We start from the raw sequence: 72,089 nt of genomic DNA on the forward strand, positions 1-72,089 counted from the left end.
TCCATGCTCCGTATCAGTTTCCTGCTTCCTGTTTGCTGCGTCCTGTTTGCTGCTGTATAGATGTCATTGAACGTCACTGAGATTAAAAACTCACGAATAATATTAAACATGTTTGATTTTATCTGAACGTCAAGATGAAAAACAGACTGACTTCAGACGGCTCAAACCAACACCTGACACCACACCATCGAGATGACAGGAGCGCGTCATAACTCCAGGAAAACTCCTGATTTTATTCTGACATTGGAAATGTGTCTGATACGACGGAGTATCAGGGCCAAATTTGAAATTTTGAGAATAAAATCGGAATTTTGTGACAATAAAGTCATAATATTTTAAGAAAAAAAAAAAAAATTTTTAGGAATATTACAATCAACAAATCAAACAGGTGAAAGGAAGTTAGTGTGACTGAGCTGCTTCTCTCTTCACAATCTTTTCAATGTCCTGATGCTGATGATCCTGATGATCCTAATAATGATAATGATAATGATGCTGATGATGATGATGATAATGATGCTGATGATGATAATGATAATGATGATGATGATGATGCTGATAATGATGATGATGCTGATGCTGATAATGATGATGATGATGCTGATAATGATGATGATGCTGATGCTGATGATCCTGATGATCCTAATAATGATAATGATAATGATAATGATGCTGATGCTGATAATGATGCTGATGATGATGATGATAATGATGCTGATGATGATAATGATAATGATGATGATGATGATGCTGATGCTGATGATGATAATGATAATGATGCTGATGATGATAATGATAATGATAATGATAATGATGCTGATGATGATAATGATAATGATAATGATGCTGATGATAATAATGATGCTGATGATGATGCTGATGCTGATGATGATGATGATGATGATGATCCTGATAATGATGCTGATGCTGATGAATAATGATAATGATGATGATGATGCTGATAATGATGATGATGCTGATGCTGATGATCCTGATGATCCTAATAATGATAATGATACTGATGATGATAATGATGCTGATGATGATAATGATGCTGATGATGATGCTGATGCTGCTGCTGATGATGATCCTGATAATGATGCTGATGATGCTGATGAATAATGATAATGATGATGATGCTGATGCTGATGATGCTGATGAATAATGATAATGATGATGATGATGCTGATAATGATGATGATGATGATGCTGATGATCCTGATGATCCTAATAATGATAATGATAATGATGCTGATGATGATCCTGATGCTGCTGATGATGATCCTGATGCTGATGATCCTGATGTTGATGCTGATGATGATAATGATGCTGATGATGATGATGATAATGATAATGATGCTGATGATGATCCTGATGATGCTGATGATGATCCTAATGCTGATGATAATGATAATGATGATGCTGATGATCCTGATAATAATAATGATGCTGATGATGATGATAGTGATGATAATAATGATGATGATGATAATGATAATGCTGATGATAAGTCAAAAGATGAAGTTTGTCCTTATTAGTGAAACCTCTGCTAAAGTAGAACCTCACATGATGCTCCACGTTCCTCATTTTAAAGCTTCTTACATTTCCCTCTAAAACAACACGAAACCTAAAATTACAACTTTATTTTGGTAATATTATGATTTTAGTTTAGTCTAGATAAGTAAGGACTTAATTCTCCAAATGTTGTCCTCATTGTGGCCCTAATACTTTGTATCATAATCGTAGCCTGTGACTGTGAGGACAGCATGAGCCACCAACTGCAGAGCAGACAATGTACTTCCTGTTTATACCAGTTTGCACATGCCCAGTGTAGGTGAATGGTCATGTGACCTGCGTTTTCAGGTGTGTTGGTCTGAATGGAGATCATTTCTGATATGAAGCTAAAACACTCGTCGTTATGGAGATCTTTTTGGTTTTAAAACTGGACGACGCCTCGGCCGCCTCCTGGTCATCATCTTCCTCATCTGCGTACACACTGACATCAGCAGACTCCACAGTGGCTGGCTGAGGTTGACAATGGATGCCTCTTGCTGGCAGAGGCTGTGGACTCAGTGAATCCTTTGAAGCACAGAACAGGAGGGGACGCGCCTCGCCTTGGCTCGGGGGTGGACATGTTAAATTACACTCAGCGGGGGCTGATGGAGGCCCGGCAGGCTGTGTCTCCAGGAGGGGACGGACAGGCAGCAGAGATGGGACTGAAACGCAGCCCAGCCCCCACACCTCTCCAGTGTAGCAGCAGCAGCAGCAGCAGCAGCAGCAGCAGCGTGGCCACCACAAACCATAATTCCAAACATCCACATCTTAGATTTGAGATCCCGCCTCAGCCGATGACGTGTGTGAAATTCATTATCGCCATGTGAGAGGGGATCAGAGCAAAGAGAGAGAGAGAGAGAGAGAGAGAGAGAGAGAGAGAGAGAGAGAGAGTGAAATAATGCAAGAATGCAGTGTGAAACCAATGACTTTAATCTGGTCCTGCTACTTATCTGTGGGTGTGAGCGCCTGATCACTGCAGATGGAATCACTTCATTGCATAGCCAACAGCACAGAAGATGAAGTGGATCATTTGCGCAGAGAAAATGCCGTCGTTATGGAGCTAATGATATGGAGAGGAGCCTATGAAACCATATAGTATAAGGAAGCAGTGTTCCTGTGAGCCATCAGTCATAGCAAAGCTTCACTGTATCTGCACAACACTGGCCCATATCTCAAGAGGAGCAGTGAATCAGTCCCGACTCTGAATCATGTGTGCCGTTGTTGTTCACGCTGTACATGAACACTGAAGGATTTAAAGGTGGGGAATAAGCCCTGACATTTTCAGCCCGTGTGCCTCCTCCTCGCCCTTCTAACCAATCAGAGAAGGTCACGGATGGTAGCTCACAGGTGTCAACACAACAAAAACTTTCGTTCACCCCTCTGATACGTACCGATAGCTGCCATGGTTATTATCATAAAATAGTCATGGCTTGGTTAGGTTTAGGAAAAGATGGCGGTTTGGGTTAAAATAAGTACTTCCACAACATTAGACGATTTTTGTTGTCATGGTAACAACAATAAACAGCAAACGGTCATGGATAATAGAAACAACATGGGAATCGAATGCCGCTCTCCTGTGTCACATTCATCCATCCACCACCACCTCCTCCTGACGTGGACTGTCTTTATACTACATCACCGACACTTTCCCCTTCACTCCTGTCATTATTACTATGACCATGAGATGTTGCCTAGCAACAAAACCTAACTGTGATGTCATAATAACCTGCTGCACAGACGACCTGTGGGCTCGTTTTCTACAGGACAGTCTTGTCCCTCAATATGTGAACGCTCCTCTGGTCGGCAGCAACAGCACTGAAACACATTATTTCCAATGGCTTGTGTTGCGCCATGACACTGTGACGAACATCTACACGGCCAATAGAAGTGAGGCATCCAGCCAGGCATGGAAACTACACAGGAAGTAGACCTCAAATGCTAACACTAGCTTCTTAGCACGGGACTGATACATCTTTGTCGCTGGTAATGATAGACTCTAGACACAGTGGGAACTTCCTGCTTCATAGTGACATGTCCCACTAGGAGTTTAGAAAACTCCAGCTATGTTTTTCTCTGTCCTCCTCGACTCCCCTGAACACTGCGCTGACGAGTGGCGAGCGCAGCGCTAACCGTGTTCTGTCTGAAAGCCCCATGAGGCTTCAGGCTTGTGTTAGCTGCTGGAAGACATTGCTACGGCTAACTCAGAAGCTAGAAAGCTCCTGATTCGTGCATTAGTTAGGTGTGGGTGAAAACTGGGCGGAGCTTAATGGAGCTGGAAGAGGAAGGAGTGGGAGGAGTCTCATGCTAGCTCTCGCATGATTTCCAGAACTTGCATATTGTAGCTTTAAGTTCAGTCAATAGTCACCAATAATCACCAACTACAACAAATATACAGATAAATAATTGTGATTTCATGGCCATCAGACTAAATATAATTTTTGCGTGTAACTGATTTCCTGTTGGTTGAGAGTTTACAATGTGTTTCACTTCCTGTTTCACACATACAGACAGTGAAGGTGACACTTCTATAGATTCTGTAGGAACCCCAGATTAAAATGTCTGTTCAGGTAACTGTTCCCGTCTGTAGGAGGAGGTGTTTCGGAATCCGTCCTTCCCTCCCTCCCCCTCCTCCTGGACTCCGTGAGCTGTCTCCCCATATTTCTCACTTAGATAAGCTTGTCTATGAGGCCGGGCTGCTGAGAGCCGGCGCTCTCCATCTGAGCCGGCTCTATAAACATCAGCACTAAGTCTACCTTGACCCGGACCGTGATGGATGACTGTGCTCAGCCTCGTCTCTAACTGTGGGTGGTTCAGACTCGCTGCCTGAGGTGTGTTACTGTAAGAGGGAAACATGTTCACCGCCAACAGTTCGACTGATGCTCAGTTTCCTTTGTTTTTGTTTCTTAAAGTCACATGTTGTTGTTGTTGCTGTTCAGATTTGAAAATGATGCAGTCGTCTGTTGACGTTCTTAATTCTGTCACAGTATAAAGTCAATGGTCTGATTCTTCCATCATTATGTGAGTCTGAAGACTGTGATGGAAGGTCTCTGGATTCTGGATCCAGTATTTAGCCTGTGGCAGCGCTCACACATCGTACAATTACACCCTGTCCTACTGGGGCTGGACACACACACACACACACACACACACACACACACACACACACACACACACATTTGATACTATAAATAAATGGATGGAATGGAAGTGACTTGACCACTCTATGGATTTTCATTTATCTTTTTAAATTAATTAAAATAATCAGTTGTACAGTTATAAATTACTGGCAGTGAAAGCTTTACAAGGATCACAACAGCCAGATGTTTAGGTCACTAAACTATAAACTTTATTTACAGAGCACTTTTCATACAGAAGTGTCTGGAACAAGGTCTGAGGAAAAAGAAATATGATGAACCTGATAAATTATAAGACTGACTGAGGCCTTGAATTGAACTGATATAGTGATGTTGGAGAAAAAGTCAAATACTATAATAAAAATAAAGTAATATATACATATATTTATATTAAGTCATTGTATGATAAGACTGATGTAATGTGAAGTTCGGTTGTATAATGATGCATCTTCCAGAGTTTAACAAAATAAACAGGTCGGAGATTGTTGTTGTTTCCCACAGTGGGGGGGATTTAAAATATGCTAACGAGCAAGTGAAGCCTACATCCAGCTAGTTGGACTACTGATGTGGGAAATCGTATGATGGAACTGATCAAAATGCAGACAACAGAAAAAAAATGATGACCAGCCAGAAATCCAATTGATTGTCCGCAACCCATTAGTTCAAACAATTAATGCAACAAGGCCACCATTACACACTCACACCTCCATTACAACTGTGCTTGTTGGTCATCAGTGCCAGGATCAGCACAGGAACTGTCAATATATAAGACTTTAAAAGGAGCTACACGTACGTTTTGTTATTGCTACATAGCTAACGTTAGCATTAGCAGCTGTTTATTTACCAAGAGTTTCAGCCATTGTTGCATTTACAACAGGTTATAATACGTCCTCTGAGCAGCGACGTCTTCAGGGCAGACTGGCCGGAGCTAGCTGGTTAGCATGCTAACTTCAGTAGAAGAAAATAAGTGATAAAAATAGAAGCAAAACAAGAGTAAACATTGGTGTTTGTTTCCACCTCTGGAGACAGATGTTGGTGAGTAAAGGAAAGAGGATTGATGCTGAACTCACAAAGTTTCTTCTAGACTGTTGAGTAAATAGCTGCTAATGCTAATGTTAGCTATGTAGCAATAGCAAAACGTACAAGTAGCTCCTTTAAACCATAAATGAATTTCGTCAACCAGGCCAATGACAAAACTTAATTAAAATGATAATGTCCTCATTAGTTACAGGTTCATGTTTATGTTTGTTGAGGACACTTCTGTGACTCTGAACCCTGAGGGACTGAACCCTGTCTTGGTTGTCCCTCTTCCTGGTCCTCTCTGTACCTCCAGCCTTTTGTAGGTTTGGATCTCTGCGGTTCTGCCAAAATAATCCAGATGGTTAAATATTGTTTTAAATATTTACACCTGCAGAATAAAACCCTGTCATTACAGATCCACATCGAGGTGAGGGGCGTCATCATTTACATTACTCCCTCCGGCAGCCCTGTGTTCTCCTCTCCCGCAGTGTGTCTGAATGAAAGGCTGCAGGGCTGAATGGGAGGTTGATTAGTTTCTGCCATGTTGGTAATCTACCTCCTGAGACTTCCATACTTCTACCAGGATTCATCCTTTCTCTTCCCGGAGAAAGCAGGGAAAGGGAATGAGACAGAGAGACAGGTGGGAGGTGGGTGAGAGAGGGAGGGGGTTCGGGTTTAGAAGTGTTGCTTTCCTATTACCATCGGCTAAATCCCCTGCACTGTCAATTACCCTGAAACCAGCATCTGCAGGAGGGGGGGGCAGGCTCAGTGTAACAGGTGGAGATGAGTGACAATCAGCCCTGTGGAAACACTTTTAATGAGGCCAGTGTTGTGCTGCTCCTGTCAGATGATCGCAGCGAGGATTGTGACAATGGAGTATTGTCATCACAGGGCGCCGCGCTCGGAGGACACAGACACGTGTTGACAACACACTCCGTGGCATTAACTGAAGACTCTCACACAGCTGTTAAAGCCTGCAAAATCTCTCATTGTCTGCTGGTGACTTAACAAACACCTTTGTAGTAAACACAAGTCAAGCAATTTTCAGTCTTATGTCTGTATGCATGTTGCAGTCAGTTAGCCTAGCTTAGCATAAAGATGGAAGCAGGGGGAAACAGGTACCCACATCCAAAAATAAACCTCTTCCAACACACGTAGAGATTTTAGTGACATGACAGTTTATCACTTAAAGCTCCAGTGTGTAGCTCTTTGCTAATATTTTTTTATCCTTGATGCACATCAGAGATCCTGACACCAGCTGTGAGGAGTGTGTGATGTGTGTGTGTGTTTAGGTTTGTCTGGATTACGGTTGTGTTTGTGATGAATTGTGTAAATCAGGAGACAGGTCGGAGGAGTATTTGATCAAAGCACATTTTCTGTGTGTATCTGAGTAATGTGTTCATCTTCAGTTAGCTCCCTGCAACAACATGAACAGCATCGAATTATTTACTGCTGCAGCTCTACTCCTCATTTAACTGAGCAGAATGGATCAAACTGTGATGATGAGAGAGATGGAAGTCGTTCAGGATGTTTGTTCATTTCATAGCTGCTCCTTTCGTAATGATTGTGAATGGGAAAAGGTCTCGGGCTCGTGTTGGTCATGTGATCCTGCAACGTCAAGTTAGGTCACTATCGCCTCACAGTCCAGCACTGATGTCACACTAAAACACAAAGACTGAGTCATAGTTTTTATCTGAATCAGTTAATCACATCCTTTAAACACCTGACTAACACACTGCAGGTTTAAAGGTTCTGTAAACGATCGTCACGGCCACTAGATGTCACAGCGATAGCAGCTGGCTAACTGTCACAGTTGCACAATAAGGAGAACAGCAAGTTAGCTAACATTAGCATGTCTGCTGTAGTTTTCGCTAATGAAAACAGACATGTAACATTATGAACGATTAAGTTACTGACACGTGGAGGAGAAGAAGAGAGCTCAGTCCGATACAACAGTCACTTCCTCTCTGGTTTCTCTCCCACTGGTTAATGTTTATTGACAACATTAACTCAGGGTTTGGTGCAGGTATCTGTTACAGGCTGTGATGTCAGCTGCATCACTTCAGCAGTGCACTTAAAAATATATAAGAAATTCAGCTGGAATATGAGCAGAAAATATTCTGTTTCCTCACTTTCCGTACATTTTCCTCTGCCAGTCTTTTTGTTAATGGCTTATGCAGTTGTGTTGTTTATTTGAGTCATATTCTAAATGCAATCAGGGATAAGAGACCTACTCTGTTTTAATATAACTGTCCTGACAGGTCCAGAAGTTGTTCAATATCATTATGAAGAGGACTGATAAATCCTCTTTTTTTCTGTCCACCAATCCAGATTGTCAGCGAGGCCTTTTGGCCCCCGGAGCTCTGAGGCTGATGAGTCACTGGCTGTAAATCGATCTCAATGAGCAGCACATTCAATCTGCACACTCACTTATCTTGTTAAATCGCAAGGCCTCCAGACTGCGGATTCACGCAGCGTCGGAAAGACACAAATCTACAAAGTGGAGGTTGGATTTACTCTGAATCCCAGCAGCCCCGACCAAGGACAGAGGGTTCATTTCAGCCACTGGAGGGACAGAGTCCACACAGCAAATCACACTGACACATGAACAGTGTTCATCACAAACCGGGTCACGGCAGGCTGAAGACACGATAAAGCAGTGATGCCTGCGTGGCGTCAGGAGTGGTCCGCGGTCATTAAGTCGTATTATGTCACACTGTGAGTCTGGATCTCCGCCGGCCTCGGGGCTCACTGCGTGGGACGCGGCGTTCACATGATTTCAGAAATAGAAAGAGCACGCCGGCTCGTCAGTGTTCACTGGGTAAGATGCTGCAGAAAACTGTGATGATTCATTTTAAAGAACAAGTTCTGTGGCTCAGAAAAGGACAAGATGGCGGCACGGAGATTATACAATGTTCCGAGTATTAATTCACGGCCTGAGGGCAGCTGTTGTTCAGAGCCTCAGCGCTCATGCATAGTAATTAGTGCTTTAATAATCATATTTAATTTGATTTATCATTGTAGCTTTTACTAAAGAGTTTATTACAAACAAACCCAGTAGAGCAAACATGATGTGGTCGGACTGTTTTGATGATGTCATCAACTATCATCAGGACGATCACACATGGGAGTTCAATTCTGTTGACATCACTGCTGCTGGTGTTTCTTTTACTTCGTCTGGCGGCATGAAGAACTCACATTATTAGAGTTAGAGGCAGAAACAGCTCGTTTTATATTGTGATACCACAGGTGCAGAAACGGACTTTATGGTTGCTGGTTTTATCCAAAGAGCTTCTGTTTTTCCACACCAGTTAAAGCCTGAGGACCAGAGGAGAGACAGCTTGTTCTTTCCAAAGGAAAGATACAGAAAACGTGCTGAACATACTCACAGTAGTTTTCAAATAGTGTCTACACATGAATGTCATCACTTACAACATGAAGGCTCCACAACAACAGTCACTTCCTCTCTGGTTTCCCTCCCACTGGATAATGTTTATTGACAACATTAACTCAGGGTTTGGTTTTGGTCTCTGAACATTCAACATAACTACGTCTGTCAGCCTCAGTGAGACGACAGCTGAGCTGAACTCACTGCACGAGTTCAACAAGAAACAGTCCAACACATGAGAACACCTAAACTCTCAGACTGTTGTAGGTGTTTTCACCTGAGAGAGGCAGGTCAGCTGTTTCCACTGCTGCAGGTGATTTAATGACTTAAAGGCAAACAGTGATACTTAATTAATCTAATCAAGGCTCTCTATTAAACAAAGCAACAGCAATAACAATAACAAATATCAACAACTTACTCAAATGATGCATCTGATGCACAGACAACTTCAGGAAACATCACCTGCAGATCAACATGCTGCAGCAAACAAAGGGAGAGCCTGATCCAGACCTCTTATCAGTTCAGGTGTGGCCTAATAGGTTGAGAGGCTAAGTCCCGCCTTCCTGGGACTGGGCAGGAAGTAAGGTTTTCGTTATGGTGGGACCTCACTCTGTTTTAACTTTGATTTATCAGGAAAAGCACCTGAACTCCTGCACTGACAGACCAACCAATCATCTAGTCTTCACACACCAGAGTTCAGTCCACAGTGGAGTTTGATTGACAGCTTTCAGAAACCAAAACAAAGTTCCTTCAAAAACAAGATTCTTTCAGCATGAAATCCTTGTTTCTTTCACTTTCCTTCCATCATTCAATTACTTAAACTGCTGAAGCCTCATCACAGCCCCACATTATTGATTCCACCAAGCAAACACTGTTTTAATGATCAAATGATTATTGTCACTGATTGTTGAGGGACACAGTGGAAACCTCAGGTTGTGATCAAAAACCTTGGGACAGAATCATTTCTCTTCAAATGTTGTTTGAATATAGTTTATGAAGTTTACATAATAAAAAAAACAAATAAAAACATTTACTAACGCTGTTCGTCTGCTGACACTTCTAAGACTTTCTAACTGCAGGGCCACTTCTCTCTCATTGGTGAACTGTTCCCAATTATCCTCTAAATACAAACTGCAAATAAATAAATAGTTTAAATAATTTGCTTATACTAATCAACTTGTCCTCTTTCAGTCATTTTGGGTTTTTTCATATACGACTGTTGTATCCTACAACTGTAACTCATACATTCAGCCACAGACTGCACAACCACAGTCCAAGACTCAGATCCATGAACATGGAGAAAACTGATGTGCACATATTGTGTATTACAAACTGCACAACCACTTCATTATCTTTATATTGCACATGTTGCTACATTGCCTTGTATATTGTTGTAAATTGTATGTCTGTTTCATCTGATCTATTTTAGATTCTGTTTCTATTCTTATTTTATTTCTTATTCAATAATCAATCATCCTCCTGTTCCTGCTCTGCTGCTGCTCTGATGTTTACAGTGTAATTATCGTCCCGCTCTCACAGCAGCAGGTGTGTGTTACCTGAGTGGAGTTAATGGTTCACTCCAACCACTCAGACTGAGCCTGGAGCAGGAGCTGTTTATGTCATTTTACCTTTAAATCAGTAAAGAGTGAAGTTTAAACTGAGGGAACAAAAACACCTGACGGGGCCGAGCCTCTTCAAACACACCTGGTCGCTCGTGACCAAAAACCTTGTGCAAAGCAGCGCAGCAAAAAAGTATGAAGATAAAAATCCATAAACTTAAGTAAGTGTTAAGTATTAAGGAGTATTACTCCCTACCTTTGAAGAGGTGTAGAAGTCATTATTTATATTCCTTCAGTCCCTCAGAGTCAAAGGGTTTTTCATTAAAGCATTCCAGGTTGTGAAGTCTGTTACAGACCGTCAGGCAACTTCTTCTTCTTCTTCACTTCTTCCAACATGAAAACAATATTTTCAGCTTCCGGCTGGGGGCTCTGGGTGTGCTCGTTCTCACTAGTTTGTTGCCTACGAACTGTAAGTGTCCCCACAATGTTCTGTTGAGTTTTCAGCTGAAGACAGCGGGATGCACCTGTTCCAAAAGCCGCCGACGATTTCCTCCGTGACAGTTCTGGGCTGCATCCAAATAAAGACGGACGTAGCTGCCGTGACGTCACGCTCAGGTTTCTGAAGAGAGGTTTTGAAGCTGCTCCACTGTCGCCATCTTGTCAGTGCCTGACTCCACCTAACTCCCAGCTAATCCTAAAATAGGCACGGAGGAGGGGCTGGTGTGGAGCTCGTTTATTAATGTGGCAACCGTACTCTCCTGTTAGCATCGTTAGCACTCCTCCATAACTTTAGTCCTTAACAACATGTAAACAGGTGAGTTATATAAACAGGTGTCATGAAGGAGGAAATTAGCTCTAGAGACCAAAACAGTCAATGGGGACTGACTCACTGTTGGAGCCAGACTCTAGTGGCCATTAGAGGGACTGCAGCTTTTGTTCTTCATCCTGGAGGTTGATGCTTGTGGAAAACGTCATGAGGTCGGGGAAAGAAGTGAAGGAGAATTCATAAGGACTTGAGAGAAGACACCGTGGTGCTGAGAGAATCACACTGAATGACACTAAGATTTCTTTTAAAGAAACTTTATTTATAACACATGGACAATCAATGCTCCTTAATTTCTAACAACAAACTGAAAACAAACAGGATCGAATGAACGTAACGTAATAATACAAATAGAGAAAGTTGAGCCGTTAAAATAATAATTCAATGAAATAAGGAAATGAGTCAGAGGCCAGAATAAATTATATTACACATAAGTTTCCTGGCACGGGCGCTATTGACCTTTTTTATATACAGTATTTATATTTTAGTGCCTTCCACTAACACAGTGGGGGCGTTTGTGAAACTGCATTTATGTATATATTATTTAGTTATGATGATGATATTTTTAACTATAAAATGAATCTGCTTGTTCTCCATGATGACTCCTCACTGGATTTAAAGAGAGTGAATCTATATTTATGGATTTGGGCTTCAGCCAATCAGACAAGGATTCCTAAAAGTCTTGCATCATGTCACAAGAATATAGGTGCTCTGGTGTTTCTACATTTATGAGGTGAAACTACAATGGTGCCTCATTTTAAATGTTGCTGCAGCAAGGAATTGTGGGACGATATTTTCTCCTTTCCTTTGAAGGAAGCTCTGGTGTTTCCTAAAGGAGATGAGAGAGGAAGCAGCGAAGCTCCTTCCCTCAGCTCTTCAGACCTTCTGGTTATGAAGTCCTAACCGAGCCGGTGCGTAGGAGGACGAGTTCAGGCGGGTGTATTCAACACATATGGTGTGTCCCTACAGTCTGTGCATTCATTGACTTCAGGCTGCAGCTGCTCGGCCTCGTGGACGTGCACAGATGATGAGGTTTCGCTGACGTGGACCTTAACGTTCCACTTTAGCTGCTGTGAGTGGATATTGTAGGAAAACAAATAAAACAGCATTTACATTTTACAAATCTACACATACTGTACATCCATGAAACCACAGAATACATTCCTTCAAAAATAAATTGCACCTAATTTATAAGAGACAGGATTACATGAGACATACGATCGTGCTGTCACAAACCGTTTTGGCAGCAGGCAGAGAGGAAGTAGGGCATGCATGGTTAAATACATTAATAATGTGAGTGTGTGTGTGTGTGTGTGTACATTTACTACACATTTACACACAGGGCCTGAAGCCGTCCCTCAGTGCTGCCATACTTGGACCGACTCCATCACGCTGAGCGAATCGTACTGTATCAGCTCACTTGGCTTCGGTTCATCTCTGCTAATAGAACAGTCGTTCTGTGCCAGGCCAACGCCACAGCCACCGAGACTTTCCTCTCACTGGGTGAATAATGAATCCTCCTCCACCTGAGGGAAGCTCTATTAGACCATATGTGGCGTCCAAAGGCTCCGAGAAACGAGGCCACAGAGGGGGGAAGCAGCCATGTTGTTTGAAGAAGAACCAACATTTTAAAGGAGAAGATGCATTATTCATCTGAGAGTCCTGCCACTGAAGGAGCCAGATGTTGTCGTGAACATCTGAATTTCATGTCTTCACCATTGTACTCTGCACAATTTCATACCAGTGGAACAAAATGAAAATATGTAGTAATATGTAGTAATGCATGTTTTATTGGAGCTCTACAGCAACTGCCATCTTCATCCAACCTTTATTTGAACTGGGAACCTTGTTACAATACAGCCCAGGGAAAATGAAAGAAACACAGAAGAAAGTTAGTGAAAATAAAAACAAGACTAATTAGTAAAATAGTGAAACCAGAGTAAAAAATAAATCAATTCAAATTTAAATCATCTCAAACTAGAACAGCTGGAAGTGAAAAAAGATGCAATTAGAGTTTTTGATATTTTTCTCAAAACAATGAGTGCAAACTGAGTCTTCAGTCCGAGAGTCTGAGAATGAACTCAACAGACAAACACGTTTTCAGAAGGATCACGATGAGTACAACAATCTGTCAAACTCCACTCATAAAAACAGTAGTTCTAGTTTCTAACCAAAAAGACTCAGTGTCAGCTGCTGCCACTAGAAGGACAATACACCACACTACACTGCAGTAAAGTACACACTGCACAATAACTGCAGATGGGAACAGCCTCCTCAGCTTCGCTTTTAACATGAACAAAACCACAACGTTTCTTCTCCCTGCACGCTGGAGAACATGCAGCTGCACATGTTACTAAGTAGGTTGTCCTATACACTTAATCACATTATATATTAAAGACTTCTTTACATAAAACAGCACTTTGAAAATCAGACCCTCCACATAATGCAGAGGGGAATACCAGCGGAGAGAGGGGGAGGGAGAGAACATGACGGCACATGTAGGAACAGGAGAGCTGTGCTCAGCTGGGTCGAGCTCCCTGGAGAGAGAGAGAGAGAAAACACAGGTTTAATATCTGCACATGATGTTTAAGTCTGTTCCACACGAGGCTGAGATTTTATATTTTCCTTCAGATCTCAGGGACAGATCCAAACCAGCATCAGGTACCATGAGCCTGAGGTATCATCAGCTCCGTCTTTGTCCAGAACTATAATTTATTTTCATTCAGCCTCAGGTTCACCGTCCTGCAGCAGCTGCCCCGAAAACTCGGCAGACCAGAAAATGTGTATAAATCTGATGCTGAAGACGGTTCTCCACAAATGTAAAGACTCGTCTGCAGTGAGCAGCTGTTCAGATCCCGTTCTCCAACTGGCACAATCAGGTTCATGACATTGTTTTCATTTGTAATTTACACCTCACATCCACTCTCCTTCCAGCTCCGGTTCGGTCTCCACCTCCAGGCCGTAGTGTGGAGCCTGTCGATGTTAGTCATTCAGTCTTTCAGCTGTTACCACAGTAACAGACGACACTGTTCTGCTCCGCTGTTAAAGGCTCCTGGTCCAGCTGATGAGTCACCAGTCAGATCAGTTCTGAAGGGACGAACTTCAGACTCTTTCCACCAACAGATCTGAAGCTTTACAGCTGAACGACTGCTCAGGCACCGCTGGAGTCCTGGTGGTGAATCCAAATCAAATCCCATAATAGCAGGTCGCCCCGGTAACTCACCTGGTGGAGCACGTACCATATTCTTACCACAGCGGCCCAGGTTTGGACCGGGCCCGTCTAATGATGAGGAACCACTTATCTTAACAAAAATCATCATCTTTTCCTAACCCTAACCAAGACACGACCGTTATTATAGTAACCATGGCAACGAAGGTAGGTATACGCCGCTCTGGGGTACAGTCTGTGTTTTTATTATTGTAACCATGACAACCAAGGTCCGGTACACGTGCCGCCGTAGGGGAGACGCTCCTGTGCGTCGTTCAGGACACGTTGGATTCATTTGTACGCTCGTTTCTAGTTCACACTCATCATGTGACCAGATTATATATTTACATTCAGTATCGTCCTGCAGTAAAAATATTGTGCAATCAAAAGATCTCTGGCTGAAACACACAGCTGCATCTCTTCACATTAAAGTTGCAGTTACCGTGCGCGGCCACAGGTGACGCCACAGATGATGAAACAGAAATCTTTGAGGTCGCTACTGAACCAAAACCTGTCTCTGTGTCCCGCCTCCCTCCGAGGCTGCGTCTGAAGACCCACTGCGCCCCAGCGGAGAGACGACACTGTCCCATCTTGTCCCAACAGGTGGATCCTCCGTGTCCCAGATGTAAGATGTGGAGACATGTGAGTATCGGGTTTCAGATCAGTTCAAGAGTAAACTAAAATTCTGGCTCCATCTTGAGGTTTAACGACCACGACCCAAACTGTCAAGGTTGCTAGGCAACAGTAAGGGCAGGGACAGCTGGTGACGCAGAGTGGACCGCGTCGTCCGAAGGATGTGGCCCCTGTATCGGGACACATCTCGCCTCTTTCCTCTTGTAATGATACCGTTTCCGTGGCAACAGGTTTAAAACACTTTCAAACACTGCAGTTTAAGGCTGACAGTTTTCTTTCTGTGCAGCTGGAAACATGAGAAAACAAGAGAAACCCACCAACACTGCAGCGGGTCAACGGTTGTGGACGATGTATGAATGGTTTCATTAACCATCAGTTTGTGTGGCAGCAGGAAACACAGTGATCCGGTTCATCAGCTCAAACCTTTAGAGAGAGTTTCAGTGAGTCTGAATCCCCGAGAGAGACGATCAACATCAGTTTTACAGGGTGAGATCTGTCTTTATTATTATCATCATCATCATCATCATTATGGCAACATCTCCAAAACAATTTTATTCAGACTTTTTCTTTTTTACATATTCAATAATGATAAAAGCAAAAAGAGAGCGAGAGAGAAAAGGTCAGAAACACGATCAGTATAAAACCGACGAACGCAGCGACACCGAGTCGTCGTCACATGTAAACAGGAAATCTCTATCGGCACAAACAACCAAACATCCACTCATCAGTCTCATACTGCATAAGGCTTTGAACGTCACCTGACTCAGCTCCATGGAAGTAGTTTGGTTAGAAGTAGTGGTCATGTCTACAAAGCTGTACTACACTCAGTCACATGGCTCCTCCTCATTGGTTTCAATAGCTGGTCCTAATTAAAGGCGTTTAGAGAGAGAACGTTAGAGATGTCAACTTTTTAAAAAGGTCTAGAAAAAGATTCACACCAACAGCTGACCTCAGATCTGTTGTCACTTCAAACCTTTATCTCCTACTGCTCAGTCTGTGGTTTCACATCCAGACACGTCACTTTCCTCTGGAGCTGTTAGACTCCTCCCTGATGGAACCGGCTCCGTGTCACCTGACTATCATTAGTGATGGTGCCACCATCCTGTTCTCCATCCACAGCAGAGGAAGTGTTTCAGAGGAGCAGCAGGAGGAGCAGCAGGAGGAGGAGTCTAACGGGAACTTTTGGCCGTGAACATGGAGGTTGTGTAAACACTCGTATGTTTGGTCATTTGGATCACAGTGTCGGCTTGTGTGATGTCCAACCATCACTGGAATTAACCTCTTTGGCCAGGAAGAGAGAGAGAGAGAGAGAGAGAGAGAGACAGAGAGAGAGAGAGAGAGAGCTTGTTTCGTACATGATGCATGTTTTGTATGAGTCTGTATTTGGAGGTGGAGGTGGACACACGGCGGACGGTGTGACCTCCACTCTTTAACAGACCTCTTCTCCATCTCTCTGCTCACTGGGCTCCGCCCTCTGAGACAGGAGGAAGGACTCCCACACCGCCAGGCACTGAAAGAGAGGACACACCTTCATCAGCATCATCCTCATCATCACAAAGTCCATCAAAAACACATCACACAGCAGCTTCAGCCTCACACACGTTCTGATGTCACGCCATCGTCATACAACCGGTTTCATCTGAGGCGCCTGAGACCGCCACACTCAGAGGAGGCGTTTCCTGACTCAGAGTCGAGGCACATCACAGATTGAAAAGCGGCGGCTAACATGTCACCTGTCGGTGTGTTTACTGTCAGCGTGAACCTGAACTGAACCAGAACTAAAAATCAACAATGTGCAAATCTTTCCCCACGGGCCGGACCACATGACCCCGAGCACAGGTGTGACAGGTTCTCTCCAGGACACTCTGCAGGAAGCTGGTTCTCTCTGACACTGATCTTCTTCTACGTTTGTTTATTGATTTTGACATCAAATGTTGTAGAATCTTCACAAGAGAATCATCATGAAGATTTTCTTCACTTTTTCTCATCAGATATGAAACAGTTTCTCAGTCCGAGTTTTCTTGAACATCTTCTCTCCACCTTGTTTTTTATCTCCCTCCTTTTCTTCCTCTAACTCCCCCGCCATCTCATCAGGGAGAGCACATGATTGCACCGACAGACACTGAAAGAGTGCCATTGTGTGTGTGTGTGTGTGTGTGTGTGTGTGGCAGAGGACTTGACAAAGCGAATCACACTTTTATGGCAAAGAAGCAGTTATGTGGAAAACAGGAGAGGCAGGAAGCCGTGCAGCCACAAAGTGAAAATGACAGGCCCTCACCGACAGCACAGACACACTCAAAAGCCAATCTGGGAGCCGAGGTTCCACTCTGTCAGCACACATCAATAAAGTGCAGTCAGTTTTTCCAAGGTAATGGTCGTTCGTTTAGAGGCGGCGATAAGTCAGATCCTCGGCCGCCATCTCCCCGTTTAACAGCCAATTTCTCTCAACACCATCCGCGGCACTGGAGCCTGGAGTTCTGTCATAGAAATGATTTCAGGACGAGTTAAAACCTGAAGGGGAGGGGCCACAAAGTCCAGTGACGAGGTCGGGAGGTCGGGGAGGTGAAACCTCAAACTTCTCCAACAGTAAACGTCTGGTGACGAGAAGAGTCTCATCTGACGCACACATCAGCCCCCCCCCCCCGGGTCCCACCTCCCTCCAGCCAATCAGCAGGAGTCTCTATTTCGGCAGCAGGATGTCGACTCCTTGTACTTCCTGTCACAGCAGCTAATTTCTATTTGATTAATTAATTAAAACAGCAGCTGACCAGTCGTCAGCTATAGAACTGAAACGAGACGGAATCACTGACGTCTTTAAAATCACTTCTTTATACATTTCGTCTTTTTATTCTCTTTTATTGCTTTTCTGTTTCTCTCCAACAGTTTCTATTTATATTAAAGAAGATTATCTGCTGCTATTTTTTTGTTTTTTGTTCCATCAGAATATCTAATTGTATATATCATATTATTTAGTATTTGATATTGTCATTTGCAGTTGTTCTTTCTTTGTACTGTCACTTTGCTGCTGTAATATTGCAAACTAATAAAGGAATATCTTATCTTACCTCGTTATATTGTTTGTCTTGTCTCTCTATCTTTACCTCAGTTCTTCCTGTTTCTGTTCGGCCTCACTCTGACTTTCTGTTGTCATGTTGTTGTTGTAAACTCTGTTTTTAAAGGTGCTGCATAAATAAAGTTTTTATTATTATTATTATTATTATAGTTGTTCATCTTGTCCAGCCTGTATAAAGCTCCTGCCTTACATCAAACCACTTCCTGTTTGGATCCATATTTTTCTCTGTTTTGCCTCGACACAGTGGCTCAACTTGAAAGCTCCAAAATGTTTTTTCTGCTGCAGTAAAACCTTTATGTCTGTCAGTCCAGATTAGTTTCTGCTCTGCTCTTCTTTATTGTGCTTTTCAGTGAAACAAATATTTTATCCATTTCAAACAGGAAGTGCTGAAATATCTGTCTTGTATATATTCAATGTCTTTCTTTAAAGCTCCTCCAGTGTAAAGGTCTGTGTCCATGTGTAGTGTGATTATAGATCAGCTCTAGCTTCTATATTAATACTGTGAAAGTATCAAAGCCTCAGTCCACAGAGAAATGCACACAGCCTGTATTCAGAAACTGAGCCTTAAAACCAGCCGTCAGGACTTCTGGAACTTTGTGATGTCACAACAAAGCAGTCACCAAGCCCCGCCCACCTGGACCCACCATCCAAACCTTGCAGGATTTGGTTCTCCGAGTGTTTTACCTGAGATCTGCTATATTTTTATTGGATCACTCAGAAAACAGTCAGCCAATCAGAAGAGAGGCTCAGAGCCTCCTCTCTTCTGATTGGCTCACCGACCTGTTGTTACTAGAGCTCCAGAGAGAAGCCTGAGAGAGGAGATGTAAAACTACACTGAGATGGTTTTTACATCTTCTGATGGATCAACACTTTTAAATAAAACACAGAAGAAGAAGAAACATGGAGCTTTACCATAATGTTACAGAATGATGAGTCAAGTGTTCATTAGCATTGTCAACACTTCCTGTTTTGTTTCACAATAAAGGCATCCTACTGTGCGGTGGTGATGATAAGTGTAAATGTAAATCTGATGATGTTGATGTTGGCTGAAATAATATTACCCATGAGCAGTTAACGGCTGCCCTCAGCGTGTATTAGTAGTTAGTGGTTAGTAGTTACATCACTGCAGACTGCGATGGGAAAATCAGTTGTATATCCCATCATTTCCATCTGATGCTGACACAACATGGATGTCCCGAGTGTGGAACTTTTACAAAGTGAGACTGATAGAACGCACGCCACCTGCAATGCTCCTTGGGAGTTTTCTGTACTGCTGTTGAACAAAGTAAAAGCATGTCGATGACTTGTTGTGGTTCTTTTATCAGGTGACGCTGCCGCCTGTCGGAGGTCTGCACACAACAGAGCTAAGCAGACTGACCAACCGTTAAACCAGCTGCTATAACAACACACAACATATGATGTGGATCAGCTGATCTCACTCAGATGATCCCTAGACATCACGACTACACTCAGCTCTCATGAGCTCTGTAGATTCTGCTTTCAGAGAAGGTGTACTTTTCTAACTCTGCAGATATTGCACTCAATGTTTGAACTTCTCTCCAAAGCGTTGTGATTAAAGTTAGTAACAGTTGTTGTCTTTGCAGCGTTAATTTGAAATTCTAAGAGCTGCAGCTCTCAGCTCCTGAGGCAGATATAGCAGCGAGGGTGTTTCTAACAAAGCAGATTCAGATGTTCCAGCGAGGCTCTAAATCTGTCCGAGGAGCCTGGATTTAACAGGCTGTCGACTCAGCACTGCCTTCCTTAAGGAGGACTACAGAGAGAGCCCACAGACGAGGAAATCGCAGCACATTAATCTGACAACAACAAAACGAGCTGGAAGAGGAAACAGGATTGATTCATTTCCAGTTTACACACAGAGAGGGATTCATGGTTTTTGTACTGAAGCTTCTGACCGGACGGAGTCTGAATCTCTTTCAGTTTACTGGATAACCAAGTCCTCTTTAAAGACACAGAGAAACAGAAAATCCCATTTCCACCATTTAATCCTGTATCTCAGTGTTCACTCCTCAGTCCCTGGGTCTAAAATAAAGTATGTTACACACTCTGAGTCCAAGTCACTGCCTTTGTTCTTCGACTCAGTCTGAACTCAGGGACAGATATACACAGTGTCCAATCAGACGCACATGCTGTGATGATTTTAATATTCGTGTTCAAATACCGAACACGTCTGATGAAAGGCAGCCGCATCACGTGGAAGCAGCAGGTGAAGATCCGTGTGGGTGAATCTGCAGAGAGGGAAGTGAGCGGCTGCAGAGGATCGAGAGGACGAAACGTAGAAACGAAGCGGCCCCGTCCCTGTTGGCTGTTGAATCAGTTATGACAACAGTATTAAATGAACTGAACGTGTATTCTCTCCAAAGAAGAAGAAGTACACTCTGCGCTACGTCAACACGCTCCTTTGCTCTGATTGGTCAGAGGTTTGTTGCTCCTTTAACCTGCTTTTAGAGATGAAGCCATCCAAGGATCTCAGCACTTTGTGCTCAATGTTACATCACCATGGATACCAACATCTGGTAATAAGGACGCTGGGCTGTAAACAAACAGATGAGTTACACAGAAAGATCTCCATCACTGTTTCAGACCCACTTCCTGCTTCACCTGTGACATGCTGCACTCACTACAGCTGTGCTCACAGGTTTCCTGCACAATGATTATAACAACAGCATGGCTGCACTGTGAACCATCTGAACAACAGCTGACTGATCACCTGACCCGCTGAGCTCATCAACACTGATCCAAACTAATAAAGACGGATAAAGTGGAATTATCCTTTAAAGCTGCAGAAGAAGAAAACAGGTGAATGTTAGAGGTAGAAACGTTGGTCAGACTGGTTTAAAATACAACAGTAAACTGATGTAAATACATAAATTCACCTGAGACTCAAAGTTTGCTTTAAACACAAACACACACACACACACACACACACACACACACACACACACACAGCAGTAATTACAGGCTTCATTAGGAAAGTAGATTGGATCAGCTGACAGCTATTCTCTAAGCTCCACTGGTGCTGAACAGGTAAACACACAGAGTCAACACACACACACACACACACACAGTATAGCATGTCACAACAGGTGTGCAGATGAGCTGTTTGTCTGTTGCTGCTGTGTTTAACTATGCAATACAACATGTCACATGACCATGTCGAAGGTCAAAGGTCATGCCTGTTCTACCTCAGGGGGGCGCGGTGCTCTCTCTCCACTAACCCTCACAAACTTTGTAGCCATTACTCAAGACTTCACAGATGTTATGACAGAATTTAACCTGTAACCTGGAACTAGTCTGAGTGGAGGAGGGATACGACCACGAGGAGGTTGCTAACTGGTTTTGTGCACACCTGACCTCAGGTTCACTCCACCTGCACAACCCTGGTCCTGATCCACAGTCTGCTCCGCCTCCAGACCGTCTCTCTGCTTCCATCCTTCCTCCCCTACAATTCCCAAACCACTTCCACGCCCACCCACCGGATCCATCTGCAGACGCGTTACAGTGAATCACCTTCAACCGTCTCCTGGTCGGTTTGTGTCTGGGTCCTACAACCGAGCTGCAACACAAACTTTCAGACGAACACGAGTATTTAAAACGATTCCATCCAAAGTTTGACAAACACTCGAGCTCACACCAAGTTGTTTCTACAGGTGGAAATAAATTGGTTTCCACTGTGCGAGGAGAGACTCCGTCCTCAGCATCAGGGGAGACAGGAAATAAAAATCTACCTGAATCTAGGAATTTAAATTCAGTCTATCTGCCACTGGTTTTAGTTGAATCATAAGTGACTCTAGCTGCTGCTCATCCCACAGTATCCTGCCACAGCCGCCCACAAATACCAGTGAAGCCTCCAACAGCCAGTCCAGTTCTATAAAGTCAATAAAAATAATGAAATATAACCAACATCCCATTATTTATCAGTCCCATTCACCAGCAGAATCCCTGTTGCTATGAGGTAACCATGGCAATATCAACACGGCTCTGCCTTTGCCGTCCACGGAGAGGAAAGAGCAAAACACTCGGCTCATCACAACCTGTGTGTGAATAATAATCACTGCTTCACTGATGCTGCTGCTTCCTGCTCCAAGTTTCACTGTGTTGCAGCTCAAAGTTTAATCTGGTTAAACATCACTCACATGTTGAATATTCATGAATGATTATTCTCCTCATGTTGGCCTTTGATTTGGTGTCAGGTGTGAGCCAGAACCTGACGAGCCAAAATCAATCAATCAATCATTAATACCACCTTTGTATTTTCAATTAAAAAGCAGATTTTAAGCGACTCTTGGCTGGTTATGGTGATCTTTGTTAATGTGTTGAATGATGGACCTCTCTCCTGCTGCTGTGAGACAATATGCAGCCTGTGCAGGAGGCGGCACTGTGATGAAAACTGCATGTTGACGTGCTAATAGAATTGCAAATATCAGCGCCTCCTCGTCCTGCTGCGCCCACACAGCAATCTGATGACAGCCCGGCTTAGAGAAACTAATACACTGGAGCACATGTGTTTCTACAGCGCAGCAGCACAGGGTTATCATTACTGACGCCGCACAGATAAAAGTCCTCAAACAGGGACAGCCACACCTGAAGTGAAGGTAGGGAACCACAGCAGTGGTCTACAGTCTGTGTGTGACTCTTCTTCTGCATCATCTAATGCAGTGGACGAAGACACCAGGAGCACGCAGCGAAATATAAAAACACATCATGGATAATGAACTGATGCATGAGGATTCACAGCTGTCTCCCAGTATCCATGTGCATCATTAATGTGCATCCAGCCTCCAGAAAAGCATCAGCTTCTGCACCTTAAAGAGGACATGAAACACTTAGTGAAGTTCACATAATTTACAAGACATATAACCCCTCTAATCATCCTCACGTTTAACACCTGTCAGTTTAACTGGATTAAAAATAATAATAATCTAAATTACAGTTTTCTGACATGTGTAGCGCCATCTTGTCCTGGCGTAGAGCTTGACGTCATTTGGTTGGTTCCGGTGAACATGCTAACGTGTGTACATATGGTAATCAGTGACAGGATGAGTGACAGTGCTCGTATGACAGACTCAATGGAGAGTCTGAAGAAAAGCCAAACTAAAAAGCGAATTGGGGGGGCACTTCTGTATTGCCCCTGGATGCAGCAATTTATGGAGACAGGTGACAGGTGTGTCTCCAGTGTCCATCTCTGAAAGACGTTACAGCTCAGAAAATAAATACACTTGCTCTTCCCTTGTTCACAGACTGGGCATGCAACAGGTAAACCCAGGACTGCTACCTGTCCCTCATGACACAGGTGTGTTGGACATGATATTATTTTAATGCTTAAATACAAACGTTCACTCCATCTTAACAAAACTGTGATAATTCTGATAACTGGGATCATTCTGGTCACTATAGCTGTCTGCTGGACACCATCATGTCTGTCTGCCAGTCAGAGGACATTAGTCTACCTTTACCTGGAAGCAGAGAAAATGTCCATCAGAATTTGTTATTCTTTATTCTTGTTCTTGATAATTGGTTAAGATAGTTCAGTCCTTTGTTTGCTCGTTGCTTCTATAGTCACAGTGATACGAGACAATGAAAAGCAGAACATCGTCCCAATGGAAAAGCTGAAACCATCAACTGACTGAAAGGTTTATCTGATCATCAGACTAATGATCTGACCGGCTGTGTGTACGAAACCACGCTGCCGTTTCACTCCGTACCCAACGTGCTGCTGTCACACGAAGCAACAACAACAGGGGAGAGAGTGGATATCTAAGGAACAGGTAAGTGTGTCCTGCCATCCACTTCACGCCCCCCTCCCCCGCCTGCTCCTCTGTCACTCTGTGTTAATGCTACATGAATGTCACATGGGACAAACTGTCAGAAGGACTTGACAGTTTAAGTTATGATTTGTTGGTGTTCAAGCGCAGAAAAATGTCTAAATCCCTCAAGATATCATGACGAAGTTCTTTGTTGAACTATTTGCTGCAGAATTTCATCATCCACTGACAGTTTGATTTTTCTGATGATTAATTTGACAAAGATTAGTTTATAAAACTGCAGAGAAAAAGGAAAAATGTTGATGACAAAGTCCCACATCCTCACATTTGGTAAATTAGCACGAATGAGTTTTTGATTCACATTTCAGCGGGATCAGTTTTCAAACCTCGCACTCAGGCTCTTTGTGAAGAACACTGTTAGAGTTCTCTCATTTCTATATTTACACCCTCCTCCATCCAACCCTGTTGTGTTTGTGAATCTCCCCCTCCCTCCCCCATTCTCTTCTTCTTTGTGCTTTTTATGTCTCCTCCTTTCCTCACATCGCTGTTTCCCTCAATCCCCCCCGTCGACCCTCGTTCTTCCTCCCTGTCTATTTCCCCGTCCCCCCGTACACCCCAACTAGGTGTTATAAATCCCTCCCAGGTGCAGGTGTCTTATTAGATTCTTATAGGCCATCTCTCTGCGCTCCGATCCAATAAATCATTCACAGGCCCCGAGGCTGCAATAGCTCACATCTGCATCAGAATAACAATATCAGTGATCTCGTCCTGGTGGATCCTTCTCAGCTGAGAGTTATTGTTTGTGCTGTGGATTGTCTGGAGATCAGCAGGAGTGTTAACACAGTTTAAATTGGCTGCAGTTGGTTTGTTGAGTAGTGTTGATCTCAGGAATTCTGCCAAATGAGTCACTGAGACAAAATTAATTTGATGTGGTTATCAGCTGTTTTAATAAAACAGTGAGAACATTCTTAATTTAGGTGGGCGTGAGAAAATATGAACAATGCTCCACTGCTAACAGCCCATTACTGTAGAACTTAAGACTGCTGAGGTTACAACATCTCCTTAAAGCTCCTCCAGTGTAAAGGTCTGTGTCCATGTGTAGTGTGATTATAGATCAGCTCTAGCTTCTATATTAATACTGTGAAAGTATCAAAGCCTCAGTCCACAGAGAAATGCACACAGCCTGTATTCAGAAACTGAGCCTTAAAACCAGCCGTCAGGACTTCTGGAACTTTGTGATGTCACAACAAAGCAGTCACCAAGCCCCGCCCACCTGGACCCACCATCCAAACCTTGCAGGATTTGGTGTTTTTACCTGAAATCTGCTTTATTTTTATTGGATCACTCGGAAAACAGTCAGCCAATCAGAAGAGAGGCTCAGAGCCTCCTCTCTTCTGATTGGCTCACCGACCTGTTGTTACTACAGCTCCAGAGAGAAGCCTGAGAGAGGAGATGTAAAACTACAAATATATCTTCTTATGGATCAACACTTCAAATAAAACACAGAAAAAGAAAATATGGAGCTTTAAAAGTAACCTGTGGATGAATATGCAGCATTAGCTTTTATTAGTGGGTTCCTGTTTTCTTTATATATCTCACATGGAATCTGATCTTTTATATTCAATATAATATTATTCAATGAGTGTTTTAGAGTCCATTCACTCCCTCTTTAGAAACCTTTAGTCTAGCCATTATCTGACTCTGACAAAGCCTCTTTTCACTTAGAATAACAATTTCACCTCTGGCACTTTCACTTAGTTCTCATGCCATTTTTCTCACTATGATAATGCTGCTTAATACAAAATGTTCCGCAGGGAAACTGAGGTACACCCTTAATTATAACAGGTGATAAAAGGCTGTGAGTGAGTTTCGCCTTCTCCAATGAAGATACAACTGAAAGAAATCTGAACTTTTGTATAAAGGAGTTAGGTTGGTCATAGACTGTAAATAAAGATGGATGTAGCTGCTGTTTTGAAGCTCAGAGTGAGCTGCACTCCCGTCGCCATCTTGGCAGTGTGTGACTCCGCCCCTAACTCCCTGCTAATCCAAAAATGGTCAAAGGTGAGGGGCGTGTGTGGAGCTGAGACTTTGGCACATGTCGGTTTGTGTCAACCATACGCTCATCCACCTGTCAGTCAAAGAGGCCACGCCCTCAATCCTCCATAACTTTAGTCCTTAATAAAATGTAAACAGGTGAGTTATATAAACAGGTGTCATGAAGGAGGAAATTAGCTCTAGAGACCGAAACAGTTTTTGTACCAGGCTGTAAACATGTTTATTTCTGCTGTAAAGTTGCACATTTTAACATGGGAGTCTATGGGGACTGACTCACTGTTGGAGCCAGACTCTAGTGGTCGTTAGAGGAACTGCAGCTTCTGGTTCTTCATGTTTCAGCCCTGGAGGTTGATGCTTGGTTGGTCAATGCCCCGTATTTGCTTAAATTTGTTGATCTAGAATCAGCGCAGACTCTTAAATATTTCCTTTTCATTTTACATAAAATAACTTCTATTTCTGATTATTTTCAGGTTTATCTGAAACCACTGGAGATTTTCCATGTGGACTCCACTGTGTATACTGTACACATGTGTATGTAAATAAAGAAAGGTATTTGTAGATACATTAGACATTCTTCATTAGCCTCCAAGACTCTACGTGGGCGGTCTGGTGTTTGATTGACAGCTGAAACAGCAGGGGCATGGAGAGACCATGTAAACAGATCTGTCAAGTGTAGCTTACAAAGGAGACACAACAATGTGTCACCAGAGGTGCTGAAGAAAAACCCAAACCCAGCTCAAAGAGTTTTCTCTCGTCTGTCATGAGAATGAAGTTTGCAGATGTGTTTGTGTTGATATGTAATTCACATATTCTGCCACTGCACTGGACACATAACAGAGTACATTATTTCCTGTGCAATGCGTTAACATACACAGTTCTCTCATACTGAATGGGGAAGCCGTTGTTTCAACTTTTCAAAGTCACACCACTTCTGAGAGTAGAGTCATGCAGTGTGGTGCCAAGATGCTTTGTTCACCCTGAAGTGCGTCCTGCTGAGCATAAAGAGCTTGAGTGCTTATGTGTGAAAGTGGAGTTATTATCAAACCATCTATACAGATTAATGTTGACATTTGCGACAGGTTTTCAAGCTCTTCAGTGCACTATGCTTCGCCACAGAGTGCAGCAACTACAGAGGCAACAAGGTTGAGAAAAAAAGGCTTTAAAGTTTAAAGCAAAATGTAAATAGATTGTAATGTTTTCAATGTATGTTTTTTCAGGCAGATTATTTTAGCAAATAAATGAATAAAATCTAAAAATGTAGATACTGCACTCTGGATAATCCACTACTCCATAGTTTATAGGAATCAAGTGTTTAGCAAAGTGTCTATCTGTCTAATAACTTTTAATATTCATACTAAAATCAACATAATACATTAATTTACAAATTAATACATTTAAGTTTGTAACTTAAAGGTAGTTTAACCAGATGAAATCACATGAAATACACTTACTTGCTTGCTTACTATGAAATACAAAAACTGAGAATGCAGTTACTGAGATCTGCTAAACTAGTTAGCTTTAGCAAGAGTTTAGCTGCTTTGTTTTGTTGGGTTTTGTGTTTGTACGTGTATTAACAAAATGGGAGTTCATTAAAATAGATATATATATATATATATATACATATATATATATGAAAATATTTAGTTTACAGACATAAACTACCAGGCAACAATCAAAAGTAAACTTGTTTTAGTTTTAGCTAAGGTTAGCCATAGCTTATGACTTTCTAGCTGACTGTCTATGATAGAGAGTTCAGTAACTGTGAGATAAACTAAGACAGAGTAGAATAACTACATCCTGAGCAGAAATACAAGTCCAGGAACGACACGTCCACAGCGCAGATGTTGTGTTTTAGCTTGTTTTTCTTTTAAGTCTGTTTTGTCGTTACTGCGAGTTGAAGTAGGAAATTACACATTTCTTCATTTTAGTATTTTTTAAATTGTAAAACAGATGTCACAAAGTCGACAGGTTATGACTCTATAACCATAACATTTTTAAATATGTAGTCACTGTGCCCAAACTGATGTTAGCATTGTGCTTGTACTCGTAGCGATGTGTGACGCTGTATATAGAAGGAGGCATTAGCAAGACGGCTAATCTGGCGACAGTCTCAGCTCTTCTGGAGTCTCAGGGTGCTCTCTGGGTAATTAGTCAGCCAATAATAGAACAGCGACATTACTGCTGTATGAAAATGCTGTGCATGTTCATTCAAATCATAAAACAGAGCAGATCTGCATGCTGAAGTAAAAATAAATGAATGAATGAAGTAAAAATAAATCATTTGGTCTATAAAGGCAAAGCAAAGCACAGAAAGTGTTACTGCTAACTGCTGCGTTTGTTTTATCACCTGAACTGCTGTAATGGAGTTTCTGTCTTTTCCCAGTGACAGAGCAATTATCTTGGAGAGGCCACTGCAGCTTAATAAATAATAAAGAGAACACAGTGCTAACAAGATAAGTGAGTGGCTGAGCTGTGTCAACCTGATGTACTGACTTGGCACTACAGACACCTAATAATCTGAATTATGGAACATTTATTACAAACATTGCAGGACATGACGGATCTGTGCGGCCCCTCCAACTAGCCTTCAAATAAGAAGCTGCTTTCCTTCCTTTCTGAGCTGCTTCATCAAAGACGCACTTAGCTCCGAGGCTAAACAAGGAAACAAATGAGTGCTGGGTTTTATCTGCCATCACTATGGGTTGGTGCTATGTGTTTCTGGCTCTTTTATTTAAGGCTGCAGTAATTAGCAGTCTGTCTGGTTGGCAGAAACAGGAGAAGTGACTGCATACCGGGAATGACAAGAGTCTGTTTCCAAGAAGCTGTCAGCTACGAATCATTGACTATTTAATTTACTATTCACTCACACACACATGCACACACATAAAAGCAAATGGCCAACAGGACCAGGCGCTATAACCATGCAGCTAGCATTGGTGAGTTCAACCATTTTGTTTTACATCCTACACAACCTGAGCTGTTAACCTGGCACTATTTTTTAGCTCTTTGTGGCTCGTTATTTTTGTCCCGTCTAAGTGCACTCATCAGAAAAAGCTCTGATCAACCCACTGCACACTGTTCACCCAGCACCAAGCATCAGGTGAGAGGCACAGTGAGAGCCCGGCTGCTGAACAGAGTGGAGCTGAACAGCCAGATGTTTCAGAGGTCAGAGGTGTAGTGTTATTGGTTTGAGTACCAGAGCGCTCCTATGATGTTAAGTTGTGGGTTATGTAACCACTGTCTCTACGGTGGTAAGTTTACATAGATCAGTCAACTATGATCACATGATTACGTTAGACTGACTTCATGAACAGTTGCATCTTGTTAAGAAAATGACGCAGCATCAAACGAACATCAAAAATGTGTCCAAACGCTGCCTTCACTGAACATGGGGCACGTTGAATTACTTGCTGCTCACACTGCACTTTCTTCTTACTCCAAGGAGTATCATTTGGGCAGAAACTGACAGGCGCCATCTTTAGGACTGGCGAGCTAAACTCATGTGAACCAGCGCTGTTATAAGACTCAAGAATATGAATCCATTTTGAATCTGTAGAGATAAAATCATGATTCTACTATGAATCGATTTTTCTTTCTGCAGCTACAAGGAGAGTGAAGACCGGACTTGGATTGATCAGGTGGACACAAACACCACTCCACATGGATGACAGTGCTGCTCTGTGTCTGCTGGATATGGAAACACTCTGTCGTTTGCTACTGGGCCTTTTGTGGCAGAGGACTTTCTGACATGTGGCAGTACAAAAGCACAGGTGTAAATGAGAATAAATGATGGCTGGATTCCATGTAGCTGCCTCAGTTTCAGGGTCCTGGTAATGTGCATACTGGATCACTGTCACACTGTGAGCCAGCTTTAATGTCATTTGTAAAAACCTTTTCCTTCTACGGCAAATGAGAAGTGCCACTGGAAAAGCAACAAGTCAATGTCGTGTTTAACATTTGAATGAAATGATGTGTGGTCGTCAGGAGAGGAAGAAGGAAGGAGCCTGGATACTTCAGAAACACCTGAAGTATCAAGCTAGTGTGCTCTGTGCAGGTCAGGGCAATGCTTATGTGTTGCTTAGCAACAGTCCAGTACCGGTCCAGTTGCAGAACCATTTGTGTTGGTGTAGACAAATAATGACGAAATAAACAAACTGATCATAATCTTTTGTTGCTTCTTACCGTTAATAATACTGTTATATGGCTGCTGTTGCTGTGTGACGTGGCTCCGGTTAAACCGGTAAAACATGAACAGCTGCCAAAGAATCTTTGTTTCATTATTTAATTTGACTGAATCTAGAAATAAATAAATCCCTCACTGGTGCCGTCCCTCCACATTAAAGCCTTTCATGCTGTTCATATTGTCTTTTTAATGAAGAGACTTTTCACTGTAACATGTTGACAAATTGCTGACATTTTGCTAACAGCTAATGCTACATTATTTACCAGAAATCAATTCTTCTTCACTGCTCTAAAACAACAAAACAACTTCCCTGTGTAGGCGACTGTTTTAGAGCAGTGAAGAAGAATCTGGGAAAACTGGTGTTTTATCAGGGTGTGAAACTAAAAATGTATCAATAAATTAAAAAATGTGATAATTAGTGCATAGACTCACACACTCGCTGATACCTGATCCAGTACTTTACTCAGTATCTGTATCAGAACTACTCAACTAAGTACAACAACTATTCATTAAGGAAGGAGATCAGGGGAAGAAGTGAGCTGAAAGTCTTGGTGAGAGCTAGTTAGACATGTTCAGGTGTTAGTGGAGTTATTTAATACGTCCTTACTCTCTTCAGGTTTTGGTTTTGTGAAGACCAAGTGTCACAACATTTAAAAGTCTTGGTTTACTGAGGATCCCTCCCTGCAGCCTCCTCCGTACACCAGCTTTAACGTGTCAGAGCCCAGGTACTGAACCGCCTGCTGCTGACACACCAACACATGATTCAGGTGAAGTCAGAGCAGTCAATTCAACCTACCACTGTCAAAATGGACGAGAAGTTGAGCACGTGGAACTACAAACATTTACTTTTATATAGATGGATAAAAGTCTCTTTTTTTGGATTTTTCATTATGATCAGGTTTCCGTTCATTCAGCAGTAACACACACGGATCTGAACCTCCGAGATTCATTAATATTTCATTGTTTTTTTTTTAAATATTCAAAAGTAGGAATTAAGTTAATGTGTGGAATGAATCTAGAGAGATGTTTGTGTCCAGGGCTGCGTCCATGAATCAAACGACATCACTGCTTTAACGCTCAGTTTCTAACAAATAGTTTGTCTGACTATATTAGAGATGCTTTTATATTCAGAGGCCGAGTGCCCTGCGGCTGCTTCTGTATGCACATTTTTACACCACACACACACACACACACACACACACACACACACACACACACACACACACACACACACCCGCGCTGGTGTACTGCGTTAGTTTGCCGGGGGCCACTGTGCTGGGTGATGAGTGTTTTTGTCAGAGCTGCTGCAGGGAGAGACGGCCTGCCCCTGCACAGAGAGGCAGGGAGAGAAACCCCAAATATGACAGACACACACACACACACACACATTATTACACCATGTAATTTCACCAGTTTTCACTCTGATGTTCGTCTCCTTCATGTCTTATGATAAATATCTTTAGTTTAACTAAATATTTTTGGGTTTCTGAGACAAAGACATTTAAATATGTCACTTGAAAAACTGAAAAACTATTTCCAGATATTTTTTAAACCAAACAATTAACCAAAAAGGTATTGATAATCAAGGTGTAACATCCAAAGTCAGCAACTTCATTTGACTTGACTTCAGTTTTTAGATTGACAATAATATTTAATTTTCAATCAGAATTTCTGAACTAAATCAGTTCTATTCAGTTTTTTTATGTTTCAACATTAAGTCTTCTTGTGATCATCTTTCAGATCTATATTTCCATAGCTGCCAATCATCATCCGGTGACAGGCGAGACCTTTAGCTGCTACAGTCTTCACAACACGTCTAATTAGTGTTAATGAGAATCAGGCTTCAGCTGATGAGCACCAGCAGCTGGTGCAGGTGACACCAGCTGACAGTCTGAGGGAATGTAAAGTGCTGCTACCCTCTGCTGGCAGAGCTCCAGGCTCCACCACCAAAATACATCACATTCAAACGGAGGCTGTGCTAACTCCAGCATGACGAACAAAACCCATAACGGACTTAACGACTGTTACCGTAACAACTTCATTGTCTCATTCTCCTCCTGCTGTAAAGCTCTCTCTGCTTCCAGCTCGCTCCATTGTTCTGTTCTCAGCATCGGACTCGCTGCCGTCTCTGCTAGCCGCCTGCTCGTTAATCTGGATCCAGCCTATCTCTTCTTCACTGCAACTTCGCTCTCTCAACTCTTCCCTTGTTTCACTCTCCTCCCTCCTCTACACCTGCTCCCTCTCACAGTCGTCAGAGAGGACACGACTCCAGCTCGGTTCTTGGTGCCATGATTGTGCGTCAATTCTCAAGATAGATAATGAAAAATATCACATTTGGTGAGAAGTATCGTGATATTCAATATTACTGAATATCGATCCAAGCCTAATCAACTATCTTACAGATATTATCATAGGAATATAACACAATATAACAACGCGCCAACACCCCTTTAATTTCATGGCTGTAGCTGTTGGATTTGTTGGTTGAGTCACTTTTAAAATTATAATATACATATATATATATTTTACTATTATTAATTAATAATCTTTTTTATTGTTATTACAGTTTTCCTACAAGTATATCGACACACGCACACATATATTACAGACCACACACATCATATTGCCATCATTTTTGGTTCTTGTTTTGTCGTCATGGACACGTCTGTCCATTACGTATTATATGTCACGCCTGTTTTTAATATGTTATCAACAAAGTTGTGAAAAAAAAGAAAACAAGAGAGGGAGTGGTGAACAGGTGAACATGTTAATGAAAGGATGATGTGGACTCGTAATAACGTGCTAACCTGAGACTAGTCTGGACCGGTGTAAAACCTCCTCCGGTACCGGTCCAAAGTCAGTGTCAGGACTTTATGTTCTCCCTGAGCCGGCAGCCCTGGGCTTCCTCCGGGCTAATTAACTTATAGATTCTCTGGTGGCTGTGACACATATGAATATTAAACAGGATCATGAGAGTGAAGCAGTGAATTTATTTTTTGGTTTTTCATATCTCTGACAGGATTTCCCTCCTAAACAGCATCTAGATTTTAATGCTGAATAAAACAACACATCTCCTGTCAGAGTTGAGGACAAACGCTCTCTGGAGGGGAATCCGTCTTTGTCTGGAAGCTGATGGATCTATAGTCCCACCCTCAGGCTACGTCCACACTACGATTTCATTTTAAAATTCATCTCTTCTGTTACGTTTTTGCCTGCGGTCCGCTCTACTTCAGCGTTTTTGAGAAACAAAAACAGAGATTTACAGAAACAAGTTTACTTTGAAAACTCTGGGGTTGTGTTTTACTTTGAAAACTCTGGGGTTGTGTTTTATTTTGAAAACACTGGGGTTGTGTTTTATTTTGAAGACTCTGGGGTTGTGTTTTAGTCTGGACAGAAAGTGAGACCTCTGTAAACGATGAGGTCACACCCACGGTCTCTCCTGATTGGCTCTCATCAGCCTGGACTGAATGACAGTGTCACTGACCTTGTTGTCTTTGCTAGCAGCTGTTGTTCACTTACATTCTCTGTTTTAATGCTACAACTGTCTTTGCTGTTCCTCCTTCAGAGGAGACGATCTACTTCCTGTTTATACCAGCTCATGGTCATGTTCAGGTGTGATAGTCCAGATGTAAATCGATTTCTTTTGAAGACGCAGTTTTAAAATGAAAATGTAGTCATGTGGACGTAGTCTCATTACTACGCACTACTTATATTACTAGTTTTCACTTCTAAAATGTGTCAGCCAATTATTAATCAGCATCCTCTTTAACTATCCACTCAGCTGTTCCTGTCCCCTACAGTCTCCATGTCGATGGATCTATGTGCTGCCACCTTCTTCCTGTTCATACAAACTGTCCATAATTCAAACTTATTTAAGCTAACTCAACAGATCTCGAGCTCACCTTCTCGTAGTACTCCACGTTCTTCTCCGCAGTAGAGATAAAGGCTGATCTGAGGTCAGTCCTCATGCTGCTCTGCCAGCGGGACCAGTCTCCCTTCAGGGCGTTGTTCGCCAGCTCCACCCGGTCTGCCAGAGCGTCCACCTCCTCCTGCAGCTGCCGGTCACACACACAGAGAGACGGCTGATCACTTCAGAGTCTGACAAACACGCCGTCTGTTTGGCGTCATAAATATGAACCAGACTTTGTTGTAGGTTTATGCAGGTGACACTGGGATTTTTGAGAATATCAGCAGCACAGCTGTTAAAGACCATGTCATCAGAGCACTAAAACACAGAGAGGCAGGACATTACTAACGTGAGATGGTTAATGGGATGTGACAGTAGAAGAGGAAGAAGATGCATCATATTTATTCTCCAAATTTATTCAGATTAAAGCTCCAGTTAAAAGAAAGTGAGTGTTTTTTCCTTGTAGAGAGAATCTGAACGTGATGTACGATCAGTCTGGAGAGAAGAGAGAGAAAACACTTTAAAACAAATCAGTTCATACGAGCTTGTTGCAGAAGGACGGCTGTTTTCTTTTCTGTCTTTTAATAGGATTTTAATATTTTAAACAGAGTCACAGGTCGTTTAATAAATTTGCAGATGAGATGAACGCTTATAAAAATGTATATCTACCATTTAAAAAAACTTTAAAGTAAACTTTTAAATAGTCTGAGGTGGGAGTTGGTCTGCTTCTCCTGTGACCATCGTCCTCTTCTTTCCGTCATGATAATAATAACCTACTGCATCTGAAAACATGTCTTTTTTATTCATATATCATGTTTTTTCTTCTACCTGCCCAGTGGTCACAAAAATCAATGAATACTACTTTAAAAGATAGTTTTGACTGGAGGTTAAAATGACCTGAAGCCGGTGGTGGAGTGCCGCTGCACAGACGGAGATCCATACAGAGCAGGTTTCATTAAAGGGTTCCTTTAATAAAACCTGAGAGGTGTCACCAGGTCACCGAGCACCAGACGAGCCGCCTACTCATTTATGGGTAAATCCAATATTAGAAACTTTAATGAAATTATTAAAAAGTAAAACATTCTCTCCTTTAGGACATGACAGTGGAGTCATCTCTTTGGCCTCCTGCCAAATTATTTCACTGAGAGACCCTAAAGTTTTACAAGAACTTACAATGCATTAAACTAAATGCATGTAAATGTATTTTACAACCACGTTCTCCAGCTCTAAAAGCATAAATGTTTTATCTCAGTTAGTGTGGTTTTATTTTTCCTGCAGAGGAACAAGACGACGTTACATTATGTTTTACTGCACAGTGTAAAAGTTCACAGGTTAGTGTCCTCCAAAGATCAGAGCAGCGTCACACTGAATGACTCATGAGCTCCTTACTATAAAAGTTATTATCACTGGTTTTAACTCCACCTGCGTGTTTTAGTATACAAACATTTAACCTGAAAGTGTATAAAAGCCTGACGTGCACGTGACTTTACTGTTCACAGAACAAATAACCAGATGTTATCACACAGCTGGATTCACTGAGCCTGAGCAGAGCTTAGCTGTCTGACATTTAGACTGACAATGGCATTTACTCAACTACACACACACACACACACACACACACACGTTCTATGAATATGAAGAGTAAAATCAAAGTTGTTAATGAGACTGATCAGACTGCTGCTGACCGTCTCTGCAGAGTCGTACTGACTCCATGTACAGCTGGGGTGTCCAGACCTTTTTGAATGGGGGCCAGGGAAGGTGTGAACACACCTGGGGGCCATGCCGTGTGAGAAGCTGCTAGCTTCAGCTAGCTTCCAGATGTTTCACTCTCTCACTGGTGTGAATCATGTGTAGTCTCTTCACATTGAACTCTTTCAATCAGCGACCGTCTCTTGGCGGAAGAGACAAACGACACTACCTAACAGCAACTGTCCGCTGCCTGTTTACAGCCTGTTTATGGAAACACTGGTTCCACCTGGATTGTACAGGTGTCTACGAACTGTAGGGTGGTGCTGCCATCGTGAGGTGAGCGGGAAAAACACAAAGGAACATGTTTAACTTCTCATCAGCGCATCAATTCGTTTGAATTTTATTTCACTTATTTGTATAGCGCCAAATCAAAACACACATTATCTGAAGGCTCTTTACAGGTCAAGGCCTTTTAACATTAGAGAGACCAACAGTTCCCACAATGAGCAGCACCTGCCACAGTGGAGTGTTTAATAATCAGCTGATATCAGACCAACCTCCCTGAGAACTCAAAACACTTTTCCTCAACCAGCAATTTAATTTAATAAAGACAGAAATGATTTTAGACTGTTTTTGATTGCAGGAGTTCTGGAGGACATGTTTTTATATAATACAATAAAAGTAAAAGTACAGGAAGCAGCAGCGGTGATGCGTTCAAGAAACTCAACTCTAATGACACTGTGCAGCTAAATGGAGCAGCGCTGCCCCCTGCTGGCCGAGGGGAGTCACAGAAACATTCAGTCTGTCTGGTAAAAGGTCGACTCATATGAAAGCTCAGTATTTTCTCTCCAGTAAAAGGTCAAGTAAGTGTTTACAGAGGAGAGGAGTTTTCCTCTGTGCAGTGTGGAGCTCAGACAGATTCTCATCGGACTGATCAGCTCTGAATTACTGCTGGTACCTGACATTTCTGGATGACTGTTGGTTTCCTTCCTCAGCCTCCGATCAAGATCTGAACCGACAGCGATGTGATGAAGACACACACGCGGACACGACAAAGAAAAGACGTCACATGTCTTGTGTTTCAGACGGAGCGGTCACGGTCGGTGTCTCCAGTGATGACTGAACACAAAGCAACCTGATCAAACTACTACCACTGCTTCGTGAGCAGAGGTGAGAGAGTCCACACTCTCGCTGAGACGAGAGCCGAGCAGCTGATCTGAACCCAGGTTACCTCGTGTGTTGACTCAGACCAGACAGAGAGTTTTAAAGTCTCTGCTCTGGCTCCCTCTCTGCTTCAGTGGATTATTAAAGCTCTTCACGGTCTCAGTTCTTCTTATTTATCAGATTTGTTTTTGTCCTATGAACCTTCATGAACCTTCAGGTGTTCTGCTCGTGGTCTTTTAACCCAGGTCTTCAAGTCAGAACCAAAACCCACAGTGAGGTTCTACGCCTGTGGGAAGGTAGACCTGAAGACCTGGGGGTGGCAAACTCAAGACCGGCCTTTATAATCTGGCTTTTAATTGAAATTTATTAAATTTTATTAATCTATATTTCTATTTATTTCTTGATTGCTTTCCTTTTAATACCCTACTCCTATTTCTGATTATTTATTTTATTTCTGGTTCTCTCTTTGAGCATTTTATTATTTATCTTTACTATTTTGTCTTTATTTTAATTTTATTTTTACTTCCTTTTTTATTTTATTTTTTTTATATTCTACTTTTTGTTTCTGGTTTTACCTTAATAAATTTCCATGTTATTATTTTATTATTTTATCTTCATCACGCTGTCGCTTCAGTGTTTCCTCAGTTCCTCTTATTTTTGTCTTATTTTTATTGTTTTTATTTATTACTTACCTCAGTCTAGAAAATCTAAATGAAAAGGTTTAATTCTCGAGGGAGAATAAATTCTGTGCTTTTCATTAGAAATCATTAGAAGCCCTCACACCCACTCGTCTCGCAGTGAGAGATTTAGTCTCCTGCTGTGGACCGAAGGGCTGAACTGAAGGAAGGCCAGACCGGACACACAGTGAGTGGGTCGGCTTGGACTCTTTCTTGGTACCTACACAAAATGTGTTTGAATCTCCAGCCATGGAGAACGGTCAGATACTGAGAGCTGGAATCAAACATCGGCTCAGATCGTTAGTTTTCTTATTCTATGATCAGAGAGTTCAAACCTTTACAGAGTTTAGAATATTTTCTCCAGTTCTTGAACGGCTGATTGTGCTGAGACAAACTAAAACATTTGGCTTCTCACGTTAAAGTTAAAATGTTTTTTAGAAAAGATATTTTTATAGTTTTTGTTACTGAAACTGAAACTAAGGTTGTACAGAAAACTTTGCAGCGATATCCAAAGACAAATAAATGGCAGCCTAACGGTTTCAGTGCATGCCATTCGCTTCTGGCCAGTGACCTTTGCTGCATGTGACATCCTTTCTCTCCTCCATGTTTCCTGTCTTCCTCTCCACTGCTGGCTCTCAAATAAAGCTTAAACTGAAGGATAATGGAGACACTTAAAGCTGCAGTGTGAAGTTATCTGAAAAAATATCTAAATATCGTCTGTTAACATTACAACAACAGCTCTCCTCCATCCATTCATAAACACTCTGTCTTTATGGAACATATATGAAAACTTGAGGTCAAATATAAGTGTAATAAAATATATAATTGTGTAAAACTTTTCTGACTAAATGTCCTTAATGTGTAACGTAAACTAAGCGTGGCTGATATCCAAAATGTAATATATAGGTAGAGCCCAAATATGAAGATATGTACCATATTAATGTTATATAGTTGTCTTATTGTATTTTATGGTTCAGGTACAAGTGATGCTGCCACTAAACAGCTGTTCCAAGATTTATTTTATCACATGACCAGGTTCAATGTTCAGGAAGAGAAGCAGAGAAATGAGGGTCGGACTTTGCAGCAGGGCAGACGGAGCAAAACCACAACCTACAGAAACACACTTGTTTTATGAGAAATATCACATATGGTGGGAAACATCAGGAGCCCAGCTTCTAGTAACTACAAGATAAAAAGTATTTCTGTTCAGAGAAGTTTTTCAAGCTGTCACACATTCCTCAAATGAAAACCTCCCACAAATCAACACATACTAAGAAATGAATAACTCAGAGACAGCGTCTTTGAGTCGAAGCTGGCTGAGAGGAAGTGTTTCCTGAGCTGCAGCGTGCGGCCACGTCCAGTAACAAAGACTTTTCCCTTCTCATTAGCACAGATCTGTTAAAGGCAGAAACAGACTGATACACATTACAGGCTGGAGGACTGAATTAAAGAAGGTCCATTCACTCACACACACACACACACACACACACACACACACACACACACACACAGCTAATTAAAGCAAGAATAGGATACGAGTCTGTGGGGGAATATCTGAGTCCTGCTTCTTAATTAAAATTTCACAGATGGATTTTGATATCAGCTAGGTGAGGGGACACACACCTGCACACCTTCACACACACACACAACACACACTCGTACACAATATTTTCAAAGATGCAAACCACCTCGAGTAAAGTGTTTAAAAATAGCTCTGTCCTTTGCTCGCCTAACTTTCCATCTTCGCTCTTTGTCTCCTGACATTTTGAAGCGAGTCGTCGTCTAAAAAGGATGTGGGAATTTTCATTACGCCACGATTAGCTGCTGGGCTTACAGCGTAAAATAATATTGACAGCTCTTACTCCCGCTGAGCTGAGGACGGGCTTCCAGTCGACAAGCCTGGATATTCAGGTAATCCTCCCAGGAAGCTGTTTTTCCTCCCCAATATGAGCTGAGGGCGGCCCTGAGAGAGAGGCCCTACTCCACGCTGCACTTTATTACACCTAATCTCTGGGAAGATGACCGGAGGCCGGCTCAGAGGGACGCGGCGAGGGAGGAGGGAGGTGTGTGCCTCTGATTCTGTCAGTGTGTGTGTGGATGTAAAATCATACTCACTGCTTCTTGGTCGACTTTTCTGGAAGCCAGCGCCTCGTTCTTGGCTTCGAACTCGGCTTGGATGTTGTCTCTGCGTCTCATCACAGCCTGGGACAAACAAACCAGGAGAGAGTTACTTCTTCAAACGACTTCACAACTTCATCAAAGTCACTTTTTGTTCCTCTGCGCCGGCGACAGTCAGAGCAGCGGCCATTTTGTTTTCAGGTTGTTCATCTCATTCTCGTGAACGCAGTATCTCAGTAACGTCGTGATGGAACTTCTTCAAACTTGGCACAAACACTTGGACTCAAGGATGAACTGATTTTGGTGGCTAAAGGTCAAAGGTCAAGGTCAGTGTGACCTCACAAAACACATAACTCAAGACTTCACACAGCAATAATCCTAAAATTTCACACAGATGGTTGATATTTTCTCTGACTGGATAAACAGGGATGTGACCTGGAACTAGTCTGAGTGGCGGAGGGACACGACCACGAGGAAATGATTTGAATTATTTAGAAATCACTGTTTGTCCAGGGGTCTGTGTGAGTCTAACAGCTGTTGAACGCATCCTCACGTCTGTTTCCATGGTGCTGGACAGGAAGTGGTTTAAGGACAATTCACCTGAAGAACTGAACTGCCTGTAAGCGATGCTCAAATCAGTATGTCTCTACGTTTTGACCCAAATGCAGCTCCCAGGCTGCGGGTGTGGCTCCTGTAGACTTTCACTCAGCAGATGATTCAGTCACATAATGAACAACTAGAATTTCTGCCTCGTGGCTGTTTCCTCCAACAACCAGTCAAGCTGCAGGAAATAAGGTCACAGTCTCTTCTGTCCCTGAGTCACAGTGTTGAATAATGAGCACAACATTATGATGTCACAGTGAAGTTCACCGTGTCACCACATCATCATTTTATCCTTATGGACATTTGAGTTAAATTGTGTCAAATTTAATTTTAAATTTTAAATTTTAAAAAATAAATTGTGTGTAACAGAGTTCTGCAGGAATTATCCTATAACCTGGAAATAAGTTGTATTTTATCACTTCCTGTTTCCTGGTCCTGAAGTCTCTGGTTTGTCTCTGGGTTTTAGGTTCGATGACTGAAATATAAGCTCAAGACATTTTCACGTTTTATTCTACTTCATAAAATACATCAGTAAATACTCCAGTCCTGATTTCTTTAGTCACATCTTGGTTGCTAACGAGTGTCTGAATGAGACACAGAGGTTGTTGGGGACGTTAAACATCGTCACGTCGAACATGAAAACTGATCAACTCACCAGTCCACCTTTACAGCCTGGTTAACTCACCAGTCCACCTTTACAGCCTGGTTAACTCACCAGTAACTGAAGAGCTACTGGAGCTTTCATCCTCGTAATCTTGATCATCCTCTGACTTTTCACCAGCTGTTATTCTAACTACTAAACATCAGCATGTTTACACTGTGACGATGTTAGCACGCTGACGTTAGCGTAGCTCAGACTCTGAACGACACATGACGAGACACGTCCACCTCTCACCTGACGACAGCCTCTGTTCACTGCACAGCTGCTTCCTGTTAATTACCACCTGACTGACGACAGAGGACCTGAACAGCTGTGAGGGTCTGCACTGACCGGAGGTGAGGGGGTCGTGGTGATGCTTCTCACTTCTCTTTTATTCACTGTGTTTTATTTATAAAGGTACGGAAGCTGAGAAAGGCCGTACCTGCAAATACTTTTTTATCCCGTTATCCCGAGATATTATCAGGAGAAAACGATCTTTTGTTATCTCGAGATAAGGAGATAATTATCTCGTTATCTGACAAAGACAAAGCTCGACTTTGTTGATCAGAGATCAGAGGCAGAAACTTCTAGAGCTGTGAAGTGAAAGTGTCAGGACGACACATCGATCAACGCATCAGAGAATATTTCAGTCAAGGCCAGAAATCTTTGAAATGTCTTTCCACACAAGATCATTTTCTGATCAGTCCTCGTCAGCTAACGAGTTACTAAGGACTGTTGCTAAGGAGGAGAGTTACTGCCACTCAGTGTGTGAGGTTCAGTCAACATCATCTCCTCCTGATAACATCTGGTTATCTGGGGTTAACGAGTTCTGTTAACTTGAGATAACAGGATTAAAAAATATTAGTGGGGCTGGCCTTTCTCACATCGACCTGCAGGAAGGACACACATCAACTGTGCATACATGATTTAGACTGAGTGCACGCCAGTTCAGTGAGTTTGAGTTAAAAAGTGTCGTTAGATTTTTGAATAAATGCAGTTTTAAAACTGTTAAAAACCAACAGAGAAGTTAGAGAAACTCATCTGTTGAATTCATTATTAGACTTAAAACAAAAGAGGGAAAATGTCCTTTATATGAAAAATAGAAAAGAGTCAGTAAACCTCTCAATCTGCCAAGCTGAAGGCAGAGAAGCTGCTCTCTGTGATCGATTAGTCGTGTCTGTAAACGTCAGGAGGAGGAGCTTTCAGAGAGCGAACGTCCCGTGTCACATCTGGATCGATTCTCTGTCGGTTCAGGTCGTAACACTCACACAGTTTTGACTTTAGATCATCCGTTTATTCTGGAGCCTGCAGACGTTCGGAGCGTCTCCTGTCTGCCGGTGTCAGGTGTGAGTCGTGTGTTCTGGACTCACCTTCAGTGTCTCGGCACAGAGGACGTACTCGTGCAGGGCAGGGACCAGGACCTCAGACAGATGGTGGATCTGCTCCTCTGTTTCCTTACTGCACCGCTCCACGCAGCCGGCCACGCCCTTCAGCGGCTCCGCCAGCTCCTCCTCTGACCCCGCCCACTGGGTGTAGGTGGGGCCGTACTGCCTCATCTCGTCCAGGTACTCTGGATGCACAGAGGATCAGATCTGTTATCCTTCAAGTTCAGAAGTATTTATATAGTATATAATATCAATCAGGTTATATATAAATAGTTTGTGTGCTGTCTAAGACGATGCGTGTCCTGATCCGGGGTCTGCACAGACCTCCTCAGTGTGAGTGCTGCGGTACCTCTCTGCTCCTTGATGATCCTCTGGGTGACTTTGTCCACGGAGCAGACCTTGTTGCTGAAGTCCTCCACGTACTCCTGCATCGTGGTGAACTCCTCCGGTCGGCTCCTCAGGCCTCGTACCGAGTTGGCCACGGCCCTCACCGTCTCTCCCATCCTGCTCAGGAAACCTGGACCCTGCTTCTTGTGGGACGTCAGCTCCTGCAGGAGGTCAGGAGGCTTTAATGAGGCCCAGTACAAAATCAACTATATATATATATATATATATATATATACATACATAACTTCATTTTCAACGTCCGTAAATAAGCTTCCTGACAATTTAACCTCCTAACCATTAAAGGAACAGTCGAACATCTTTCATGTTTCTAATAGAGATGAGAAGATGGATATTAATGTCATGTGTTAACTACAGAGCTGAAGTCAGGACATGTTAGCCTAGCTTAGCATAAAGACTGGAAGCAGGGGGAACAGCTAGCCTGGCTCCCTCCAAAGTTCAGTACACCTACCGCATCTGTTGTCATGTTCTGAACGGAGTATTTGCTCCTTGTTGTTTTCTTGTTTTAGTCAGTATGTTTATGTGTTTCTGTGATCAGTATATCTACTTATTTTATACATTTGTTTTACTTTACTTTTATTTATCTAAACGTCTTTTCCCTTTGTACCGCTCAAGCTGTGTTTAAAAGAGCTCTAGAAATAAACTGGACTGTACCTTGCAACACATTCAAAGCTCATTAATAATATTCAGTGTCAGTGACGAGCTGGAAATACTTCTCAGGGCTACTTCCTGTTTTTTTGCACCATTTGCACCACTGCACTATCCAACCCAACTGTGTGTGTGTGTGTGTGTGTGTGTGTGTGTGTGTGTGTGTGTGTGTGTGTGTGTGTGTGTGTGTGTGTGTGTGTGTGTGTGTATGAGAGACCTGTGCAGTCAGGAAGACTCTGAAGTGCTGGCTGCAGGACAGGATGGGATGCTCGGAGATCTTGTTGAGGAAGCGGTGCAGAGCTCTCCTCCTGGTCTCAATGAAGTCGTCGTTGAAGCGCTCCACCATGCCCTTCATCACGAATTTCTCCGGCAGCGGCTGAAAAAGGAAAACGCCACAGCGTAGCACTCAGAACGAGGCCAGAGTGTGTCATGAAGGTGATAAACCTCCATGTGACCAGAAGACATTTTACTTCCCTGCACTCAGGACGGTAAAACGTCACTTCCTGTTACTGTGAACTCAATCAACCTCTGTCATCTGTGTGGATTCTACATAATAATACATCTTGATTTTCTTTATTTCTTTTTATTATAACCATCTTTTTCCATTCTAGTCGTTTCACACAACTTGAAGAGACGACGCTCTACATTTCACTGCACATATCACTTACCCTTTGAATCCCTGAATCAATCTTCATGTATGTGTGCATGTCAGTTAATAAATATATATATTTAAAAAAAGAAAAGTGCATAAGTACAAAAAAGGAATATAAGAAACCAAAGAACAAGATTTTTCTGCACTCGACTAGAGAATTAAATGTTTCATCGTCTTTCCGTCCTGATGGTTGGATTTTCTGACACTTTTATATTCATATTTACATCACAGCACTAAAACCACTCTTATTTCTTCTCCACAGAAACAGCTACTTAAGCAGACGTGATAAATTATGTGTGAACAGCAGCGTGGCCCAGTAAAGAGACAGAGTCCTGCTTCAGACCCACAAAAACACAACCTGATTCCAAACCACACAAAGTACTGAAAGACTGTAAGATCTACTGTGACGGAGACCAGTTGCAAAACTGCTGATTCTCTCCGTTTTATTTCATGTAATCATTATTCACATAATAATTACACGTCTAAGTTTCCGTGCTGTAAGAAAGTGAATAAAAACCACAGGAATCCTGGACGTGCTTTGGAAAATGGCCGACAGTAACATTAACTGTCTGACTGAAACATCCTGCCCTGGTCTGGGTGGACTCGGAGGCGGCACACAGATGTGTTAAGCAGATGATGTGGTGTGTCAACACGTACGTGGACGATGAGCGTCGGGTGGTTTTCCTCCAGTCGGCTCCGGAGCCACAGGAAGTCCTGGTAGCGCCGGCGTACCTCGTACTCACTGGAGTCGAACTCACTCCTCGTGGTCTGGAGACAGAAGATGAGAATTAGTTCAGAGCCGCCATGACACAGGACTCATTTCCTGGTTCTAGCTCGGTGACAACACGCTGCCTCTCCTCTCTGGAGCGCTGCATTTGATGGCAAGAAGAAGAAAAACCCTCCTCACCTTGGTCAGGACCCTGTACATGATGAAGGTCTCGATGGCAGTGACGTGGCTCTCTGGGTTGTCAACGGTGACGAAGATGTCTTTGGCGTTGGCGTCCTGCTGCTCCTCCTCATCCTCCTCCAGTCTGTACTGGTTGACCATGGAGCTGGGGGAGTTGGGCATGGGGCTGCCGTCGGCCAGCGATGTGTTCTGGACCAGAGAGACCATGTGACAATGACATCACTGTCAGACCGCAGCGGCGTTCACAACAAACACAACTTCTACAAGTTTCAGGTGAACAACAGAATCAATGTTTTCAAAGAGAGACTCTAAGCGTTTAATCCACGGTGTCTCCATGGCAACAGGCTGCTCATCTCCCCTCACTCTGAACAGGTAAAAACATTTGACTTTGGACAAACACAGCTCAGTCCACAGATCATCATCATCATCATCATCATCATCATCATCATCATCATCATCATCACCTCCACTTGACTCCGGTGAAGATCTGTAGCTCCACTCTCTGCCTGCCTGACCCGATGTTACTCCCTCCCCTTGTATACATTATATACATGTATATTTATATTACATTTTTCAACAAGCCCTTCTTAGTGACAGGAATAAAACTCTTAATTAACGTATGGTGTTACATTACTGTGAATATGAACTGTAAGGAGCTCAACCTGTAAATAATCCTTAAATTTCTTTTATCAGTTACTGTCTATCACTGTTGTTTTACACATGAAATTTAAACTAATTAATCCAACATCAGCAAACAGCATCCAGGCTCCTACAGTGTAGAGCTGTTGGCCCAAAGCAGCAGGGAATCAGACTGACACCACCTCCAGGTCTGTCCATGAGATCTCAGCACAAAGACTGTGACCGGGGAAACAGTGAGTCTGCTTCAGAACCTCCTACCAACACCTCTAAAGCTCAGTCACTATCACATGACACACTGTTTAATCCAAACAAAAGTCCAGTGTAAAAAAACAACAATTCACCATTGTATGAGTTGTGTCCCAAACTACGACTTGGCTCAGGTGATTATAACTTCCTAGTCTCGGCTGATTGGCTGCTGGTCCTGGACAAGAGAAGGTGAACCCTGAGTGGTTGTGCTAATCTGTAGTGTTTCTTGTGGCGGCTTTTGACCGTCATCGTGGTTTTTGAATCCAGTTCTGCACAGCAGACTGCACAACGTCTTCCAGTGCAGAATATAATTCTTCTTCTTCACCATCGCTGTGTTTCCAAGACTCTGACACATTCCTCCCTCCCTCCCTTTCTCTCTCTCTCTCTGTCTCTCCCTCTCTCCCTCCCTCTGTCTCTCTCTCTCCCTCTCTCTCTCTCTCTCTGTCTCTCCCTCTCTGAGTTGAACTACTGAAGTTTATAACACACTATGTTGTCATGAGCTTCCTTCACTGTGTGGAGATACTTCCTGTATATCCTGCTCTGAGGGTTTTCAACAGTGAAACACCCAGTTTATCTTTGAATACTAACTCTGGGAGCCATCTGGGCCCCGTGGGCGCGTTTCAATTTGCAGACCTGTGCAGATGGTGTGTGGGGTAAGGAACTGAGGCTAAATGTGCTCTGTCAAAAAATTGGACTGGATTAATTCCCCACTCGGTGAATCTCCTCACACACACACACACGCGCGCGCGCACACACACACACACACACACACACACACACACACTGAACTGTACATTCAATAATAAAAGAGAGAAACTGTTGTTCTCAACTCTGACATCAACAGAACAAGCTTTGATTCCTGGGTTAGAAACATTAAAGTAGGCAGGAGTGATGAGGTCAAAGGTCAGCAGTGACAGAACTCACATGAGGACAGTTCATGCATTTCACATACAGGTGAATCATGTCCAGTACCTGCTTCAGAGGGTGAAAACAGCCCTGCATTAAAACACCACAGGTCCCCCACAGCAGGGTTTGAAGGCTACGGTGGCCCAGAGAGCACACAGCACGTAGCACAACACAACAGTGACGTTTGAAGTTAAAGCATTGAACAACAAGTTCGTCCCAGCCTGGTTCATCACTCTTTAGTGTCCCCTGGACACACTTGTGTTGTGTTGTGAGTGTTTGCAGCTCATGTGTTGATGAAGATTGTTTTGTGTTCTCTCAAGTTTCCTAAGGGTCACCGTGGAAGGTTTATCAGACAACACTGCACAGACGTCTGTGACAGTTTGACTCAGGACTCAGGAGTTTTCATTGCAACTACTAAGAAGTGAAGATTAGAAAACCATATTAGAAAGTCATTTAGCAGGAATGTGCGTTTCATGAACTGTATGTACTGTATTACGCAGCGTTGCGTCTGTGGCATCTGTCGTTTCAACCTCTTCAAGCTGTCCCACCCCCCTCCTCCTCTCTGTGCACCACACTGGCTCCCTGTTGCAGATCAGATCCACTTCAAGACCCTGCTCCTTCTCTCCTCCAGCCAAGGTCAAACCCTACAATCTTTCTGCTCATCCACCTTGGGGCAACAGGCTGCTCCGTCACCATCACTGGGCTACGTTCTGCCGCTCCCTGAAAACTGCAGACTACACCATGCTGGCACAAAAACTTTGTGCCTCCGCCAATCAGTTATGGCCAGAAACATGTTTTGTGAGGTGACAGTGCCCTTGACCTGTGACCTTTGACCAACAAATTCAAATCAGTTCATCCTTAAGTCCAAGTGGACCTCTGTTCCAAATTTAAAGAACTTCCCTCATGGCGTTCTTGAGATATCGCGTTCACGAGGACGGGACAAACGGACACAACAGGAAGTCCTTGAAGAGCTAAGAAAAGCGTAAATCTGACCATTGACACCTGGACGACTTCACCTGCTGATGAAGATCATGTGGTATCGTCGAAAGCCCCTGAACAGCTGCTATATGGACCTCATGGTGAGATCACTGTGTTAGCACCGTCACTGTTAACCAAGCAGAAAACTGCTTATTTCAGTCCTGGTTTTCCTCCTCAGACTGTTCACTGACTCTGTCGTCCAGATTCACAGAAATACGAGATCACCTGAAGTTAAATCTCAGGGAACCAGCAGCGTGGCCGAAGACTCCTGAACCTGCACCTGGAGCTCCGACAGCAGATCAGCAGGAAATGCCACAGTCTGATATCCGAGCGCTGATGCTGCTTCCCTGATCAGCTGACAGACTACTGTCTATATGACATACGTCACACGATGCAACACTCTGCATCATCTACGGCGATTTCACTGTACGCTGACTTTATGCTTCTTCAGCAGGAAGCTGCAGAAACCCCAGAGAAACAGCGGGGGTGTGAATACAACACTACAACTTTCCAACTGATAACAAAATGATCAAATTTAAGATGAGGCGACATCTGTGAGTTTCACTGTGTGAGCTCAGGCCTGTTCGCAGCAGACTTCATGTTTTCACATTCAAATCATCCAATTTATGCAAACATGTGCTGCCTGCAGGTCTGTTTCCTGTAACAACAGCTGAGAAGCTGCTGAGGTCAGCACAGGGCCCAGAGCGCTGCCGCCCAGGATACACAACACATCATGACTCTCCCCTGCCAGACAGTTTGGTCGTCATGTGACCGTACATATGTAGCAGGGAGCTCTCACTCTGTCTGCTTCAGCACAAACACAGAACCGCCTCCAGGCAGTGTTACTGGAGAGTTCATTTAGACCAAAATACACTCAAAGAGAAACCACAACCACCATCTATGGTAAAGTGTGGCAGATGAGACCAGAGCTGGTGGAAAGGTCGTCAATATCTACAAATGGCTTCCACATTTAAAAACATGTTTGAGTCTAACAGTTGGACGACCTCAGCCGACAAGATCCACGGTGGAAAGGAACTGATCAGATCAGCTGTTCTTCACAAGAAAACCAGCTCTTGATCATGTCAGTAGCAGCTCAGTTGTTGTTGGGATTCGGCCGATCGTGTATTGACAATAGCTGATAGTCCCCCCCCCCCTGCTAAAGCCAGTTATTGTCAACTGTCTGGGCATCAGTGCAGGTTTATGTTTTTACAGCAGAAAACATCAAACACTGCTCTTGAACACAACCCAGTAGATTCATTGTGCTTATCAGTGTTTGGTCAGGTCAGGTGACACAACATGACTCAAACTCAACCTATAAAGGGGAATCTCTGCCCAACTTTGGCCCGAGGTCAGGACGTTGTAAAAAGAAGCTGGAACTGCTTTGTAGAAGTGGAAATGACTAGAGCTGCAACAATTTTCATCATCAATTAAGCTTCTGATTCTTTTCTCAATTAATCTTTTGTTTGTTTGGTTCATAAAATGCTGAAAAGAGGATATTCAATTTACTGTCACATATGACAATAATTAGTAATTAAGATAAAAAAAATGAATATTCAATTATCAAAATAGCTGCTGATTAACACACGCCTCTCTGACCAATCACAGAGCAGCTTTACAGATCAGCTGATATATACCAAACAGCCATCTTTACATCTCCTGCCAACCTGGAGACAACATCGCGGTTGCCATTGACGACACTAGTTCACCTGGTCCTGCGGTGGTAGCACAGCCTGACACTTGTGTCTCGTTTTGAGGTTCCAGTCTTGAGACCTCCCTTTGTTCACATGTTGATCTAAATCAAGCCCAGCAGAAACTCACACAGAGATACACTGAATAAAGCTCCATTCACCGTATCCTCCACTGAAGCCTCCAACCATGCTCACGTAGCTGTGAGTGAAATCTGTGTATTCACAGTAGGTCACGGTGTGGAGCCCGTGTTCATTTAGGTATAAATAAACTAAAGCATCATCTCAATCTATATCATTTTCTAACTTTTCAACAACTTTGTGATTCTTCTTCTTTTATAGAATTCTAACTTTGATGTCAGAATTCATGATTAAAGTCTGAATTCTGAGTTTAAGGCCTCTTTAAATCTCAGAATTGAATCTTTAAATCTGAGAAAAAGGTCAGATTTCTGACTTCACATTTGACCCTAATCCTCTTCCGTACATTCCCAGTCAGAGCTCGGTGACTGCTGAGCTGAGGAAGAGTCACACAGGTAGATACAGGTGAACCAGGCTGAGGGTTTTAGAGCTCCTGGACTAGTTGCTGACTCTTGTGTTGGAGCCGGATTGAAGAGGAGAGTCTGTAGGTCGGTTAAACACATTAAAGGCCGTTTGTATGTGTGAGAAGTTTCGCAGCTTCGTAAATAAACCTTAAAAGATTAAAACACCGGGCGGGGGTTGGTGTTAGCTTGTCCGTGGAGGCGCGGGGGACAGTCGGGTCCTAAGGTCAGCTCATCAGCTGACACGGGACGTTGCTTTCCTTCCCTCTGTGACTTCACCACGGACTGTCACTGCTCTCTCTCACTGGACGAAACTTACTGACTTTACATTAACTTCACACTAAGTTCAGTTAAAGTCTGTGACAGGCTCAAATCCACGTAGCAAGAAAACCATCGGAACTATCTGAAGCTCAGTCCGGAGCTTTCGACTCGTTTCCGTTGACTTTCTCTTTACCTTACTGAAAACCTCCAGGTCTTCATCCTCGTCCAGGTCCAACATGTGTCCGGAGAAGTCCGCGGGGACCGTCTGTCCGCTCATCTCTCTCTCAGACTCCACAAATGGACCGAGTTCATGAGACAGACCTGAGAGCTAAACTTCCAGCACAACTTCAGAGCAGCGGGAACCCGAAGCGACGGCGCGTGAGCGAGAACAGCGTTTCCTCTCACGGATTTCAAAGTAAAAGCCAGGGGCCGGTCGCACAAACCACCTTAAGTTTTCTACTTAAATATGACCCTTAAGGTTTAACTTGTCCTTAGCTGAGGGAGTTACTTAAGGGTGCTGCACAGACTCTCTTCAACGGTTTCCTTAGTTAAGGGAAAAAGTGAAGGCATCCGCAGCAGTCTAATTCTACTGTTTCCATGGAGACAGTTGAGTTGCTGTCATTAGCACCTCAGGTAACATTAACGAAGCGCGCCGCTATCTAAACCTGACCAGAAAGATCCTGTGGCATAAAGACTAAGAGAAAGAGAAAGCGTTAAATACTTCAGTGAACACTTCAGGTGGTTTTGTGCAGCCATTTTTATTTAAAGGAACCCTTTAGTCAGACTTTAAGGAAAAGCTTAACTTAAGGTATTTTGTGCAACTGGCCCACATATCTACGAGCACTGTGCGTGTAATGACCTGACGCAGCATTCACTAAAAATATTTCACTGGTTATTTTTCAACAACCTGTTTTAGAGGTTCAGCGAGATAATTAATGTAATTACACTTTTTTTTTTTTTTTTTATAGAAAACACACGATTTTAAAGTATTTGTTTTCATTTTCAGCAAATTCCTGGGACTCTTTTATTATTCAGAGTGAAGTTTAATTTTTTACTGAGTTTTTCACCAGAATTTGCTCTTATTTCACTACATACTGATGGAGGTCTGTTACTGAATGCTGTGATATCAAATATGTGCAGTGAAGAATCACAGAAGCCGTCTACTTTATTTCAACATGACCTGGAGTCTGAGCACAGCTGTGATTTCAGCTGCAGCAGCTTCAGAAATAAAAAGGTATTTTCGATTCCTCTAAAATCAGTGACAAATTATAAATGGAAATCTACAGGGCATTCTCTTCGGGATGGTCAGGCTGTAGTTCATTATCTATTGCTGCATTTAATGAGACTTAATCAGACTGAGACAATGATTCATCTGAGTCACGCAGCTTGTTGTTTCATCATAAGACAGTGTTTATATCATACACACTAAAAAGTAAAGGTAATAAACAGACAATAGCATGTCAAGTCTACGACACTTTTAGCGCATATTTACCTTTTTTGTTTGTTTGTTTTTGTGTATTTATCAAGTCAATCTTTAGTTGTCACATCATTACACTAAGTACAATATGTAGTGAAATGCTGTGTTACTGTAATCACTCACCTCTATCATTTATTTGTTTGGAAGAAACACGTTCAATTTTTTATTTCCAAACCGAGTAATTATAGTAATTGCGGCTTTTATTTTGGCGGAAACTCAAACTATTTCCGGTTTTGTGCTGGTGCTGTTGCTGCTCTTGACGCAGCTGAAATCCTGAGCGCGCAGATGCGGAAGGATCAGAGCAGGAATCAGTGGCTTCGTGATCCAGCTGGGAGACGCTGAGCTGGTCCGAGCCTGTACAAAGTTTGACACAATCTAATACAAAAAAAGAAGGTTTTCACTTTTCTATTTCATGAGGTGGAAGATGTTCTGATATAAGACTGTGCTTCATTCTTAAAGGTACAAAAAGAGGGTTTAGTTTTTAACTCCTTACATTTATGGATATAAATATTGGCCAGTAATATAATGAGGTTGCACAGGAAAAAAAAGTTTTCTAGTTCTCCCTCTTCTATGATTTGTGAGGCCAAATAATAAGAATTGCTGCTCTCAGAGAGAAGAGACTGTGGCACTGTGGGCGAATGACTGATGAAGCAGAAGGCACTTGTTGCAACATGTTCACAATTCAATCTAAAGGAACAAAATTAAAAACACAAATAAAATATAAAAACATATCAGAACCGATAGCACAGTTAGCATCTTTTATTTGTTTGTGGCTGACAGTGTTAGCGGTTGTGCTAATGCTAACTCTCTCTCTCTCTGTTCTGACAAGGTTTCAGGTGTATTTAGCCCCGCCCCCCGTCCCCACAGGTTGACAGGATTGGTTCCTCAGGTGTGTGACATATGAAACCCTGAATCTGTGTTTATGAGACTGTCATTGTTTCACTGCAGGTCAAGGTGGAAACACTCAGTCATGGAGATGATGGTTATTTCATCATCATGGGTCTGTGTTGTATAAAAACATCATGTGGACGTTAACGAGCTGAAACTCTGGACGGTCTTTGACTCAACATGTTTGGGATAAACTGGAACGTCAGCTGAGATCCAGACCTGATCAAGGTAATGAAGAAATAACTGATTATGATCAGGTGGGTGATTGTTGTGGTTGCCATGGTTCCCTCACTTTTTAATGAGGAGCTGCTTAGACACACAACATACCTGTGTTTTAACTTCCTTTCACTTTCTGGTGTGTCAAGGAGAAACCCTGCGCTCATACATGTTACCATGGTAACAAAATGATCTTCCATAAATGAATATGCGTCTCGACTTTGACAGTTCCCATAATAAGCAAATGGATCTAATAGTAGGTTGTCTTTAGAGTTCCTGCTGAAATCACACATCTAACTACCACATATGTACGATAGTGTCAGATGAGATGTGGCTCCACTCTGACTTCACACCATCAACAAACCACAAGAGTCTCAGTCCTCAGGACTCAGACTGACTTCTGTCTCTGTTGGCTCCGGTTGTGGCTTTATGATATGATGATTTTGATCAGTGGACAGGATATATCTGAGGCAAGGCCATTAAAAATAGTTTCATGTGTGAGAACTTGATGAATCTGTCAGAGCTCAGCAGGTTATATTTGAACATTTCTGACAGGGGTGTCATGTGAGCTGCTCTGAGAGATAAACTGTGCATGTTTATCCAAAAACATTATTTTATAGTCGTGGGCATTAAACTTTAGTTTAGAGTTTGAGAGGAAGATGTTAAATCCACTTTGCTTCCTTTCAGTCACTAGTTAAATTTCATAGAACATTCCTTTAAAGACCGTCTGAAAATCCAGTGTTTCACCTCGTTAAGCCCTCCTGGTTTGACATTAGAATATTTGCATTTCTGTGAATCATGATCTCATATCAGAGACAATCAAAGCTTTCAGAAACCTTTTCCAGTCCAGCCTTTATTTGCTGTCTGCCTCTGAAAGCTCATTTCTTGCTCAGCCAACACGCTGCACCTGAAACAATATAATATATTCCTTCCTATTTGTCAGAGCAAGACTTGCTATCACCTTCAGCCTTGTCAACACATGGCTGCGCAGTGAAACTCTCTGTCGCCTCGAGGACTCAAATAACTGTCAGCACAGAAAGAGAGAGTGCAGACTAACACGAGGGAGCCGTGTACAGATGGAACAGTCATTTGCATAATGTGATCATAATCTTTATTTACTGTAGCGGCTGGCCTGCAGGCTGCAGACTGACAGACCTCAGCTCCACCGGCCCACCACAAACCAAAAGATGTCACTGTTGCACAAGCCATGTGTGTGTGTCACGCCTCAGCCTGTCCCTGACGGACCGCGTCCCGGCCAATGATCACAGGCTGCACTTCCCTCTCAGCTCACACATCCACCATTCCTTCACTCCACAGCAACACATCCCGAGAGAAGAAAGGGAAATCTTACAGGAGGAAAAATTGATTTTCTTTTTCCAATTCTTACATTTTTTTTTCTGGTTGAAGGAGCCAGAGATTCTTCTCCTCTTCTTTTATTCCCTCCAGAAAAAAAACTGTCTCTTGAAAAGCAATATTTTTTCTTTGTTTTTTAATCCAATTTTTCTGATTTTTTTTCTTCACCCTTTAAACATGCACACACTGTGAGGGAGCAGCAGAATGAAAACACACACATCCATCAACATATTCAAACCCATTTCTAAACTGACCGTGTCCTCACACCACTCCACCTTTCCTGCAGAAACAGATCTACAACAAACACTGCTGTATCACTTACAGCTCTGAATCCACTTCCTCCTGTTGCATGCAGATGATTTTAAAGGAGAATTAAAAAAAACAACAAAACAAAAGCTGTCAATCAGTTTTCTAACAGCAGCTGCAGACGTCCACACACAGTGATGCTGCTCAGCTTCCTGCTTCATAATCTCCTTTTACACTCAAACCAAATAATGTAACGCTGAATATAGTCAAGGACAATAAGATTTACTGTATTATATGTGGAGATGAATGATGTGAGAGAGGTATATTCAGCTACACTTGGACTGTATGGAGATATTAATAATACCAAGTATGTCAAACATTATTTAAGTTACAAGCATTCTGACTATTATACACTTCAACATAATAACTACATGTGGATGTGACATGATGGTGCCTGTTGTGCATTATGATATGTGCGTGTAATTGCCCTTTTATATTCCTTTTTCTTTATTCTGATCCCCATTAACTTCGGCTACAGCGGTTGCTGATCTTCCTGAGGTCCACATAAAATCCTTCATGCAAAACAATTACATAAGCATCACATATGATGTAGACGGTGTTGGTAATAATTATTCATTTTCCTTATTTCCAGATGTGGAAAAAAGATTTTTGAAGAAATATTAATGAAGTGGTTTGAAGGGAAATGACGGGGGGTTGTGGGGGTTTCCAGAAAATAGCAAACAAAACCAATCAGTATCAATGATTCAGTATCAATGATTCAGTCTCATTAGTGACATATATTTCCATATTGAGTAAATTAAAACAACAACAACATCAAACTAAACCTTCTTGTAAAAAATAAAAATATCTCCACAAGAAGAAAATCCTTGGTTATTTGAGTCATGGGGGAAATTCCTCCCAGTGAGTCCCCACTCGTATTGATTGATCCCAATAAAGCAAAGCTGTGGATGATCAAATTGTGACACACTAAACTAAACTGACTGTCAAACTGTGCATTTTCCTCACGATCGATGGTGTTTTACTCCCAGCTCGCCGCCGTCGATGTGTCATCACGTCGCTCGCTCAAACATCACCAATTATTCCTAATGGACAGAGGATAATCTATACCTATTGATCCATCCGCTCCTCTACAGTAACAATTAATGCTTGTCTTTCCACTCGCCTGAGTCAGATTGCTCAGTCTGCAGTGACTCACACACACACACACACACACACACACACACACACACACAGCGCCACACATAATTATCTATTCAAACACTCCACAGGATATTTTTTCTGTATTTTCTCTAAATGCACGCTGCCAATGGCATTACAAACAATGTGTCGTTCCACTTTTGGCATTTTGCAATTCAAAATGATGCGAGCGCCGCCTGAGCAGAATACTGAGGAGCAGAACGAGGCGCTCCAGCCAGCAGCATTAACATACAGGAAGCCATTATCGCATCTGGCCTTTGCAGCCAACAGGAAGACTGCTGAGTGTGTGTGTGTGTGTGTGTGTGTGTGTGTGTGTGCGTCGGTCTTGTTGCATCTTTCTAACCTCGTGTTTCTGCGTTAATTGTCTTCATGCATGTAGGTGTGTGTGCGCGCACATGTAAGAAATCCATCTGCATGGCTGCATGCTGTGTGTGTTTGTGTGTGTGTGTGTGTGTGTGTCTTAATAGGTACATATGCATGAAGCAGATGCAATACATGCCCGTCAGTGGTGTGTGCGCCTGTGTAAATTACATGCGTGTGTTTCCCCACCCCCCACCTTTCAGATTAGAGGCTTCTGTAATGGTTCTACAAAGGTCAGGGTTTTTCAGTGGTTGGGATGTAGCAGTAGGCCGCGTTTAAAGGTCACCACGCCACACCATCGCATTATCTCCCTGCCATTTCATACCAGTTCAGTCTGTCTGATTGATTTTTTAAAATAAAGCCTCACCTCCTCCCAGCCTCATTTTGGCTGCTTTTTCTTTCTCAGTGAAAGCAGGGAGAGTGGAGGAGGAGGAGGAGTGTGGTGGGGGTTTGGGGGTGGGAGGGTGGGAGGAGGGTGTGTTGTTGGAACTGTGTGAGTCTCAGACCTGAACAGAGACGTCTAGCTGTCCCGCCTCTGACGGTGATGATGAAGAGCAGTTGGTGCTGCATGTGTGGCTGGTTCTTTGTCACGGTTCATTGTGATGCTGAACGCTCCGTCGGACCAGGTGTGGAAATCAAACATCACCTTGGCCGGTGCTCTGGCTTCAGCGTGGGGGTGTAGAGAGTGAGGGAGTGTTGGTGGTGCAGCCTGGTATCTGCTGCCCTGTCGGTTCATTGGACCATTTTCATCTATGTAATATTTTGATTTCAGCACAAAGGAATCCTGATACTTGGCGCTTGTTTTTCCCTCTGGTCGTTTGTTTCATTCACATTTTGTCAAACTGGCCTTTCACTGAGCGTTTACTTCCATGTGGACTATGGATGGTAATGTGGGTCATCTGATTGGCCCACCATTAATCTGCTGTCATCCTTTGAGCCTGTCCTTGAGAATACAAGCCTGGATTTTTCATCAAATTTCTTGGGTTTGTTTCTGGTCCTCTAAGAATATCCTCATGCTTTTGACCCCACGACCTTTCCTCTAGTGCCACAATAAGATCACAAGAAATGACAAAATCTAACGAGCCAACAGAAAGCCATAAAATCTGTCCAGCAAAATCATGTTCCGCACATGAAACACACTTCAGGACCAGAGCAGAGGATGTTTTCACCTCAGCTTCGGACTTATGTTAAAGCTCCTCCAGTGTAAAGGTCTGTGTCCATGTGTAGTGTGATTATAGATCAGCTCTAGCTTCTATATTAATACTGTGAAAGTATCAAAGCCTCAGTCCACAGAGAAATGCACACAGCCTGTATTCAGAAACTGAGCCTTAAAACCAGCCGTCAGGACTTCTGGAACTTTGTGATGTCACAACAAAGCAGTCACCAAGCCCCGCCCACCTGGACCCACCATCCAAACCTTGCAGGATTTGGTTTCTCTGAGTGTTTGAAATCTGCTGTATTTTTATTGGATCACTCAGGAAAGGGTTAGGGTTAGGATGCTTCCTGAGGCTGGCCACTCTGGTGAGGCGCCTACTATCTCTCCTGGGACATGGGTAGCATCAGAGCAGGTATACTCCACCGCTCGCTCACAGGTAACAGACTGACCCCACAGCATGTCCACATGCTTCTGAACAAAAACCACTCCACAAGCTGTCCGCTGTGCTGAGGACTGAGGTCTGAAAAATGCCACTACAAGTTTACCTTTTGTTCACCTGTTGGTGATCATGTAGTGATCATTAATTAGCCGAGAGCGGAGGAGGAGGATAAATGAGAAAGTCTGGCTACTATTTGCTATTTATTTTATTGATATGATGATTTCTACACGGTATATCTAAGCTTTTATGCCGGTTCAGCACATGTAAAAATAAACCCCTTCTTATGAAAAAAACATTACTGGTTTGGTATTTTTTGAAACATTCGTCCATTCTAAATAGTACATTTTAATCTAGTCGCTTAACGACCATCGGCTATCGACAGAAAAAAATTCAAAATGAGCATCCCTACTTCTTATGGATCAGCACTTCAAATTAAATACAGGAGAAGAGGAAATATGGACCTGGTTAGAGACCGTTTTACACCTGGTTTAAGCCTGGTTTAAACTTGTTTTAAACCTGGTTTAACTGACATGTTTGAATTACTCTGTTCACATTAGCTCCAAACCGTCTTTCAGGAACTGCTTAAACCTGGTTTTCAAGTCATTAGGCTGGAAGCAAAATATACATGCTACTTCTTGATCTGATAATATTGATGATTTATATGGTTTATATTGACTGAGGTGAGTGGGGGTGGGGCAGGTTTCTGTAGTAAAATCCTGCTGCAGCTCCAGGATGAACTGGTCGGATCTGACATGAACACAAGAATAATAATAAACAGATGGACTTCCTGTTGATGTGACAGAGGAACCTCGTCATGTGAGAGGTGGACTGGGTCACAGCTGACTCTTAATGAAAGACCAGTACTGACAACAGGACGTACTGGTGCTAGAACAGACTCACAGGATCACTGGCACAGTACGAGGATCTGTGCTCAGCCGCCAGCAACATAATAATCAGATCAGCCAATCCCGACGCCTCCCTCAACAATGGCTTACGTAGATCACTGCTGTCAAACTGCTTTTACACACTGTCATGGCCATTAGCCTGCACAGGTCTGAGTGGCTTCTCACTAAGACAGAAGGGAAAAAAAATCAAAGCAAATGGAAAACATTCACAGTGACTGTTTGCCCTGTACCACGTCCAAAATGACTAAAGTAGAAAAGCATTACCGACAATTATGGCACAACTCTTGTGTTTGTCAGTTTCCAGTGTTTTTATTTCTCCCCCTCATCTCCATCCATCCTCTCTCTCTAATGTTGAATGAATCGCTCTCGTTCAGGAAGCTAACGGCGGCAGGCAGCTCCAAACACACTGCACTCGAAGAGAGGGAGAGAGGCAGACACAGAGAAAGGATTAAATGGGGGAAGTTGGCCACCTGGATGAATGCAGGGACTGAACAATTAAAAATCAATTTACCGTCAAAAAGCTTTGCCTTCTAATTAGGACCGCCTGCAGGCCAGAGGGGCTTTTCTGTTGAAGGGCACTGCTGGCTTTTTCTTCTGCTCGCACATTTTTTCATATTTGTGTTAATGTTTTTCCCCCTAACTATCTCATTGTTTTTCATCCTCTGCTTACATGCCCACATAATGATAATGCAGCGGTAAATAGTGTATTATTCAGACACGGGCGAGTACAACAGCCCTAAATGTATCTGCCAAAATGGAGAGACGTCTGTTTTGATTCCCAGCAGGTGTGCAGCGTTCGGACCGGTCTTTATTCTGATGGCGATGACAATGTCCCATAGAGCATGAAGCTCTGCGGCGTCTCGTACGGCAACAAACTCGGAGCAACAAACACATAAATGTTGCAGGAAAACAAATGAAAGCTCTTTGAAGAGACCTGATCCAGCGTGAAGATCCGTCTCTCTGCCCGACAGTCTGGGTGGTTGTATGGCAGCCATGTTGTCGAGCCTGTCACAGTGACGGAGAGCTGTGTTGTGACTGATGTAACCACCATGTTTCATATGTAAAAGGACGACAAAGAGCAGCGTTATACTAGACACTCTGCTCTCTGCACATACAGTAGCCAGTGGTGGAGGTATGCTGGGAACATGCGAGATCACCGTAATGTAAATGTTCTGTAAACCAGATTTTAAACAATAAAACAGCAGCAAACAGCCATTTTCTATGGAAAGATACAGAGGAGTAACTGACGAACCTAGCTGTCACACACTTGTCGCTCGTTGCCCCATTTGTGACTTTAGAAGTTAAAAGTAAAAGTGTAAATGTAAGTGCGTCCAAGATGGGTTCATCACTTTTTTAAAAGTTATTTTTTAGGACATTTCGCCTTTATTCTGATAGCGACAGTGAGAGAGAGAGACAGGAAAGTCATGGAGAGGGAGAGCGACGGGGGATGATATGCAGCAAAGGGCCTCATGCCTTCATGGTGCATGCACGACCAGGTGAGCCACCGCAGAGCCACCTCATCACAGGTGTTATCAAACTGATGAAGGTGTTTTCTGAATTTGTTTGTGTTTTGTCTGTTTGCATGAGTGTTGAGCCCTCAGGGCCACCGTACTGTCACGACACAGGCTCCGCCCACAGGTGACATGTCACGGTGCAGCGTTCAGGTGAAAAATGACCTGCCAGGATTTACTACACACCAACACACATCAACACACACCAACTACACACCAACTACACACCAACTACACACCAACACACATCAACACACACCAACTACACACCAACTACACACCAACACACATCAACACACATCAACTACACACCAACTACACATCAACACACAACAACTACACACCAACTACACACCAACTACACATCAACACACACCAACTACACATCAACACACACCAACTACACATCAACACAAATCAACACACATCAACACACACCAACTACACACCAACTACACACCAAGTACACATCAACACACACCAACTACACACCAACTACACATCAAAACACACCAACTACACATCAACTACACACCAACTTCACATCAACACACACCAACTACACACCAACTACACACCAACACACATCAACACACATCAACTACACACCAACTACACATCAACACACAACAACTACACACCAACTACACACCAACTACACATCAACACACACCAACTACACACCAACTACACATGAACACACACCAACTGCACACCAACTACACACCAACACACATCAACAGACACCAACTACACACCAACACACACCAACTACACACCAACTACACATGAACACACACCAACTGCACACCAACTACACACCAACTACACCCCAACTACACATGAACACACACCAACTGCACACCAACTACACACCAACTACACCCCAACTACACATGAACACACACCAACTGCACACCAACTACACACCAACTACACCCCAACTACACATGAACACACACCAACTGCACACCAACTACACACCAACTACACCCCAACTACACATGAACACACACCAACTGCACACCAACTACACACCAACTACACCCCAACTACACATGAACACACACCAACTGCACACCAACTACACACCAACTACACCCCAACTACACATGAACACACACCAACTGCACACCAACTACACACCAACTACACCCCAACTACACATGAACACACACCAACTGCACACCAACTACACACCAACTACACCCCAACTACACATGAACACACACCAACTGCACACCAACTACACACCAACTACACCCCAACTACACATGAACACACACCAACTGCACACCAACTACACACCAACTACACCCCAACTACACATGAACACACACCAACTGCACACCAACTACACACCAACTACACCCCAACTACACATGAACACACACCAACTGCACACCAACTACACACCAACTACACCCCAACTACACATGAACACACACCAACTGCACACCAACTACACACCAACTACACCCCAACTACACATGAACACACACCAACTGCACACCAACTACACACCAACTACACCCCAACTACACATGAACACACACCAACTGCACACCAACTACACACCAACTACACCCCAACTACACATGAACACACACCAACTGCACACCAACTACACACCAACTACACCCCAACTACACATGAACACACACCAACTGCACACCAACTACACACCAACTACACCCCAACTACACATGAACACACACCAACTGCACACCAACTACACACCAACTACACCCCAACTACACATGAACACACACCAACTGCACACCAACTACACACCAACTACACCCCAACTACACATGAACACACACCAACTGCACACCAACTACACACCAACTACACCCCAACTACACATGAACACACACCAACTGCACACCAACTACACACCAACTACACCCCAACTACACATGAACACACACCAACTGCACACCAACTACACACCAACTACACCCCAACTACACATGAACACACACCAACTGCACACCAACTACACACCAACTACACCCCAACTACACATGAACACACACCAACTGCACACCAACTACACACCAACTACACCCCAACTACACATGAACACACACCAACTGCACACCAACTACACACCAACTACACCCCAACTACACATGAACACACACCAACTGCACACCAACTACACACCAACTACACCCCAACTACACATGAACACACACCAACTGCACACCAACTACACACCAACTACACCCCAACTACACATGAACACACACCAACTGCACACCAACTACACACCAACTACACCCCAACTACACATGAACACACACCAACTGCACACCAACTACACACCAACTACACCCCAACTACACATGAACACACACCAACTGCACACCAACTACACACCAACTACACCCCAACTACACATGAACACACACCAACTGCACACCAACTACACACCAACTACACCCCAACTACACATGAACACACACCAACTGCACACCAACTACACACCAACTACACCCCAACTACACATGAACACACACCAACTGCACACCAACTACACACCAACTACACCCCAACTACACATGAACACACACCAACTGCACACCAACTACACACCAACTACACCCCAACTACACATGAACACACACCAACTGCACACCAACTACACACCAACTACACCCCAACTACACATGAACACACACCAACTGCACACCAACTACACACCAACTACACCCCAACTACACATGAACACACACCAACTGCACACCAACTACACACCAACTACACCCCAACTACACATGAACACACACCAACTGCACACCAACTACACACCAACTACACCCCAACTACACATGAACACACACCAACTGCACACCAACTACACACCAACTACACCCCAACTACACATGAACACACACCAACTGCACACCAACTACACACCAACTACACCCCAACTACACATGAACACACACCAACTGCACACCAACTACACACCAACTACACCCCAACTACACATGAACACACACCAACTGCACACCAACTACACACCAACTACACCCCAACTACACATGAACACACACCAACTGCACACCAACTACACACCAACTACACCCCAACTACACATGAACACACACCAACTGCACACCAACTACACACCAACTACACCCCAACTACACATGAACACACACCAACTGCACACCAACTACACACCAACTACACCCCAACTACACATGAACACACACCAACTGCACACCAACTACACACCAACTACACCCCAACTACACATGAACACACACCAACTGCACACCAACTACACACCAACTACACCCCAACTACACATGAACACACACCAACTGCACACCAACTACACACCAACTACACCCCAACTACACATGAACACACACCAACTGCACACCAACTACACACCAACTACACCCCAACTACACATGAACACACACCAACTGCACACCAACTACACACCAACTACACCCCAACTACACATGAACACACACCAACTGCACACCAACTACACACCAACTACACCCCAACTACACATGAACACACACCAACTGCACACCAACTACACACCAACTACACCCCAACTACACATGAACACACACCAACTGCACACCAACTACACACCAACTACACCCCAACTACACATGAACACACACCAACTGCACACCAACTACACACCAACTACACCCCAACTACACATGAACACACACCAACTGCACACCAACTACACACCAACTACACCCCAACTACACATGAACACACACCAACTGCACACCAACTACACACCAACTACACCCCAACTACACATGAACACACACCAACTGCCCACCAACTACCCACCAACACACATCAACAGACACCAACTACACACCAACACACACCAATTACACATCAACTACACATCAACAGGTTGTGATTCTACTGTTGTGAAGAAATCCGTCCACAGACTCCTCAGAACACCTCTGTGAAAGTTCCTGCTACAGAAGTGTCTCCAGGACCAGATTTCATGACACACACACACACACACACACACACACACACACACACACACACACACACACACACACCTGGTCATTATAAAGTCCCAATCTAACAGGTGCAACAGAACAGCAGATATTGTGACTCCTTGTGACTCTGCACTGTCCTGATGAGGTGAGATAAATTCATTTATATCACACCTTTCATACAAACATGCAGTGCAGACTGTTTCACAGAGCAAGACTACTAAATAAAATAATTACTTAAAACAAATTAAAAAAAGTAAATAAAGAAATAACAACAAAGATTCACACAAGGGATGAAAATAAATACGAAGGATTCTGGACCAGCTGCAGTTTTCTTACAGACTTTAGAGGTAATCCAGTAAAAAGGGAATTCAGCATTTCAGCATCTTTCTGAGGTAAAACTATATTCTGACTACGACAGAAAGGATGTTTAAATTGCCTTTGTTTAAAAAGGAGAATATAAATTTAAATCAGAGTCAAGAATCCAGAATCCTCAATGATTCTCAGGTCATTTACAACTTTCAGCAGTCTGACTCTGGTGGTGGTTTTTGCTCGATAACCAGACTGGAGCTTTTCTAATCACAAGAAGCTGATTAAAAACAATTTACCGAGGAAAAGTAGATTAGAAGTGTGTCTGTAATCGTTCAGCTCTGAGTGATCTGGACTGGATTTCTTCACAAGTCTTGAAAGCTGTGAGGAAAAGGCCTGAACGAAGAGGAGTTTATTTAACCAGTCGAGAGGCTGGAAACAGGATTTAAACTAAAACTTCACCCTGCTAATTACTTCACTTACAGCGTCGATGGAGGCCGATGGGCAGCCAGATCCCAGGGAGTTTACAGAGCTCAAACTATTATTTCTTTAAAACTGCTGATGAGTCATTATACAGACTGAGAACCAGTGATGGGTTTAGAAAACTTCCATTTGTAGAAAAAAGCACTTTGGCATTATTTTGGTTTTCTGAAATAATCTTTGAGATGGTCTTGTCCTCCTTCCCTCTCCGCATTATTGTAATTTATAACTTCATCTTTAAAAAAGTCAAAATGAACATTGACCTTGCCTTTTCTCCGTCGTCTCTCAGCTTTCCGACAACTTCTCTCCAGCTGACAAATTACAGCAGTTTTCCACTGTGATTTGCAGGAGCAGCTGTATCTGAGGAGAGTCTTAATTTATCATTGAAATCATCAGCAAGGTCGTCAACTGAGCCGTCAACTGGTCGATGGAGGGAAGGTTTGAAAATCCAATAACTTGTTGATGTTTGGTTTCACGGCAACAGTCTCTGGACAGTCACATGATGTGGAAGACACAAAAATGATCAGACCTTGGTGAAATGAAAACATCACTACATACATATATATGTACATGTAGCGTTGGTGAATCACTCTATTCATGAGAAGCTCACAGTAATGGTGGTGAGGAGAACAACTCCCATGATCCAACGCAACATTATGACGAGAGACCCCTAGATGCAGAAGTTACAGACTGTGTGTTTGAAATTGATTCTAAAATGAACCAGGGGCCAATTGAGAGAGGTCAGGATGTGATCCCTCCCCCTGGAACTGGTCAGCAGCCTGACCCCAGTGTTCTGGACTAGGTGCAGGTGAGTCGAAGACGAGTGACTGAGTCCAGAATACAGGGAGTCACAGTAGTCGAGTTGAGTTATATTGATGCTACGAAGCTGAAAGAAACTGGATGTTACAGCTGCCTTTATATACCACCTGCTGGCTCCAGGTGGACAGGTGAAAGAGCAGAGAGCATCAAGATGGTGAGAGGAAGAAACATCAGAGAGACTCAGCCACATGTTTGAGCCTCAGTCAGACCCAGACTCAGAGGAGGAGTCTGAGACCAGAACCAGAGACTAGCAGACGGGTCAGAACCGTTAGCACAGTTGGCAAAGTAATGGAATCCTGGGAGCCGAAAACAAGAATCCCTCTGAGTCAGTTCTCATTATCCTGACTGTTTGGTTTTAGTCATAGATAGAGCTGGATGTCATCAGCGTAACGGTGTATGTAATGTTGTTTCTGCATGACTTTACCTAAAAGCAGCATGTAACTTAGCACATTCATAGTTCCTAACAGATGAACCCTTTTGACTGAATGACCTCATGACCTTCCCTGCAGTGTGTCCAGCTCTACACTGATGACTCTCTAGAGAAGCACAACCATCAGTTTGTCATTTGGTCTTTAAATAAAGCTTCTGTGAACCACAAGAGCGGCTCTCAGCTTATTTCTCAGTGCGTCATTGCTTTAACTTCCTTCCAATGAAACACTGAAATGAGCATCAGTGTTTTCTTTCTACCATACCTCTGCTCTGCTCACTACACCATGAGGAAGAAGTCCATCCGTCAGACTACAGACGCTCTCTGAGCCGCCCACTTGCTGCATGTTAGAGTGCAGCGGGGCCATGGAATAGATTTGCACAAATTGAAATAATTTTCTTACCAGAGATCTTTGTGTTTTTAATCAGGGGACAGTTTATACAGTTTAATGATAATATATCTCATTAGAATGAACATTGTCCCTGAGTTTATGGGCATTTTACTCCTGGTTTAAAGCAGAGGATCAGAGTTCTCTCAACTCAGTCACCTCTCACAGTCCACAGTCCTGATCCCTGAGGCTGTTCCTTTACCCACTGATTATACATAACAAAACAAGGGTCAAAATCCAGAGTCCCTGTTTAATTTTAATGCAAATCAGTGAGCATCTTCCAAAGGTGAACGTGTTTATTGTGAAAAGGAAGAACACACAGGCTTATTGTCAGGATACAACACTGACAATGAACACATGACTGTTTTTGTTCCTGTTAATACTCTCACAGGGTTTTACCGCTACAGCCTAACCTGTCCTGCTCTGACCAAAAGCTTTTAGTGACTAATGTTCATTTTAAGTAGATATTTTGTAGTTGACATGACTCAGTACTGACTCAGAACATCCTGTGATGATCACAGTTCAATAAAAGTGACATAATCTCCCTTTACAGCGGTGGTTCCCAACCTGTGGCCTGGGACCCCTGGTGGGCTGTTAAGGTACTGCAAGTGGGCCGACAAATCATTTGCAAAACAGAACAATTCTGGTGGAAAAATGTAATTATAGAAATAAAAATAAAATGTTTTTAAATGTTTTGCAATGAAATGTTCTTTAAAAACATTAAAGATGTGTGTTTTTCTTCTCATATAAAGTCCTATCACTGTGATAAACCATGATAGGAACTTTTACGTTATCGCCAGCCACTTGTTTCCTATCCCAGTCTTATTAAAAGATTAGACCCATGGTAAAAACTGGAGAATCAAAATGGATAGCTGGTTAACAGGAAGAATTAAAACCAAAGAGTCAGAGACAGATGGTGAATCGACAAGTGATCTCTCCCCAAACAAAAAAAAATAAAACTGAGTTTCCCTGTTTCCAGTTCAGTCCTGAATGTTCGATCATTATCATTAAAACAAAAAGTGCATTATTTGGCCTCCGTATTGTTATAGGGTTGGATGTGGGCTGCCAAAAATTTTTTAGATTTTCAAGTGAGTTGGAAAAGGTTGGGAACCGCTGATTCAAAAGGATAAGGCCGGTGTTAGTCATTATTTTACCAAAAATCAACAATGTATAAATCTGTTTCTTGATAACTTCCTGACATCCCTCCTCTGTCTGTGGCTCTCCGCTTAAAACCCATTGGTTCTTACTGAATGCATAAATCTCCAACGACTCACAAGTGTTACTCAAATTAGTGCATTTGTTGGGGATTAATCCACATGTGGTGCTTCAGGGCAGCAGCAGGGTGGATGTTAACTTGAGTCAAAGTGAAGTACAGTGTGTGTGTTGATGGCAGTGAAGGAACATGTCACCCAGACCAACAGTGATGTGTTTTTAATAGTTTTTGGACAGTGTTGAGTTCAGAGGAATAAGCTACACATGTACCAGACAGTGGACGCACAAACACAGTACATCATAGTAGGATACATTCAATGTCTGCACAAGACGAGCGAAAACTCTGTCGGTGTACAAACTGATTTATTCATTATGACCTTTTTCATTCCTCTCTCTTTTATTATCAGCAGTATTTTGTACAGTTGTCTTTTTCTACAGCTTTTTGTAGGTGACATCAAACCCCCGACATAAACACTCTGAAGCAATAGCAGCATATTTATGTGGAAATATCTCTAAGTATGTGTGCACAGAGATGTTGGTGTATGAAGTGCATCATTCCTGAATCTAATTTGAAGGGAGTGTGGGTTTGGGAGCAGGGATAGACAGATGGTACAAGCCACTTAATGCTTTTTTTATTTTTCACTGACGCTCCCGAGAACGTCCCAAATGTCACTGCTGCCAGCGTGGTGGAATATGAACACGTACACGGGAATATTTTACTGTTCTGAGATTATAAATGTGGAGCGAGAGTGAGGCAGAGGTGACGTATGTATAAAATGCTTTAATGGAGGAGGAAGTGATTCTAATCCAGCACAAATTCAGTGAATATCTCCTCATGGTGCGATAGCTGTCTGTTCTATGTGGCTCTGTAAATGAGGAATAAACAAAAGAGGCTCAGACCGAGACCCACAACACTGTTCCAGCCAATCAGCGACAGGGGGTGTTCATGCTCGTGCGCAGGAAAAGAGAAAGGAGAAAAGACTGATGGGACCTTTAAGGATGTTTTGTCCACCGGGATTTGTCCCGATGTCCAGTCTGATGCAGATGGAGAGACTTCAGAGGGTTGAAAGGCAGAGGTTGCTGTTTGACAGGTGGCAACATTAGCTTTGCCAATAGATCCATTTTGTTTCGTCCTGTTTGCTAATGTTGTGCTAACCCCAATGGGTTTGTTAGCAGGTACAGGTGTCACATTTATGTTGTTGATGGTGTGATGTTAGCTGTAGTAGCAGGACAGTTGTGAGTATCTCTGTCTGCAGCTGGTGTACTGGTTCCTGGAAACTGTCTCATCCTGTCTGCATGTTAGCTTAGCAGGAGCTGTAGCAACAGAGAGCTGTCTTGTTGTCTGCTCTGTATCATGGTATTTGTACATACAAAGCCCCAAAGACCTAAAAACAAAAGCTAGCACAGTGGATTTATTTGAAATGCTATGCTAGGTAACATTAGCTTCCTTGTTAGCTTAGCTACAAACCTACAGTCCTCTCTTCTGTCACTGTAGTTTTGTAAAAAACAATCTAAACAGCACTAAGATTATCTCTCATCCAGCGAAACTCTTTTCATCAAATGTGCAGTCAGTTATTTATGTGTACAATTATTTATCTTACAGTAATAATGTCAGTCTGCCTTGTTATTGTCATTCTCATTATAACTGTTGATTTGTTGTTTTCACTGATGGTGTCTCTTCATGTCACTGTTGTTGTTTTCCTTCATGTTGACGGTCTTGCGTCCTGTCTTGTGCTGGTTTTTAATGTCTACTCAATGTGCCCTTTAAATTGACCCCTGGGGACAAATAATGTTTCTTGAATTGAATTGAATCAAACAACACAGTTTTTACTCTGTTGTGTTTATGGTGCTGTGTTTGTGTGCATGCCATTTGTTTGATGATGTTTTATATTATAAGGTTTGTTTTGCTTCAGCTACGAGAAAGAGAATCCACTGTGTTGTTGCCATGGCAATCCACATCCATGAATTTGGGGCGGGGCTTGAGGGGAGGGGTGTATTTGTTGAAGAATGATAACAGTCTCTCTCCAGCATCGCTTACTCTACCTTTAATTTGACACGTGATTGTGTGACTGCAGTTGTCCAGTCAAACCTCAGTCTTTAACCCACTGTTACATTCAGCCCTTTTTAAAAGTGGGTGTAATAATCAACAGTTCTCAGAGAGTTGCCCTGTAACCTGTGAAATCTAATTAAGTCCCAGACTTCGGCAGAAACAAACAAAATCAGGCATGACTAATCAATTAACGAGAAATAAGATAAATGAGAATGTAGAGGGAGTGATTCAGGGTTCAGCTGCTGAGATAACGACTGAGGAAAAAAGAAGACATGCTGTGTGTGTGTGTGTGTGTGTGTGTGTGTCCTTCACAATCATTCTGGCCATTTAAAACCAATATAATACAGTTTCATGATAGATTTGCATAGTTTATACAACACAGTAAAGCTTCGTCATCAGTGGTGAAAATGGTAAAAACAGACTTAAAGCTCCTCCAGTGTAAAGGTCTGTGTCCATGTGTAGTGTGATTATAGATCAGCTCTAGCTTCTATATTAATACTGTGAAAGTATCAAAGCCTCAGTCCACAGAGAAATGCACACAGCCTGTATTCAGAAACTGAGCCTTAAAACCAGCCGTCAGGACTTCCATCCACATTCACTCAGAAAACAGTCAGCCAATCAGAAGAGAGGCTCAGAGTCTCTCTTATCACACAGATGGAAGTTCAATATATAAAAGTTTGGTTGGTCTAGAGCAAACAGTCTCTGAGTAAGTGGGAGAAAAACAAAAAGTGGAGCTTTTACATCTGTTTATCCACAGTCATAGAAAATAAAAATGCATTTGTCATAGCTTTGTGTGAAGTCTTGAGTAATGGTAAAAAAGTGCTTTGTGAGGTCACACTGACCTTGACCTTTGGCCTTTAGCCACTAAAATCTAATCAGTTCATCCTTTAGTGAATGTTTGTGCCAAATTTGAAGAAGTTCCCTCAAGGCGTCACTGAGATATTATTGAGATGTCCATGAGAAAGAGAAGGACGGACAACCTGAAAACAAAATGGCTGCTGCTCTGACCGTCGCCGGCACGGAGGAAAAACAAACCAACAAGAGATTCTACTGAGGCAAAAGACAAAAGAGGGAATCCAAACGAGGTGAGATCAGGCAGAAAGATGAGGGGAAAGGTTTTCAAAGCTGCGTCTGCGAATTCACATTGTATGGTTTCATGGCGAGCAGCCGAGTCAGACGTCGACATATCAGGAAGTTCTGACACAGACGATGTCGCCCACTTGGTGAAAAGAACTACAGATCTGTCAGCACACTGTGGGCCGGTCGAATGGGGCTGGTATAAATACTAGTAGTAGTTTCCTCTATGTCTCCCTAATGAGACCCCCCCCACCAGCGCCCGCCCCCCACCCTCGATCCCTCCATTAACTTTGGGCTTGAAAGCAGCATCTAAGGCCGATCCACTCGTCCACCCTCAACCTGTTCATCCAGCAGTACTCCATCATATTAACATTCACCCCCCCACCCACCTCCTCCATCTGTCTCTCTCACTCCGTCTCTTCAGCTCAGATCTGTTCACTGACACAATCAACATTCATCAGTATTAAACTCATTAAAAAATATATTTCATAAGTCAGTTATTTCTTCCAGTCTGCGCTGGTCTGTTTGTGGACTCATCGTGACCTTTTTCTTTCTACAGTTATTTTGACTTTCACCTTTTGACCCTCCACTAAAGTATCTCTGTATCTTTGTTCTTTATTCTGTTTGTATTTGTCTCTTTACCTGCCCAATATTCAACCTTTGAGTTTTTCAAGGTAATACAATCATACATAATTCATTCACAGACGATGTTAATGTGTGTGAAGCTGTAGAAGCTGGTTCTGCAGCTGAATGGTTGAATGTTGAGGTAAATGCCTGTAGCTGAGTTATACACATAAAAACCTGTACTGGCTTATAAACAGCCCCAGCTTATTTTCTTTGGCCCTGTCTCACCAGGAAACATCAGTGTCACTGAGCTGCAGCAGATGTGGGTTTGAATCCATTTCCATTCACTGCAGGGGACGGGGGAGGGTGGGGAGCAGGGTGGAGGAAACCTGGGGCCGGTTGTACTAAACACCTTAAGTTTTCTACCTGAGTCTGGCACTTAAGGTTTCATTTCTCCTCAGCTGAGGGAGTCACTTAAAGAGGGTTGCACAAAATCTCTTAAAATGTTTCCTTAGTTAAGGAAAA

The 72,089-nt window shown here is 42.9% G+C and overlaps 1 protein-coding gene across 1 annotated transcript; it reads right to left on the reverse strand.

Annotated features, from left to right (window-relative positions):
* Nucleotides 1–15,793: 15,793 nt before the first annotated feature.
* snx7 (sorting nexin 7) lies at nt 15,794–50,822 on the reverse strand. The gene is made up of 9 exons (XM_022764906.1): nt 50,653–50,822; nt 45,206–45,394; nt 44,956–45,066; nt 43,864–44,022; nt 42,943–43,141; nt 42,579–42,778; nt 39,963–40,049; nt 34,313–34,465; nt 15,794–16,826 (listed from the first exon to the last, which is right to left on the reverse strand). Exons 1-9 carry the CDS (start codon nt 50,734–50,736, stop codon nt 16,746–16,748), a joined length of 1,263 nt encoding a protein of 420 aa, XP_022620627.1. The 5' UTR covers nt 50,737–50,822; the 3' UTR covers nt 15,794–16,745.
* Between the last annotated feature and the right edge of the window lie 21,267 nt (nt 50,823–72,089).

The sequence above is a fragment of the Seriola dumerili genome, unplaced genomic scaffold, assembly GCF_002260705.1.
Source record: "Seriola dumerili isolate Sdu_G_001 unplaced genomic scaffold, Sdu_1.0 BDQW01000597.1, whole genome shotgun sequence".
NCBI classification, from domain to species: Eukaryota; Metazoa; Chordata; class Actinopteri; order Carangiformes; family Carangidae; genus Seriola; species Seriola dumerili.

Excerpts from the sequence above, each read along its gene's own strand:
- snx7 (XM_022764906.1), bottom strand. The coding sequence starts at position 50,736 with ATGAGCGGACAGACGGTCCCCGCGGACTTCTCCGGACACATGTTGGAC. Across the intron at positions 45,395-50,652 it reads ACCTGGAGGTTTTCAGTAAG|AACACATCGCTGGCCGACGG; the intron begins GTAAAGAGAAAG and ends TCTCTGGTCCAG. Across the intron at positions 45,067-45,205 it reads TGTACAGGGTCCTGACCAAG|ACCACGAGGAGTGAGTTCGA; the intron begins GTGAGGAGGGTT and ends TTCTGTCTCCAG.